Source organism: Athene noctua, chromosome 1 (assembly GCF_965140245.1).
Source record: "Athene noctua chromosome 1, bAthNoc1.hap1.1, whole genome shotgun sequence".
Lineage (NCBI taxonomy): Eukaryota > Metazoa > Chordata > Aves > Strigiformes > Strigidae > Athene > Athene noctua.
This window is the reverse complement of record NC_134037.1, coordinates 80,914,563-80,986,651: the sequence shown is the minus strand read 5'-3', so window position 1 is coordinate 80,986,651 and position 72,089 is coordinate 80,914,563. Positions and strand designations below refer to the sequence as shown.

General features: G+C 41.7%; 1 long non-coding RNA gene across 1 annotated transcript; it reads right to left on the bottom strand.

Moving 5' to 3' along the window:
* Nucleotides 1-37,852: 37,852 nt before the first annotated feature.
* Nucleotides 37,853-51,175, bottom strand: LOC141969353 (uncharacterized). The gene is made up of 3 exons (XR_012635039.1): nt 51,062-51,175; nt 44,249-44,285; nt 37,853-38,480 (listed from the first exon to the last, which is right to left on the bottom strand). It is a non-coding gene; the product is annotated as an uncharacterized LOC141969353 (long non-coding RNA).
* Between the last annotated feature and the right edge of the window lie 20,914 nt (nt 51,176-72,089).

Sequence of the window (72,089 nt, the reverse complement as noted above, 5' to 3'; positions counted from 1 at the left end):
CATTGACCTCAACAGCAAAATTCATGTTGTTTTTATTGAATTACAGCCCCACCTTACACCTTCAGCTATTCTAAAACCAGGTAGGTGGCATAAATTGTCATAACTGTTCAGAAATATGCAGAACTAATTTACCACAGGTCAGAATATGATCCTGCCTCCTTTAATAGTCATTAAAACATTTAAATCCTGCTGAAGTCTGGGATACGGATCCTGCTCCTCCTCACACCCAGATTCCCTAGTGATGGTTCTGTCGGTGACATCTGAACCTGGCTGGCTCTCTTGCCTCTAGGTAGGTGTAATGAATAAGCAGATTTGAAAACCACAATGAATTTGCAGGCAAGTATTACTGGATGATTATATTATCCTCTGCCGTTCAGTAGCTTCACAAGACATTGTAGACTTTTTAAAAGTTCAGTAACAGTCATTTAAAGAAAAACCTGTTGTTTTTAAAAGCCAGCTATAAATACCCATAAAGCTGGCTTCAGCTGAACAGTCGGATGGTTGCACAGTGGATAAATCAAAACCACATTAGGAGGGCGCTCAGACCTTTATTCTCGCCTTGCTCCCCAAGGGCAGAGCTCACTTCTCTCTGGAGTGTGGGGTACAGGAGGCAGGCCTGGAGAGTGAGGGCTTGTGAAGGGAAATGTCTAAAGCCCTCCCCCTTCCATGGCTGCAGCCTCAGGGGACATGGCCTCTGACACAGCCTCCCCAAGCCCTGGTATTCCTCCGGGCAGATTGTGCCAGTTTAACAGCTTCAGAGAAATCTTTGTACACAATGAAGCATTAGGTGAGTTCTCCGGTGGAAAACTCCGAGACAAGGAGAGAAAAAGGACATTGCTCAAGTGCACACCCAGCACAACCTCCCAAAACCTCGTTTCCCTTCAGAATCCTGTAGTCTGTTCTCATTTAGATTTCAGAAAGCTGGAAAACAGTCCTAATTAATGGGAAAAAAGTGCATTGTGCCTCTTCAAGGTTCTCTTGAGTTTCCATCACTTTAACTTGATTGAGGGCAAGGGGCTTGCTGGGGTGTGCCATGGAGCCCTGTGCTGCTGGCCATTCAGATCTGGGGACAGATTGGAGTTGCTGCTGTCCCCTTGCACCCCAGGCACAGGCAGGTTCCTCAGCATGGGCAAGGTGTGCTGAGAAGGGGAAGAAGAGAGAGAGATATGCCCTGACCTGCCCTAGGAAGGCAGGGGCACATGGCCATGTGTGACCACCTGCACATAGGCACTAGGAACATTCCCTTTTTTTGCCAGGTTATTTAGTCAGTGCTGTTTATCTTGGTGTAAACTGCTATGTGTTCCCCCTCCCCCGGCTTCATCACGGTATGTTCCGAGCAGAACAGTAGGCACCTCAGTTTATAAATCCCCCAGTTCAGTTTATAAATGCCCACTCCAGTTTATAAATAGCTTAAAATGATACTGATTATATTAATTTAAAAACATGATAAAAAGCATAAAGTAACAAATCTTCATACAGTCACAGCTGGAAATCTCTCAATTTCAGTGAGATAAGCAAGTTCTAGCCATGCTATAACTGGCATACAAGGGCTTCTTCCCTTGCTCTGAATGCTGAGGGATGGGGAGGGCAACACAGCTCTGGCTCAGCAGCATAAGCCCAGGGTCCATCCCTTACCCTTCTCTCCCACTCAAACCCAGGTAGCTCTTCAGGTATGAAACTTGAGGTGTCAGGCATCTGGTTTGCAGCCTTGGCTTCTGCAGGCTGTAATCACCTTGGGAAAGTCACCTCGCTGCAGAGTCTCTGCCTGGAAAATGGAAATTACAGTACCCATCTCATGTAGCCTCCACCTTCGTAAGTGAGAGGATAACATTAGGGTAAAATAAAGAGATTTTGATTCTTCTCCTGCAGAGGCGTCACATGACTTTCAAAAGCAGCAGATGCAGCACAGGATGTCTCCTGCTACATTTGGTGGAGGGTGGGCTTGCCTGGACCAAAAAGGAAAAGAAATCACATAGAGATAGGTGGCTGTTCATAAATAATTTGGGGTCAGTTGCTTTCAAAGCACAAAGCCTTTCTGTCAGGGAGAGGATGCTTGTCATTCTGGTAAGGGGTGACAGGCTGACGAGTGTGTTTTCAACTTCGAACAGGGTTGAATCCGCTAATAATTTTCTATCCCATGCTGTGTTTAGCCTTGCACACAGATCATCCCTGCTGCCTGCCTCTGCAAGGCCCACATGGCCTGGAGTGACAGCAGGGATGGCGGGGGAAGTCAGGGTGATAACCAGCCTGGGTTGACTGGGCCCGTGCCTGTGGGGCAGCCTTTAATTATCACCAAGGTCTGCATTGATTTGTTGTATTTTGGGGCTGCCCAGCAGCCTCTGCGAGTCCTTGTGTGATAAGGAGCACTGTTCAGCCCAGGGGCTGCAAAATTGAGGTGGCAGGGAATGGGGAGGAGAGGAAAAGAGGCCCAGTTCAGCAGAGCTCCAGCTCTGCTGTGGCAAGGAAAGCAGGGAGAGGTAGGAGAGGTAAATCCCACAGGATCCTGGCGCTGCCCTCATCGCATGCCAGGTGTGGGTTTTGTCCAGGAGGGTCTCCCAGCTGCAGAACCAGGATGGAGGCTGGCAAGTGGAGTGATGCCATCCACAACAACCTCTCCTGCCAGGATGCATGAGCCCCCCCTCCAAGAAGGGTAGAGATACGTTCTCCAAGTGGAAATCCACCACAACAAATATGTGGACTGGTACTGCGTGTACGTTCTCATTCCTCTCAAAATCTCTCCAAAGACACCTGGGTTGGATTTTAAAATGTCATACAGTCTGTACAGAAATAATGAATGACACTTTAATTTTAAATTTCTCCATACATGCTGATAAAGGTGTATCTTTAAGGTAGGTTAAGAAAATGGGAGTTTTGATTCAGTGACTTTAAGTCAACTATATATTCAAACAGGGATCATGGACAGACAAATACATTTGAGGGTGACAGCAACGGCATTTATTTTGTGTGCAAGATCTACAGAAATATGATTAGCATCTGAATGTGCACAGAAAACATCAGGCAGTGGTGGAAGAAAAATAAAGAAGAGGAAGGAAGACAGAAAGGACAGCTTACTGTATTGTCAATGGGAATTTGTGATAACGCGTTAATACAAGGTGTTTCTTAATTTCAAAATGTCTTATCTTCATCCTGTTAACCTTTATATTCATTTTGTGTCTTCAGAACACATACACTCTTCTGTTTCTCTTCAAAACTTCTCTACATTTCTTTTCCATCTCTTTTAATTCTGAGTTACTGATGCTAATAAGACAGTAGAAAAATGTTGCCATATTAAGCACCATCCAGTCTTTCCAAAATTACCTCTGCCAAGGAGGCAGATGACAGTTTGACTGCCATTCAGATGGAATATTTAATGCAGAGCTTTTGAACATTGATGAGGGTCAGTTATTTCCTTACATTATTTCTGAAATAACTGAATAAAAATATAGAACTACAAGGCTGGAGGGTACCACGGGCCTCTGATTCTTTTAATGGAGGAGAAAAAAAGTGCAATAAAGGTCTATGACAAAATGTGCCCCCCACTGCAGCCATAACTACATATTGTATAAGGATATGAAAACATTTTACAGTAGAACAGGGGTTAGCATTATGGTTATCTCATGTCTCAGAGTCAGCACTGTTGTAAAAATGCAGTTCTTTCCAATTTTCATCCATCTATTCTGAGTATTGATAGTACACTTGTTTTTGAGTTTGACAGTCTTTCTGAACTATTTGCTTTAACAATATTCTCTGCAGCAAATCCTGGAAGTTCATTACATACTATGCATGAATAGCCATTTTTCTATTTCGGAACTGTTAGTCTTTACCAGAGTCTTCTCTTTCTTATATAAAAGCTGCATTAAAAACTGATGAGTATTCCTTTATTTCTCATGACCCTCTCAGCTTCTGTACTGTCTTATTAATGTCTTCATTGTGTCTTCATTCACTTAGTATGTGGAAAGATTTCCTGTTAGAGATCAGATCTGTTGTTTTTCAGGAGGAACCAGTTTTCTTCCCTGGTTACATTTTGATGAAGACTGGCCAACTACAACTATAAACATTATTAAAAGTGAGGGGGTGATGAGGACTGAGATATGACAGCCTTATAGAATTCTGCCCCATTCTTGCTGCCCCTTTCTTAATACCATCAAAACCCTTTTACTTTCATTGGTATTAAGCAGAGGTTTCTTCTGCACCATCTGTAATAATTTGCAAATCTTGCTCTGAAACTGTTATAATTTCATTTAGAATACAGTTCGGTGCTGCAAGGAATTTTTTTTTTTTTTTTAATGCTTATGACTTTACTTTTGCTTACAGGAAAAAAAAAAAAAAAAAAGGAAAAAGAAAAAGTAAACCAGAACAACAATCAAAATCATAATAGATTGCGTGATGGCTTAGTTTTTCATGTCTGCACGTCTTAATCCCTGACTGGTCTAAATCACTTAGCATCAGCTGCAAATTTTGTTACTTTGCTCTGCCATCAGATTATTAATAAACAGCCTCAGTCCCAGCAGATACATTGCAAACACTTCACTAAACCTCATTTCTAGATGAAAGTTGGCTCTTTCCACTGCACAGCAGAACATTACCTTTCACCTTCTAGGTGCCTGGTTTTCTTTAATAGCCTCTTCGAGGCACTTTAAGAAAAATCTGAACTATATCTGCCAGTGCTCTTTTACCCACTAATTTGTTGACACTTTAATGAATCCTTATAGTTGGAAGCAAGGTTTTCCTTTTGCATAAATCAGCACCATTTCTGTAATCATTTAATTTTCATCTAGGTGGTTTTATAACAGCTACTTAAAATAGCACACCTTCCACTGAAGGCTCATCAGTCTATTATCGCTCCAACTACCCCACAAATTTCAATTTTAAATTCACTCCTCTCCAGGCCTGCAGTTTAGCAATTGATTTTAATGTTTGATTTTTTTTGAAGCTTAACAACTTCTTTTACAACATTCTCTGCATTCATAGATGATTATATTTCTAGTCACATTAGTTTCAACTTGTCAGCATAAGAATTTAACTCCTATCCTGCATGATGCCCATTTGTCATGTACATATTGATGTATGGAAATTCCCAGAAAATCCTGTATGTTCAATGCAATGTCCATGCACAGGCAACTGGAAGATGAAAAATTATTCTCAGTGACCAACTGAACACCTTCTACCTTAACTACAGGCTTTGTCTGTAACTGTCTGACAGTTACCTCTCTTTTTCTCTAATTCATCCTAACTCCCTCTCCATCTCATCCCAGTAGCTCAACTGATTTCTTATTGTACATAGCAATGAAGTTACCAAAGCATCATAAAAACTCCCCTGATGCACTTATAAATGAGATTATATTTCATGGTTGACTATGATAGAAAGGGGATGGGAAGAGATGAGCTAAGATATTTCTGCTACTCTGCTATTCAAAGTTTTTCCAACCCTAATGGACTTGGTAACATTCTGTTTGTTGCTTACAACAGTACATCCAGTCCATAATCCACAGACTTCTGTTGGCTTTGGATCAGACCCTGAACTGTGACATTCCTCCCTGGGTCTTAGATGCAGTTTTGACCTCCTTTGAGTTTTCCTGAATAAGGATTTGTAGATTTGGCTTAAAAGAGTGAGCTTCCACATTTTCTTTTTGTCTTTTCCCTAATCTCTACCTTGCAATGACCAGTCAGACATCAAAGCCAACCAGCTAGCCAGATGCTCCCCAGGGTTTTTCACCTCAAAACACTTCTTCAGAAACTCACATAACAGTCAACAATTGCTTTTTAACACACATGCCTGTTGCACACCCCTGAGCAGAGACTTCACCTGAGAATCATCTCTTATCCTGGTATTGTTTTCCTGTCAGAGCAGATCCTCTGTCTTCGGTCACCTTCACCCCTGACTGCACAAACACACGCACGGTGGGCTTTGCAGTGGTGGGACCTGGTGTAATTTTCAGGACATTTTAGTGCTCACTTCTCTCACGGGTGCTTGTATAACCCAACTGGATTCCTTTTACATGTCCTGTAGGCTGAGCAAGTTACAGACTCGATGCCATTATCACATTCCCTTTTACATATCACTATGGCCTTCATCTGGACATTTTCCAAAACCAAGAAGTTTAGATGCTGAGGTGATGTAAGACAGTATCCAAGACAGCATGCTTATCCTTTAAAGAAGGCCAAGGGACTTCATTTGCTATAAATGAGCCATTCTTTCTTTAGTTCTAGTAAGCCTTCCTCAGCTGATCTCTGCAACAGTTTCTTTGTCTGCTCTTCTTTTTTGATATGAGGTTAGCATTGGTTCTCCTGGGCTTGAAAATGGCCCCATTTACTGCTGACCCAACACCTTTCAGATGAGAATTTAAAACAGTGACTGGAGATGTCATTAAAAAATTTTAACTTGCTACTGTTCATATCAGTATCCTATTACATTCTGAGTGTAGAGAACTAGGATCTTGTTGTCCAGAAAACATATAACATTTGTAATATATATTCTAATTGCTTTCATTTGCCTAAGCACAGCTTCTGGAAAGGGACACTGCACTTAATCCACAGGTATTTTATACCATAACAGGGAGGTTTTTCTGATGCATCAATATACATGAACCCAAGGATAATGTTCTGGTTTTGTCTCTTGGTGACATTTCCTGGACATTTCATGTGCAAAACCATTGCAATCTCTTTCTGTCAGATCACTTTGCTGAAATACTACTCACTGAAATTATATTTCTTCCAAACACCATCAAGTACCCCTTAGAGACACGATATTCCTAAGAGAAGAGACTTTGAACATAAATGCTTTGTTACTTTGTAAACTTGTTGAATCCACTCAGGAAGGAGACACTTTGAACTGAAGTATCTATCTTCTAAAATGAGATGTGCTGTGTTTCTCTGCCTCATGTCTGTAAATTCAATCCACAAAGTTAGTTTTTTATTCACTAATGGGAATATGGAAAGAAAGGTTCTAAAAATGTTTCACATCTTCCTGGCTTACAGAAAAGAGCAAATCAATGTTAGAAAAAGGATATGCTGAGAGTCTTATAAAACTGATTTCTTAATAGTGGCAAACAAACCTGGAAAATCAATGGATTCACCCTCCTAAGGAAATTAAAATCCTCCTTTGTGCTACTGGATGTTACTAAACTTAACCTGATTACTTGCATTCTGTAACAGTAGTAATCATCTGTAATGTAAATGTATTCAACACTGCAATATACAAATAGCAGTAATTTTAGCTGGCATTCTCTGAGTCTCCCCAGCTGTATACTCTCAGAGAAGCATATGTTCAGGATAAGATTTCAAATTCTGACATCTTTGGCTCTGTTTAGTTTGAGTCTTGAGTGAATGTTATTTAGTTTTGTTCTTCTGATTATTTTTTTTAACTCGGTAATAGGCTGTTCAAAGAACTTTATTTATTAGCATTTTAAAATTAGTTACTTCATAACATATATTTATATCCACAAGTATATATACATATCTATATCTAACTATTGTTAGGTGTAGACATTATGGTACATACACAAAAGCAGAGCACGATATAACATTAAACCTAACTTTAAACAATACCTATGACGGTAACTTAAGACAGGCAAATAATTATTAAGAAAGAACTAAAGGAGAATATACCTCTACAGTAGAACAGATTCCCTGGTTCCCAGGAGTTTGTGTGATGAACAGCTCAGGAGGGTGCTGGAAATCAAACCTGGGAAGTCCGTGAGATGAGAATAGCTGGAGGCTGGGGGATAGTAGTGGGCAAACCACAGATGCTTGTTATCTCTTACTTGCATTCATGGCTCCTGTTGGCCACACAGGAGATACGGACATCTGATCTGGCCCAATACTGCTTTTTACATGATTTTATGGTACCATTCCTATAGCATGCCTCAGACAATTCATTCCCTTTGAGTGTCTGCTGAACCATACTGTGGCTCTGTCCATTCCTTTCAAGATCACGCTCCTTCCCCTGCTTCCCACTGTTTCACACTCCTTCCCACTCCTCTGCTGTCACTTTTGTCCCTCAGTTCTTAAATCCACATATATGAGCTTGAGACTGAGATGCTCTTATATTCTGTAGCTCTCCGATGGTTGCTGTAGTGTATCTTTCGTTTCAGCTTTTTTTAACTCCAGTTTTCCTACTGAATCACAGAATCGTCTAGGTTGGAAAAGACCTTGAAGATCATCCAGTCCAACCATTAACCTAACACTGACAGTTCCCAACTACACCAGATCCCTCAGCGCTATGTCAACACAACTCTTACACACCTCCAGGGATGGGGACTCCACCACCTCCCTGGGCAGCCCATTCCAACGCCTAACAACCCCTTCTGGAAAGAAATGCTTCCTAATACCCAGTCTAAACCTTCCCTGGCACAACTTGAGGCCATTACCTCTTGTTCTATCACTTGTTACTTGGTTAAAGAGACTCATCCCCAGCTCTCTGCACCCTCCTTTCAGGGAGCTGTAGAGGGCGATGAGGTCTCCCCTCAGCCTCCTCTTCTCCAGACTAAACACCCCCAGTTCCCTCAGCCACTCCCCGTACGACCTGTGCTCCAGACCCTGCACCAGCTCCGTTGCCCTTCTCTGGACACGCTCGAGTCATTCAATGTCCTTTTTTGGAGTGAGAGGCCCAAAACTGAACACAGGAATTGAGGTGCGGCCTCACCAGTGCCGAGTCCAGGGGTAAGATCCCTTCCCTGTCCCTGCTGGCCACGCTATTGCTGACACAAGCCAGGATGCCATTGGCCTTCTTGGCCCCCTGGGCACACTGCTGGCTCCTGTTCAGCTGGCTGTCAATCAGCACCCCCAGGTCCCTCTCTGACTGGCAGCTCTCCAGCCACTCCTCCCCAAGCCTGTAGTGCTGCTGGGGGTTGTTGTGGCCCAAGGGCAGCCCCCGGCATTTGGCCTTAGTGAAACTCCTCCAGTTGGCCTCAGCCCATGGCTCCAGCCTGTCCAGGTCTCTCTGCAGAGCGTCCCTGCCCTCGAGCAGATCAACACTCCCACCCAACTTGGTGTCATCTGCAAACTGACTGAGGGTGCACTCGATCCCCTCGTCTAGATCATCAATAAAGATGTTAAATAGGAGTGGCCCCAAAACCAAGCCCTGGGGGACACCACTCATGACCGGCCACCAACTGGATTTAACTCCGTTCACCACAACCCTTTGGGCCCGGCCATCCAGCCAGTTTTTTACCCAGTGAAGCATGTGCCCATCCAAACCACGAGCAGCCAGTTTCACCAGGAGAATGCTGTGGGAAATGGTGTCAAAGGCCTTACTGATGTCAAGGTAAACAACATCCACAGCCTTTTCCTCTTCCAATGAGCAGGTTGCCCTGTCCTAGAAGGAGATCAGGTTTGTCAGGCAGCACCTGCCTTTCATAAACCCATGCTGACTGGGCCTGATCACCTGGTTGTCCATTATATGACTTTTAATGGCACCCGAGATGACCTGCTGCATGGCCTTCCCTGGCACCAAGGTCAGACTGACAGGTCTATAGTTTCCTGGATCAACTGAAAACAACTTTGGAAGCTCAAGAGCTTAATCACGTGACTAGTAATACGGTAGCTCTCTGCTTTGTTACCAAACATAACACGTTTTTTTCAAGAAGAAATCAGGCACAAAATTCACTTTTTGCCATGACAGACAAAACTTCAATCCTAACAGCATTTCTCTAAGAATTATTGATATTTGGCTGGACAGGTGGCAGTTTTAAAATTAGAGTTGATTTATTCATCTAAGGAGAAAAAAGCAATAGCAACATGTAGCTTTTCACTATTCAAAAGTGCAGTCGCAACATTTCCTTCAGTGATGCAGAACAAAATGTAGTTACTCATAAAACCCTTGAGTACATCCTAAGTGCCCCATCAGTCCCCTGTAACCGTACCCCTTTTAAAATCACCAGCCCAAATACACTTTAATTTTGGTCATCCTGTTGAGCCAATAGGTGAATCACAACTGGAGATAAGAAGAAAAGGCCTGACACATATAGATGTTCTCCTAGAAATGTTTTTACCATTTAAATGCCCTTTTATTCAGAGTCCTGTATGACACTATCCCATGACCAAATGAGACTCCACTGTTTCTCAGTTACAGTGCAACACAGTCACATTTCCTTTACAGTTAAGACAGGTATCATAAGGGCAAAATTTCTAGAGGCAGTCTAGAAATGTTTAATTAGACTAACATCTCATTGTGTAAAATGGGGCTGTGGATCATCTTTTCTTAGTGCACTCAAATATTTTCAGAGCTGCTGGAGAATATAGCAGAGTATAAATTTTCTGCCAGATTGACAGGGAGATACCCAAGCTAACAATAGAGCCACTCTCAGGGCTTCAGAGGCTTAACTCATCGACAGGCCAGCCAGGGGTCTTCTCAGTAAATGCAAGAGGCATCAGAACAAGCAGAGAGATGTCTGAGCAATGACACTCATGAGGATAGAGAGATCTTCATACATCTGTCAGGGTGCTTTCCACCAGAGTCCAACAGCATGATGAGAGATTGAGCCCCTGATGCCCAAGCAGCACAAGTAAGCAGACCTGAGCAAAGCGCTGTGCCATCTGGTGTCCTGCTGGCTCCTGGAGTGGCAAACCTCCAAGGTGGCTCCCTGGTAGTAACCCAGGAGCTGTCTGCGCAGAGCGGATGTGCCAGCTAAAGTGGCACACTTCCAGGGGCACTCTCCACTGTTCGTCTTCCCTGAAAGGCAGCCATTGCCTAATCTCAAAATACTGGTTTTAAAACCATTGTCAGCCCTTAGCTCTTAGTTGTTCATGGTGCCTGTTGGGAGCTCGACTACTATAGCAACTCACAAAAGCATCATTTTTTGTCCATATTGAATGGATGCCCTCCCTCTCACTGACAAGACTTTTAGGAAATGCTGGAGTGCTCTGTCTAGAAGCTGTTTCCTCCGTACCTGCACCTGTTTGCTCTTCTTCTGTGCTAATGGATTTATCCATGTACATAGGGTAAATTCAGTTCTCCAGTGTATACCCAGGAATGCTCTGCAAGCAAGCCATACCTTTTTAGGCAGATTCAGCTGCCCTCTGTGGGCAACAACAGACCTTCTTAAACTTTGCTGATCTGCTAGCCTCTTGCCCTGTTCCAACACCCAGGACCAAATCCTGGCATAACCCAGAAAAAGACAATGGAGACCTGCTATTATTACTGTGAAACCTTATGCCTGATCTCAAATGTATGGTGCTTGTGACCTATAACACTCATCACAGCTCCCCGAAGGAGGTATTAGCATATGTCTATATACAATGGAATACCCTGAATTTGCTAACCATTGTTCAGACAAGTCTCAGAAACACAGGCAAGTCCAGCCTTTGAAAGATGTGACATTGACTTAGAAAGTCATTGTATTCCTTTGGTGTAAGGATATTCTTGATGGTGTGTGGATGAATAACGAGCTACAACCTTTTCATATAGATGGAAAAAGCATTATTTTTAATATCAGCTGCATGGTAGAGTCACAAATATCTCTGCTAAAATCTAATGAACATGGGAGTATGGAGAGGTTGGAAACCTGTTCTAGTACTCATAGGAACAGTGTCTCTGATCAGCACTCAATTGCAGTCTGGTTAATAAATAAAATATTGTGTTTGTTGCCATAATACAATGCTGAAAACATGCTACTGTTTTGAGAACATAAGCACCTCAATAAAGGTTTTGCAAGCTTTTGAGGAGAAGAAAGTTAAGTGAGTTTGGTCAGGATGTGAGTATGAGAAGTGTGAAAGTCTTTAGTTTTAAGAGATGTATAGTGAACATGATAGAGGTAATAAAAAAATGAATGGTTCAGAACCATTGCTACCTGTGCTTGCCCTTCATAATTAAATCAAGACTGAAAGGGCTTAAAACAGAGTTCAGTAAGGAATAATTGTAAGGATGAAGTTTGCCTGCATTAGATGGAATAGAATGCATCATGGTATTAAGGATGTTGCTTTTCATAGCACAGAACAACTGCCACCACTGTGATGTCTTTATGACCATGTCATAGCATTTCAGAGAGATTTGTTACAGGTTGATTCAAACACTAGCCAGCATCCCAGACAAAAATAATGGACCACAAGTCCATTAGGACTGTCTGTATGTTCATTAATATCTTTTACCTTGTGACCATTAGAAGCCAACATTCAACCAGATTGCAGAGTCAGAAATTTTGAGCAACTAGGAGAATATCTGACAGCAAGGGTGAAAACCTACCTTGAAACAAGGGAGGTCTGGGGGAGTCTTTGTGATAAAAATTCATTGACTCCTCACCTGGGCCAAAATATCTCAGAAATCCTACAAAATCAGGACTCCACACTTTTCAGTGGGGTCTGAATTTCAGAACTCTCATTCAGGCAGCAGCATCATGCCCCTTAGCCATTGTTGCATTTTGGTGTCACTCTCCACAGGAGTAGTGTAACACTCCTTACCCTGTCAGAGGACAATTTTTTAGGTACCTATGTCTAAACTGAGGCAATGCTATTGCTTTATTAATACCTTGGGATTTTTGTAGGAGAATTAATTATGAAATTAGAACCTTACTGTTTTTCTCTTTTGAAATCAACCTCATTTTCCCACTTAGAAGAGGTTTTAAGAGGTATCTGTATATTTACAAGACTAATGTACTCTATCTAATTAGATAAAAATTTGACAATGAATTGAAACAGTTTTTTAAACATTCATTTTTTGGAAAACTGATTGGTGGTCTCATGACAGTGATGCATGCTTCAAGCACAGTTTCTTTTTTAATAGGATTCAGAACTTACAACTTAATCACATTTTAGTATTTTGAGAGGAACTTCATGATTTCAAAAGAGATTTTGGTGAAATAATGAAAAAAATTCTAGGAAACAGGTGCAAATTTGTTCTTTGGCTGCTTTATTAAAGCTAACATAACATGGGAAGTAATTATTCCTCTGAATTTCTTTTTTGTGATGTTAGAACAATAGGAAGCTGGAAGTACTGTCTGGGTGTACATAAATAGGCTCTGTCTAACCAGATTGATTTTACAAAGACTTAAGTGACAGATTTTGAAATGTTTGAGACTCCAGTTAGAATCTTCAGCTTTTTCATGAGATAGAGAAACAAAAGCAGAAGATATTGAAAGAAAACAATCTGAAACTCATTTGGAGTTAATTTTGGAAAACTTAACATTTAAAACTTCAACAAGATTGTATCTGCTCCTGGGTAGCACTGTCATGCAATAAGCCATGGTCAAAAAGGAGTTTACCCCACATTTTCCAAGTGCTTCAGAAAATCAAGTGTCCTCTTTCTCTCCATCGCCTTCAGCTCATGTTCCCTGGATCATCCTACATGTCACTAGTTCTTTCTGGTCAAGCCAAATCCAGAACCCTGGTTCGTAAGTGTGATGCTCGTTTAAGGCCTGGAATACATAGACACAGTATCCTTGCAGTTATGTTAAACACAGCCTTTACAGTCTGTCTCCATGGGTGGATGCAGGCAGACATGAGCTCACTCTGCCTGTGCTCCAGGCTGGTTGGTCATGCGCCAGCTTTAGTTTGAAAGCCTGTATTAGCCTAACTGTACTAGCTTCTCAGCAAGGCAAGTCAACTCGAGCACAGCTCCATGGTTCCTGAACCAGACATAGTCAGAGCAAAGGAACTTGGACCTGTTTGCACCCATCCATGCAGACCAGTTCTGAAAATCCCAGTGAATCACCTCTTGTAAATTGTTTCAGCTTCCACTCCCTCTGAAAGTATAAAAGTCTGTCTCCATTTTTGCACCTATGTGCTGTGCCTTTTGACTTCTCTTTGTGCAAATGCAGAATGAAATATAAAGACCATCATTTATAACAAGTCTCAGCTCTTGCAGAGCCACCCTGGCACCAAATTGAACCTGAACTGCGGGTTGGAAAACAGCTGGTAAACTAAGCCTAGGGTTTAGTAGGCATTTGGAGACATAAGCCCAGTTCAAATCTCATAGTGTAGTTGTATAATGTTTGATGTATTTCGACCTCTTTTTTCCAACTCATAATAAAAATAACACGAGATATGTATGGTGTAGAGAAGTTCAGCCAGATGGGAGAGAGGCGTTAGTCCCTCCGTGTCTCACATGTGCTCATAGGGTGAGGGTCACTGCTGATCATCTTCTGGCCTCCTTGAGCAAGGAGCCACTGTGTTTTCCTTCCATTATTCTCATTGCTACATAGGAAAGAGTAAAACTCCTTTTACTATAACAGTGCTAAAGGCCTATTCAGGACAAGAATCCCATCACAGAAGAGAGCATATCCTTGCTCTGCAAGGCTTAAGTTACCAAAGGAAACTAAATGCCAGCCACTCTGAGATCCTGACATGAAAAAAGAGGTGAAGAGATGGAAGAACAACTGCAGTACCTCCCACTTCTGGGCTCCTCTGAGAGCAATGTGCAGGGCAGGTGACCATGGTCCAGCAGCACCTTCAAGCACTGCTTTGCCCTACTGTTAAGGATTTATTATATACTCATCACAGATTGAAGCCATGTTGCAATCAGCATATCCCTTGCTCTTTGCAGCCTTCTTCTGGATATTATATGGGAGAAATCAGTATTAGGTGCCTGAGGTGCCAATATGTTGTTGTGGTGGGATGGGGAGACAGCAGAGGGGTAAAAAGAAGTTCTTCTGCAACAACTCAAGGCTAAAGACATTATTTAAAGCTATCTCCCTTTACACCTGCCCAAGTGCCTCAGACCATCTAGCACAAGAAAGCTCTTGTCTTTTCAAAACTGGTGGCTTCATCCAGATTTCATACCTCGGAAAGTCACAACCTTCAAATCCAGGCTCTGTGGCAAAAGTCCGTCTGATAAAACACCCAGAGACTGCAAACACTGGTTAAATATAGCCAAGGTAGGGCAGCATCCCAGAGTGGCCTGGTTTGCAGAGTTAGATGTGTTATCAGAGCACGTGCTGAGTGTAGCTCCATGCAGAATAGCCATCTCAGAGTAAAGCCCATAGGCTGCCTGGAGCACTCCAGACTATGTTTTGGAAGGTGCTCACTTGGGAAGGGAAGTAAGTGTCAGAATCAACTGAAAGGCAGCTCTCCTGTGGCTGCCAAACAGAGAGTTGACCATATGCACAGTAAGTGCCATTGATGCATACCCTAGCAGGGGAGTGCTAAGAGGCTGCCCACTGCCTTAGGTAAATCACAGCAAATGAGTGCTGACAGGTGGAATCTCAGTTCCCATCCTCAGCACAGGAATAACTTCATTAACAGCCTCAGAAACAGACACTACAGCCATGGCAGATTTCATCTCAGGAGTCTGATGAACAAGGCATGTTGAAATAATTGACAGTTACAGCATATTACACACAACATTCCTCTTTCAAAGATTTTTACTGTGAGATTGGTAAGAAACTGGCTAGAGCAATATTGCATTTAAAAACACATTCACAGGATTCACTAATTATTTTTGCAATCAAATACTCTCCAGGAGAACCTGATTCTGGTGTTGATACAGCCAGTTTGCATTTCTCTGCGGGTGCACAAATACGGGGAAGCCTGTGTATTAGTTTTTTTGCAAATCTGTCTGGTGTAGAAGAATGTGTCAAAGAGACAGGACAAGGAGTGAGCTTTTGAAATCCTTTTGTTTTTAGAGTGCTGGTAAATGGAGAAATCCTTAAATGAGCAAACACTCTGGAGCAAATCCACTGTTGACAACTGGTCAGTCAATATGTCTGTAAGCAGTATGGATGTAGTCTACAAAGGGATGTGATTTCTACAAATAAGCTGCTTCAGTACCCTGCAGCTTGCTCCTGCATTCATCTGTTTCCTCCTGGATGAGGTTTGTAGTAGAAGCATTTTTAGTAGAAACAGACTTTGTCCTGGTTTTTTGTTGAATTTTCTTCAGGGCTAAACAAAAATAGGGCTCTGGTCGCCCACTGCTACTATAATACAAAGAAACATCAAGAAATATCAAAGGGTGTTTAGGAAACACTTTCTGTAATTGTGAATGACTGAGCAAACACATTGATATTTGTACTTTTTTTACTTTTTTCATGAGAGTTTAAGATTGTCTTACTAGATAAAAATCAAGCAGAACAGAAACTTTCCTTTTACTACCTTTAATTTTAACTTTGTTCTGTTGATCTTAGTGAGGTGACAAGGTAAAATAAAGGCAAAGTATCAGGAAAAAAACTCTGTTATCATCTTCTGAGTAGGAGTGTCAGTAATGAACAGACTATTCTATAGTTTTCTTTTTTTTTACCACATACATCAAACACCCAGCTCGGAACTGTGTGAACAGTTGACATCAATTCAATGCCAAATACAAATAACAGCAAAAAAAAATTAGTCCAGTTTCAGAAAAGCAGCTGGGATTCTTTTAACTGATGTATTCAGTCACAGAAAAGTCAGTTATTATACTTTAAGCAGTATCTTTGTTAGACAATCTTTTTAAAAGGAAAATAGTCTGGATGACAATACTTAGGATTTAAGCATTTCCTGTAATTTTTTGCTTTATCCAGTTACCACACCCCTGATTACTAGTTAAGCACTGTCCATTCCTTTATGGGTTTTTTTTTCTCTTCTCAACCATTTTTGCTGTTGATCTTCCAGTACTAATAAAGGTTAAGCAAATGAACCCCAGAATAGAAATGGGTACGCTATAAAGGCCTTGAATTACCATCTCTGCCTTTTCCTCTGACCTGAGCTTATTTCTTCCTAGACAGTGGGAAAAGCAGCCAGGTAGGCATGGAGATGGCCTTTGCCAGCAAGCACAGGGATTCACCCCTGACCATGTCACTCCTAGAGCTGTGTCCCTCCTTTCTGCAACAGTCTGTTGCTGCTCAATCTGAAGTGACATTTGCTTCGTGCAAACTCTCTCTTACACAAGCAAGCACGCATCAGATGATTTAAGTTACCCAGCCGGTCATTACGCCTCCCTGATTCAGGATTTCCTATTGCAAAGCTGGGGAAGAAAACAGGAGAGAACTGATCATGTGTCGTGTGCCTCCAGCCCTAACTACTATTTCTTCCCTGACATGACTCTCTCAGACTCCCCCACCCCATGTGCGTACCCTACAGTAATCTGTAAATGCACAGATCCCAAATCTGAGAAGCATAATTAAGCTATCTGACCTCCCACATAGTAAAGGCCATTCATTTTTACCCAGTCACCACATACAAAGCAAAATGAACATAACCTGTCTGATCTAGCTGTGGACAAATGTGAGTAATGCAGATCACGGGTGTTATTTCATCTACACAACCTGTTAAGCGCTGGAGCCTATCCCAGAGCCTGTGAAAGTTAATAGGAGTCAGACTGTATGCTTAACAATGGCTTTCAACAGTAGATTCATGAGATTAAAATAAACAGAAATATGACTAATTATTTATATACCGCATGCTGCTTGTTTCAAAGGATCTCTATCGGTATCTTTTAATTTAAATGACAGGCTTTCCTTTGATGTCTAATTACAGAACAGGAGGAAAGTCTATGACTCTGCAGAATACTAAGAAATTTCCTACTGAAAACTAATTTTTGGCAGTAAATGCATTTTCCTTTGCAAAGGCTTTCAGACAGCAATTCCTAGCCAAGTGTACTTTCTGCACCACTTAAATTCCACGTGTTAAATAGAGCATAAGTGGTTGTCAGCACAGGGGATAGCTGTCTCTTTCCTGAACTGTAAACTGTTACTGCTCTGTGCATTTTGTTTATGAAATTAAAGGCAGAAATTTAACAGCACTGTTAAATCATTAATTTTTTGATAAATACTTTGTTCTCAATTTATCTGTAAGACCAGAGAGATTGTCCTCTTTCTAGTGGATATGGTGCGTTATTGACATTTTGTACACATTTGTAATAAATAGACATTACCACTTATCTTGCTGCAGAGGACTCTGAGCAGGATCCTTTCCTACTTAGTGCAGAACAAACAGTGCTGCTATTTAGAGTCATTAGTATACTTCTAATGCCACAATTAGGACTATGCTGGGGTCACATTTCTCAGAATAAAGTAGCTATCTCCCAAAACCTGATTGGTGTTTTAGACCCATGTTTGAAGAGAAGAGAGAGAAATTTTCAATCTAAGTCTGAGGGACAACTGCAGACATCCCTGCCACAATGGTGTCTGTCAGCGCTGTGCTTATCTCTCACCAGGGCTCAACACCAAAGTGTTCGGCCACCGCTGCATTGGTCACCCCAGGCACAGTGGTGAGCGCTTTCCCTGGGAGAGCTGCCCTGTTCACAGCTGCCACTTATGTGCCCTCCTCTGACTGATGTCCGCGGCTTGCAGGGATTTTACGCTCCAAGTCTGGGTGTTCAGCAGCCAGCTACAGGTTAATGCTGTCTCCACTTCCTAAAACACTTCACTAAAGACGCAGCTTTTTGAGCCACTTGGGTGCTACTGTACTTCTGATGCCTTTTTGCCCTGGTAGTAAAGAGGTTTGAACAAAAAGGCAGTATTTCAAGGGCTGTATGATAAGGTGGAAGGTGGAAGCCACTTAAAAGCAATGTTGGTTAAGTCCCTCCTAAAAGTAGTTGACTCTTTAAAACTTCATGGCACAGAAAGGAAGTGGGCAGAGCAGGGATTTCAGTGAATCCCAGTGGTGCTTGGGATCACGAGCAAAGGAGAAAATGATGCAAAGGTGCACAGGACTGAATCTGTCAGCAAACCTAATCCAGCCCCTTGGGGAATGAGGGACCAACTTTACTGAAACTACCCTGGTTTTTTGCCCTGGTACAAGTTACTTAGATGACTAAATAAGTGTTTGCAGTCAGATAACCTCACTATTTGAGATACTGGAGGCATTTCCTACAGTAAATATAGGGAAGTGCTGCACAAGGGCATACTGAAGGTACCGAGGAAACCCTATCTTTTTATCTTGGGTTCAAATGCTTGAATGACACCACTCTGCTCTGGCCACTTCCGCTCAACACTTCCCTCTAAAGATAGGGTATAATTGCTTCTCCAGAAGAATTGTTTTACCCTTACATCACTTTTACAATCAAACAGTTTTTCCTGCTCTCACAGGCAGTTTGTCCTCTCTCTCCCCTAAATCTCTTTCCCCTTTCCCTTATCACTCACAGCCCAGAGGGCGAGTTGCTCCCTACCCACTCAGTGCGGGGTGGGTCAGCCTTGATGTCAGCATCAGGGACCCCAGCCCTGGCTCTGGCTGCTCTCCCATCCCTCCTCCCACCTCCCTGTCCACCCAGCCCAAGGGGTTTCCATCTCCAACCCTGCACTCTGTCTGCCAAGTGTTTTGAGATGGCTGGAGGTCTGTCACAGTACCCTGCCATTCCATGTGTTGTCAGTGAAGACCATCGCTAATTTAAACAAGCTGGTCCTTCCAGAGGACACCAGCTGGCAAGAACACAAACACAATGCATGACATGCCTCCCTGCATCTCCTGGTGTGTCACGTTTTATAGTACTATGGTGACCCCTGATGCTGTTGCCTTTGTCCCAGAGACTCCCCACAGCCCGTCCTGTTTTGATGGGTGCCCTCTGACCCCTCCCTCCCGGAGGAAACCCCCATACCCAGCAGCACCAGAGGGCACAGGAGGCTGTTCCTCCTGCCTCCTGTTTCATTTACCACTCAGTCTGCCCCTCTGACACTTCCACAAAGGGAAAAGTCAAAAAAGGCTTTCAGTGCAAATCACAAAGGGCGAGATTGAATGTCCAGTCAAAGGCAGGGACCCTCACATCCTACCAGCTCCCCAGCCCCCCTAATTCTGGTTGCGTCATGGGGAAGGTTAGCCAGAATCTGTGACAAGTGGCCAGTGACAAGATGCCCGCTGCCTCCCCAGCCTCTTGCCCTCAGCCATATAGAGCTGTTTGATCAGCTGGTAATTGCATTACCACACATCAGGGGATCCGGACACCCACGAGGCCCTTTATTTTCCCTGCTATTGTATTGATCTGCCAAACTGTTTCAGCCCTTTGGATGCTGATTTGCAGGAGGCTTGAGAAAAATCAGGATCAGGGCCTTGGAAGGGTAGCTAATACAGCAGCCGGGAGGCAAACAGCCGCAGGACTATGCCTGTGCAGTCAGTCCTGCTGCAGAGCCCTGGTGAAAGGGACAGTCCCAGCTACAAGAGCCATGAAGCTAGCTAGGCACTGCAAAAAGGTACTGCTGATGGAAAGAGAAATCACTTTATTTGGCTGGGAGAGACATGGGACACAATTCTCTGCTGGTCAGACACTAGAAATGTAGAAACGTACTGCCTTGAATGCACCAAGTCTCTGGGAGTTTCTAGAAATGGGGTAATATCTCCTGCTTGGACAGAGAAGAGTACAGTTAACAGCAGTTTAAGCTTCCCCCTTCCTGTCTCTCCACTGCACCACCAGAGACAGCATCCAAGGCTTAGGTTTTGGGCTCATTTAAATGTTGGCTTCTTATATTAAAAATGTATTACCTTTTAATAATGCTGCCTCCCTTCTTCCTTTGCACTCATGATCATGTTACACCAAATCACCACCATTATTATGTTGTCTTTAAATCAGTTTCATTGATTCTAGCAGGTGCCTTCCATCCCTCCCTGCCCGTACAGAGGTGCAGGGTATGCTGCTGCACCCATCACTGCCAGGTCCAGCTCCACCTGGGTGGCAGCCAGGCTACAGAGCTCTGCAGCAACTTCAGAGTCGGGGTTTTGATCACTGCCTAAGCTATCTCTTTTTCTGCTCATGACAAATGCCAAGCATCTCCTAAGTGCTGCAATAACACAAATAAGGAGGAAGAAGAGGAAGAATGAGAGTGCTGCACTGGAAGACCCATGAAACTTCAGTTACAAACTTTGACTTTTCAGTGTCTACACTGCAGCAGCAGGGCTGTTTAATCAGGCTTAGATGGCATCTGCCACACCTCTAGAGGCCTTCTCTACCTATGGATTTATTACACTGTGCCGTTCCCTTCACCATCCCAGCACAAGTATTTGTGCAGCTTTGCACCAAATTTAGCAGGGCACAGGGACAGTCTACGGCCAAAGGGTTGGCCTTCAGCTCTGCTCAGCTGCAGTCTAAATTCGAAAGTCTGTGAGATCTCTGGGTGACAAGATAATTTGTCAGTGGACTTATCCTGGATGTTTTTAGGAAGCACAGACATTTTGGCTTAGAATCAGCACTTTCATCTCTCCAGATATGGTCCCCTTCGACGGACTATAGGTGCACTGAAGATGCAAACAAGTAATTTTGTCCTAAGGCCTGACAAATGCAATTGAAAAGCGGAAAGTAAGGCAGCTGTCTTCATACATGAAGGGGAACCATTTGTTAATCTTTGGGATTGTTCCCAAATCCAGAACAATTCAGAGTCCATGGTGGGCAGCTATCCACAGAGCAGCACTTCAGGAGAATGGAGATTAGGACAGTTTAGGCCACCTTCAGAGACTGGCTGCTTGGTGAGGTGGACCTTCAGGCTTGGGCAACACAACTCTTCCTATTAGAAATGTGTCAACCGCTTTCAGATACAGCACGTTTACAGTTGTGCAAAAGAAAAGCTATCTAGTACGTTTCTCCAGTTTATGGGAGGAAGTGCAGGTAACTAAGACACTTAAATGTTTATGTCAAGGGAAAGGAAAAGAATGGGCTTCTTTGTAACTCAAGTGCATGGTATGGAAAGGAAAAGTTAAGTAAAAATGTCTTTGTAATGAGGGAGACTTTAGTAACAGTCTATGCTAGGAGTAGCAATTCAGGATTCTGTCTAAGCAATTGTACATCAGACTCCACATATCACAGTGCCTTTCTTCTTTATCACAATATTCAACAATACAGAAGCAGGCAGCAGAGTGACAACACCTATTTTCTTTAAGTAGTGATCAGCTCATATATCCTGTTATGGATGTTAACAGTACTTAAGGTGATAGGAAGCTTAGAAACAGGGAATGGCTTAAGGAACACAGTCTGGGAGAGAAGTGAAATTAAAGTATCTGAAAGAATTAGAGGCAATTCATGAAAAATTATGATAGGAGTTAAACATGTTTAGCATGGCTAAATGAGAAAGAAAGAGGATAATAAAACTCTAATTCTTTTCAGAGCATAAAACAGCCAAGAGACTATTCAATGTGGGGCATAGCTAGATGCACTGGTTTGAAGTAGCAAAAAGAAAACAGTGGCTCAGTGTCAGCTGGGAAAATATGGAAGGGTCAGATCTATTAGAGATGGAATAGCCTTCTGAGGGAAATGTGGAAAACCCATTGCCTGTTCATTTTAAATATTCTGGACAATGTGATGAAAAGTGCACACTGGGGAAAAAATCTTGCCTCAGCAGAAAGCATTAAAAAAGCACAAAAAAAAACCCCAAACTCAAAACCCTCACTACCATCTCTTCATTTGTAGTGGTTTCCTGTAATCAAGTTCACTTCTAAGTGGTGCAGAGTGGCTTGCTGAACTTTCCCAAATTATTTTTGATTAATTGCCTGAAGGAAGACTGGAAGTTAGCTGTAAGGAGTTCAGCAGTTCCTCAGCCACTGAGCAGGCAGTGAGTGCACGACAGCAAACGGTCATTAAAGTTATGGCAAAATATACTGCACCTCATCAACATGTGTCTACAGCATGGAAATGCAGCACAGGCTGATACACATTTGACATCTCATTTAGCTTCTCATTGTGTGAATGAGAATACATGAATCTCATGAATACAGCCACACGCATCCTAAGTGTTATACAACTACTGGCCGTGATTGTGTCCTGCTGCAGTGTCACCTCAGTACTTCTTCTGGCCCCAATAAAGTCACTTCTTCAGAGTCCCCATTTCAGCAGATAACTTAATCACGTCTCCAAACTCCACTAAAATCAAGTTCAATTTAGGGATTTAAGTTACATGCCCAAGTGCTTCACCAAGGTAGGAAGCTCCTTCAGAGACGGAAAGAAAAACCGAGATAAAACCCAGCCCCTTTGACAGAAATAAGAAGAAACCTTGTGAATGTATGAACTACTCTGCCATCCAGGAAACATGTTAGTTGCTTGTATCATTAATAATAATAAAAAAAACCTTTCAAAAAACCCACAAGTAAGACTTTTGGGTTTTTAAAACTTAAGTTTGAGAGTGCCAGTCATCCAGACTCAGAAATATTTATTTTTATTTTATAAAGAGTATATTCTGCCTTTGAAGACCAGTTCAGGTAGTTCTGATTCTTTTTCACCACTAAGTATCACATTTAAATCCTCTTTGGCATAATGTTTTGAGGGTGTAGATATTTGAATATATTCACATATGTGCAGGTTATTGTTAGGCATAGTATATTAAGCGTATCTGTGAATGATATAAACTTGGAACCACTGGAATAGAGAATTTAAGTCATGTTATACACATGGGATGAAAATTCTGTTCATTCATATCAAACACGTTCACCATGGAAAAGCTAGGAACTGTCTTCTTGGAGTAGACTAATCTATTGTAATTGTGAAAAAAATAAAATCTGAGCCTTCCAACTCCCCCCTAGCCCCTTCCCAGGGTTTTAATCTGTGAGAAGGTCCTGAGGAGTCAATTCAGATTACGAGACTGTAAAACAGGCTAAAGCTGTAAAACATCTAGAAACAACCCTTCTGATTTGGTGGGTTTTGTATTTGCTTAAGAGGTTCAGCGACATTTAGTAGCTTCACCCTCGCCCCCAGCCTCTTCCCACTTTGGCAGGTTTGAGGGTGCAGCGTGGACATGAGCCAACTGTCACCTGAGGGAAGGGACCCCGCTTCCTACCACAGGGAGTGGCCTGAAATTAGGCCTTTTTTGTTCCCTGCAATCAAACCGCCGGGCAAAAATTTATTCCTCCCCGGGGCCCCAGCAGAGAATTAATTACCTGCAAAACTCAGAAGGAAATACCTAATCCCAGCACGCACACAGGCACAGCAGGCACCGGAGCTGCAGACAAGCAGTGCTGATGACTCCCCCCCGTGGGGACTCACTGTTGATTTGGCTGATAGGTGGGATCAGCTGTGCACATGCTAACACAGACCTGTGAGACGAACTCATCCTGCCAAAAACAGTTTCGGTGAAGCTTCTGTGGTTTGTTTGCTTCATCTTTACTTATGGAAGCGGCTTTATCCCCGAGTTCTTTTCCATACAACAATCTCACTGTTTTCTCATCCTTCCACATTTTGGGGGTGTAAAGTGGCCCTGCACTGTTCGTGTCACCTGTCATACAGAGGAAGGATAAAACCAGGGAGCATATGATGCCCAAGAGACTTTGTTTGTGTTCCTTCGGCACATAGATCCCCACATACATTGGTTGCCCGTCACAATGTCTATAATGTCGATAGCTAAATATAGCCTCTGGCTGCACCATTTTACCATTGTCAGCTTGTGATCTTTTCAGATTTTAAAAAGTGCATAAGGTCAGGGAGAGTGGAAAACCTAGGGAACATCAGAAATAGACTATCCTGGATAAATAAAGTCTTTGGTCTTTTAATTGAGAGCTGAACACAAAATAAAAATCTGTGGGAGGAATGTCTTACAGTAAGTAATGCAATATAAAACTTTGAGAGGATTATTAAAAGAAGTAAAAGTTGTTTGGGTCAATCCAAGACCTTCTGTTTGGCTAAACTTAGTTCATTTTCAGACTGTTAAACCACCTTGTAACATTTCATCTATTTTCTTCTGTCTCTTAGTAACACTTGCTCAGGTTTAGTTGAAAAATATCATTTGAAAAATTAAAATCTTAGCCTTCGTTGTTAAAATACTGATGCAACCTGTTTAAGTATCTTTAAAGTCAAACACTCTAAATGAAGATGTTAAAGAATGTTGATTTCTTTTTCAGAAGCATTTAAAACCAATTCTGCAACGACAGGTCCCACACAAGGCCCAGCATAAGGGATTCATGGGGGAAAGTCTAAACCTTGATTTAACCGTGTCTACAATGCATTTGAAGCTGTGACTACAGCTTTTGTAGAAAGGTTTCTGCATTAGAGTGAAGAACAAAATCTGCAGAAACTGTCTATAACAATGGCATGCAGCTACTGTCTATAGCCTATGAACCAACTTTCCATACAGAGGGAGTAGGTAGGGCCCATTTTCCGTTTCTGGTACTGATCATAACTTCACCCTGCAACCTATTAATCTATGGGTGATGGATAATTATGTTGTCTCCAGTGATTTAATCTGTAAAATATGTTGCTTTTACATTTCAGTAGAGAAGATGCTGTTGGACTCCAGGTCAAGAGAATCCATGCAATGTCTGACACCTTCACAGTAATTAATTACTTTGATCTAAAGCCTAGCAGGCTACATAATGAACAAAGCAATCAAAACATGATCTGCTCAATAGTATTGCTGCGCAGACAGTTTCACCTGTCTAGGAACTTTCCACCCTGTGTCAGAGAAGTTATTAAAGCTAGATAACAACACTATCACTATTCCACTCCCTTTACGCACCTCCTCCTCAGTGACTACTAGTGAAAAACAATCAGTTTAAAACACTCTCTGCTTTCTAAATCTAAATTTCTAAATGTTTGTTGCATAAATAAACATCTACTTCGATTGTAGTCTGTGTAGGAAGATGGGATAAGATGTGAAATGAAATTATGTTAGATTTAGGTACTAGCCTACAAAATATCCAAACTGCATTTCATGTACACAGTCATCATATATATTTCAATATCCGTGCTACAACATTAGGTGAGGCATTATTTTAATAAGTGGCTTCACAAGCAGCAGCAGACCACTCAGGCAGCAGATTAGTCAGACTGTGCATGCAGACAGCAAGCCAGCTGAACTGGGAAAGCAGCAAAGCCAGGTTCACATGGCTGGGCTGAATGTGCTTGCTGGATCCCCTTTTCTCTAGATTATTTTCTTACATTGACAATTGATACCGCATTTGTAAATGTCCGTGGAGCCTGAACCACAGGGTTCAAATTCAGTTTTATTTTTAGGTATCTGATTTCTACAGAACTTCCCCTACTCTCATGTACGTCATCCACCCTGTCCCTCAGTTTGCCTATCTAATTGACTGTGAATATTTTAATATCAAGCTGAGTTGCTCACTACTGAGTGACCAGTCTAAATCAGTTGCAGTCCTCTTTGCTGTAACTGAATCACATTTTTAGTTCAAATATGTTTTAAACAAACATTTTAAAGGAATTTGATCAAACAGACAAGAAAATTATTCTGACCTTTGCTCAAAACATTTTTGCCATCTTTGGTTACCTTTCAGATAAAAATTCATGCCCTTAAATTTTACGATTAGTAACAGTCGTGGACTACAAAGTGCAAAATCCACTATGTAAATATGTGAAAAAGCAGATTTTAAAATGTGTATTGTTTTAAATACTAAATATTGGCTTAAATATTGAATAATGGCTTCCAAATCTCAAAATATGTCAAGCAATGTATTTGGAGCTCTAATTTATTTTTGTTTGAAACCCTTTACAGGTTTGGGGTTTTTTTTTTTATTTACTCCACAGCTAGGAGAACTGCAAGTTTTTACTGAAAGGTAAAGATCTTACAATCATCTGATTTCTTCAGCTGAAGATTTATGCAAATCACTTAATAACAAGTTAACAATTAAACACTTAATTCACAATAACATCTTAGCATTGGTGGCACTGGAGTATGAATACTGACTACAGATAATTGATCCATGGAAACTTACTGAGTCAATCATCATTGAGGGAGTCATCAACATACACTCCAAGATATGTCATTAAAATAATGGCCAAAACTACCCAAAGTTTCAATGCAAAAATTGTTTGCCCAACCCAAATGTTTTCCCACAGTAACTAAAAATTTGTACAAGACATAGAGTGTATTAGATGAAAGAAACTATTGAAAACTATGAGTTATTTTCCTCCAGTAATAATAAAAGAAAAACACCAATCTCGGCTGTTTATCAGTTTTTCTCATCTCATGACTGGTCACCATTTTACAAGCTCCTTCAATTACTCCATCTTCCTCCTCCCCCCCAGCAATGTCTTTTATCCTCTTTGATCCCTGTGTGAACTTCACTCACATCCCTCACCTCCTAAGGCAGGGTCTTTCAATGTCTCTAGCCAGGCAGCATGTGAGTTGCCCTTGGATTGCCTTTGTTACCCATCTGGGTCTCTGTGTCATCTCTCCAATGAGTGCTCTCAGTGTTTCCTTATGTTTCTTCCAGCCACACTTTTTATCTTCTATAGCCTCTTCTCTGAGCTCTCCCTTTGTATCATGTCATCATTTTTTTCCCAGCTGTCTAAAGTTTGGACTGTTTTGAGATGTCCCCACTCCTTTCTACTACCCTCTCTACTCTTTTTCCTTCCCATTTGTTTTCATGCCCACTTCAAGTAAGACTTGAGGGGAGGGGGGGGGCAGTGGAAGAGGACTAGAGCTGAAAGCCTCTTCAGTCACCATTGTGTATTACACACCTTGAAACAACAGAACTGGTTGGCTGACACACAACCTATGCACTAGTGGCATGGAGATGCATTTTTTTTCATGATTAGCCAGACAGACTTGCTTGGTAATGTTTTCTCGGACAATGATCCGTCATGTCCAAAACGTGCCATGCTTGTTCCCACAGCACCCCAACAGTGACAGCCACCTGCAGTCTAATGTATCTACTATTTCCCACTGTCTCACCAATGTAGGCTACATATTTTTCCTCCTAATGTTTGCTACCTGAAGCAACAGTTGACTGTTGGGCCTCTCAGAGAAAGGAGATGTGGGTACTATCTGTGGATCCAAGAAGGTTTTCCTCAACCAGTATAAAGGTAGTAATTTGGTACAGTCTGTTGGTCTTGAATAGTGGTATGACAGGTACTACTACAATGTCTCGTCGTAGGCAGAGATTTCTCAGGCTCTTGAACACAGGTCAGTGATGCCCTTTGAGTATGATAAGTGGATGGTCCCCTCATTTTTCAGGACACACACAGCAGCTGACTTGATAACAGAAAACTTCTGTCAATCTAGATTAATCCTTTGTATGGACAGGCTAAATCTTTTCTGAGACTAAAAATTATTCTACCAGCTACCTGGTGCAGTAAGGGGAATGAGGGGCTGGGGAAGAGGTGTGCAAGGTCTGTGGAGAGGCAGTGATAGATCTAGAAGGTGTGCTAAATCTCAAGCATATACAGGAAAGCATCAGTCTCTACTCAGCTCAGTTCAGACAGGCACCCAGCAGAAAGAACTAAAGGCTATGTCTGTATTAGTAAATTAAATATGTCCAGAAAGCATAAGACAGACACAAATCTGCTCCACACCCTTACATGCCTCCCCCAGGATCAACATGTTCAGGGGATAACTCCTTGCATTACCTTTTGGTTCCAGCTGGTCACATGAGCCCAATCTCAGATGTTTCCCTGCATTTTCAATATCCTCAGGACCTGTGAGAGCCACAGGGTTAATATATGCGTACAGGTTAACATGTAACTCACTGTAGCTCCTTCAGTTATGCCTGTTTCTAGAGTCCTGTTTGCAATAGAAATTGTTCTTTTATTGTTTCCTTATCTTCTCAAACTCCATTTACAGTCCTATAACACCAGCTCTCTGTCTAGTCCCTGTGTAACATCAGTTCTCAGAAACTTCGTCTTCCTTACTTGAACCGTCCCTCGTAAAATAGATACTGAATCATGGCTGGGGATTCAAAGTCCTACTACACCAGGAACAATAGAACATTAGTCAAAAGTACAATCACACAAATGATTAATTTAGCTTTTGCTCCTTTTTGTGAATACCAAGAACAAACTGTAATGAGAAGCATTCAATTTTACAAATTGGTCTAATGCTTTTTAAATGGTCCATTTGCTTACAAATTGTTTTCTGTATATATTCCTTTCAGCACTAGATAGTCACAATTCACTCCCTTATGTGCCTGGCGGCTCACTTATGCTACTTACAAAATTTAATACGCTTGAAATTGCAGTTACAAATTTATTTAATGTATATTTTCTACCAATTTTCAGTTTCAAGAGATGAAAATTTAAGCTTTGGTCTGCAAACACAATTCCAATGCCTTGATTTTAATTCCATTCTGTTTTGGTTTGGTTTGTTTTTTGAAAAACGGGATTTGAGGAAATTAAACAAATCTGTTTAAAGATCCTGAAATGTACTTTCAGTAAACATCTATATTAACAAAACAGCAAAATAAGGCTCAGATGCAGTTAAGGCAAAATTTTGTTTTGAACACCAGTGAGAATTTTTTATTCACTATCCCCATAAGTAGCGTACATTTTAATGTCTCAAGAAAAAAAAAAGATTAGCAGACGCATGGTTGCAGCAAAGAAAATAAACTTCAACAGTTTTGTTAAAGCAAAATAGCTGAGCCTATTTATTTTGAAACTTTCTCTGAACATAATGTGTGGGATCAGACATCTGCAGTCCTCAGATGTCACCTGTCAAAAAGCTGCCCCTGGTCTCATTTACTTGTTTGTTGAGCCTGTCCTTACTTCGAATGCAATAATGCATAGAAAATGTTTTCTCTGTTTATTTAGTGTTTAAAAGCATAAATTCTCAGATCAGTTTTTCTCTGAAATGTGTTTTGTTGTTAAAAGGTCTGGGTTTGCCATCAGATCTTAGCACCTTAACTGATATTGATGTAATCATTGAACTCTATGTTCACAACATCCCTGCTAGGCTACAAATCATGATTTTGTACAGCTCTTTGGCATTAGCAGTGTCCAATATCACTGTTCTGGCCAGGGCATAGGCTTATGGTTTACAACAGCATAAATTTATCAGCACCCCTTGGGAAAGAGGAGATACATCCTTCACGACAGGACAGATTGCACCAGTCCCTTACTACCAGAGGAATTGCACAGGGCAGATGTCTAGCTTAGTTGCCTCATTTGTTTTCCTGCAGCACTGTGCCTGAACACCACGCTTACCTGATAAATTGACCAGCTTCCCTGTCTGAACAATGACCCTGGGCTTTTACATGCTCTTGTCATAAAAATGCAGCAGCCCTGCTGGCTGGCCTGGCTGCTGCCAGCTGATGCAGCCCCCATGCTCTGCCTGCGGCTCTGAACCCACCGGCCAGCTTGGCTCCCTTGGTTCACTCATGAGCTGGACCATCACGTACAGCCTCTCACCTGGTGTGCTGGTGGAACTGGAAGGATATGGTGACAGCACAGGTGAAATTAATGAGTGTCTAAAGCTAAGTTCATATATAGAAGTCTAAATAAGGGTATAGCTTTTTCACTGTGATGAACACTGAAAGGACGATTACAGTGTCATGGGGGCTAGCATTTCCTTGGGGAATCTCCAATAAGGTCAACAGCATCTTGAGCAGCCCTTATCAAGTCTGGAAAAAGAGAAGGCAGCAGACCCCAGTCAAGATGAGGAACTCCTATACAGATTCAGTGTTAAATATTGACTTTTATGTTGACATTTCCAGGACCTGAAAGACTAAAGGAAATGGTATTATGTCAATATTGGAGTGTAGAGACAATGGGCACTTTCATTACTGGGTACGTTAAACAGATCTTCCGCCCCATCTGGATCTTCAGTAGAAATGTGCTGATTCATTTCAGGTTCATCTTTCATTACTCATTAGTGACGGATCTTTTTTCTTTGTAGAAAAACATACATGCAGAGGGAAACTGACTTTTTTATTTGTACCAACGAACACTTTCTCATCCCAGAATGGCTTCAGGCCTTTATAAGAAAATAGCTTTTGCAACCTCAAAAAAAAAAAAAAAGAGGGAGAGTTAAAGAATAGATTCATTCTTTTAAAAAGTACACTTTCAAGCTCTGATACACAATACATTCCCTCTAAAATTTTCATGCTGGGGAAAGAACTACTGCAGATGCCTCCTCTTACATCCAGTGTGTCTCACAAAAGATATAATAATCTTATAATATTATAATCTTCATAATATATCAAATTATTGCTTTACTAAACCTAGTACACTGCTCCCTGCAGTTATCTCCAGAAGATTTAAAGCACACAAATGAAGCAGATATACAGGAAGCTGAGGGACAGGAACAGTCACACTGAATAAGATTAATGACCCATCTAATGCTGTATTTTGGTTACAGACTGAAGTATACAAGGTGCTGCAGAGAGATGCACTCTCCTAATAGGGAATTGCACCTGCCAGTCTGAGTGATTCCTTCACAGCACAAAGCAGCCTGGTACTGGCTCGTGTCATGGGGTTGGCAGTTGGAGATCTGCTCCTTTTTCCCCCACCCCACACAGGTCAATTATATCTTATATGCTGGCCTTTTTCCTATTATGGATACTTTTTTTTTTTAACAGAGGTCTTTGGATGGATGGACAGTACTTCATCAAGGCCACAGCTACTAGAACTGCTTGTGCTGCAAATAAGCTGTGGGTTGGGTTGTCAGCGACCCACACCCAGCAGCCTTCAGCTCCTCCTGCAAGCATTGAGCAGCTGCAGCCCTTCATCCAGGTCCCGCCAGCTGCCCCCAGTGCTCAGGGCTCCAGTGACGGCAGCAGCACCATAGGGCCAGCCACTGGCCAGGCTGGGCAAGGAGCAGCACCCTGGCCCCTCTGCAGCTGCGGACAGCTGGGGTCCCCTGACACAAAGATGTGGTAGGGGAACATGAGACCAATAGCATTGACAAAGCCTTGTGCAGACAAACTGAGTCTTTGGTGGGGCACTGTTTCACCAAACATCCGTTTTATATAATATCTGTAGGAATGAGGCATCTTGGAGATTCTTTAAAAATGGACAGTAAACTTAAATGATGTCATGACACAGAGGTCTGAGAGATCTTTGGACAGATGGGCCAAGTGGGCAAGCAGACAAGCTTTGTTAAAATCAGACAAGTCCAGCAGTGAAAATAATTTAGTTCCTATTTCTTAGCTACTGCACTTTCAGCTACTTAACAGCACTGGGTTAAGAGTGATCGTATCTGGAGCTGTGCTGGAAAAAGTGTCTGAACAGTTAAACTGAAATAGTTTCTGTATAGACAAGCCCTGGACACGTATCTCCACCATGCATCTTAACATACGGATTTTTAATTTTTGGTTTGCATCTTACAAAGCCATGCATTGAGGCAGACTAATCGTGGCCAAGTTTTCTGCAGACCTGTCAATTTTGTCAGTCCTACTTTTCAAACAGATGAGTAAATTTGGGAGCCTGAGTTACTGATAGATCAGGCTACATTAATATTTCCTCCCTCTGCAATTATAGTCTTACACTTATAAGGGACAATTCTTTCCCTGGAGTTCCAAAACATTTTTCTCACAATTTGCAGCTGCAAGCTTCTTAAGGACAAGAGATACACCATTTGCCAAGTATCCTATGCTTTTATAACATTGTCCAAGGGATTTGTATGTCTAATAAACAGTTTGCCTGGCTTGTGGTGCTGTGATTTATAAGACTTGCAGAATTCATAAACTAACAGTACACTCATCCCCACTCAGCTCACTCTTCATCGTTATAAATACACCTTCACAAAACCTGCAGTAAGACCAGGACTCTCCCCTCACTAAATCTCTCCTGTTACCTCAAACACGGAAATTTGACCCAGAGATGACCACTGATTACACCAAAGAGGGGACAAGTACATGGGTCTGATGAACAGTCCGGTGATGTTTAGGCTGCCTCCTAGGCTGTTCTTTCTGATTTCATGCTATTGTGCCTGGAGACTGTCAGTTTTCAGACTGTCAGTCACAACAGGATATAGATGTGCTGTCAGGGCTAGCATAGGCTTCCCTGTGCAGTTGTTGCATCAATTTTCTGCTTTGCTCTGCAGCAACTCATTTTTAAAATGTGGAAGGGAATAGCTCAGTCTCTGGCCTAGGCATCCATTCAGAGACTGCCAAATGATACTGGATTTGGAGATGTTATATATGAGACAAACTAAGATTTTTAATGGATCTTTACCTGCTGAAGAAGATGGAGCACTGGGTACTCCTCAAGTCTTTTCAAATTTGGGAAAGAAACTACAGGCTTGAAAAGCACACACTAGCACCACTCTGTGCAAAGCCCAGTGACAGGATTTCCAAAACATGCAGCATTTCATAATCCCATCCCTCTTGCCGAGCTTCTCCCTGGGGGATGGAGTGGAAACATCATGGAAGCAGCTCGCCCCAGACACGCTGCCAAGCAGCTTTCTTTTACAATTACTCCATACTAAGCCACATTGTAAGATAATTATTTCATTAGCTGGAATGCATGTTGGGACAGAGAAATCTTTGCCCTTTCCTTTTCATCTCCAGTTAGGAACAACATGGGAAAAGCCGCAGCATGAAGGGAATGCCTTTGAACACCCATGTGTTTACTTCTCTTTAATAGCTCTGAATCCAGAGAAAGTTAGGGAGTTCACTGACAAGAGTTAAATGTTCAGCAGACTCAGCCAAGAAATTTGCAAGGCTTACATGATTTATCATATTCTCTGCAATAAAAGTACAAGGAGAGTTGAATATACCAGCTTGCTTGACCATCTGTGATCAGGCATAGCAGTTTCATTAATTCAATGGGTTATCCATTATAACCCCACTCCGAAAGGCAGGTAGGTGATCACTCTGCTTTGCCATCACTCATAATAGAGAGAGTTAATCAAACACACTGGAACATTTAATATAAGCCAGCCCAAGGCACTAGTCAGGACAAGATTCAAACCTTTCAAAAAAATTGATTGCTGCTTTCTGGTGAGTGGGCTGGAAGAGGTAACATACTTCCTAATTAAAAAAATGGGACTGAGGAATACAGACCTTGACTCTAAAGAACACAGAGACAGAAACATTGGAAATTTTATATCTATCATCTGGAAAAATGAGACCCTGAAATAAATAGTGGTTTTGAAAATGAAAGAATCTTTCTCATGAAATCTTGAATCTGGTATTTGTTCCGCACACATGAGCCTGAAGAGGGCCACATTTTGGAAAGGAAACCCTTGCTAAGTTTTGTCCATAGAAGAGTGGCAGTTGCAGCAGGGTCACAGGAAGAATTGAGGGCTGCAATAAGTCTTGCACAGATGGTGCCAGCCCCCTTCAGTGTGCTCCCATATGCCCTTCTGGTACACCCAGTGGGCTGGTCTAGCACCAAAATGATTCTGAGTGGGGGCTTACCCACATTTTAGCAGCCCACAGACTAATAGCTAGTCTTCAGTCATGTGCCTCTTCCACTTGCCTATGAATCTTTTAAAATTAATCCTACATCTACTTCTTCCTCCACCAGTTATTTTATTCTTATCACTATAAAGAGCAATTGGCTCAGTGGGTATTGATTCGCAACACTCATGCATATGGAGAGTCTTGATTGAAGAAGTGTAAATCCAGTGAGCTGTATAAGATTTGCAGTGTAATGGGAAAACTTATTAAAGGGAAAATATCAACTTGACAAATAGTACATTTAGAGTTCCTTTCCCCTCAGGCTATTAAAGCAACTGCAACTGGTGTGTGATCCGCAGAGGTGGCTGTTACAGAGATAAAAATGGAATCCAAACAGGAAAAGGAAAAAAGCAAATGTATCCTAGAATGGTTTAATTTTCAATACTCAGACAAGTCATCTGAACGGTTGTCACCAAATCAATAGATGCACAATTACTATACAGTCAAACACCATGGAGACTAAAATCAGCGAGATCTAAGGTGATCGATATGTGGGCTTGCATGTTCCAATTGTTATTGAAACACAGACATATAACTGGTGTTCCTGTGGCATACTGTGAGCAAAGCTCACTCTCTAGATAAGGCCGCTGAGAAATGGATTGGATCCAGTGATTAATTTGACCCTGTGTGTCCCACAGCATGCATGTACTTGCATCTGCACACAAAGGCATGAAATCAAAATGCAGGTTATTTGATATGAAAGGAAAATTAATCTGTGGTGGAACTGCTTCAGAGAATGAGCATGTTTCACAGCATCACACCCATTCCTTGGTTGATTGTTTCTCTTATCCTGAACTCTACAGCCCTTAGGAAGTGCACATGACTGCCACCTTCCTCTAATCAGAAATGGGAGTGGTTTACTTTCCAGAACAAAAACCAAAGAGGTAGGGAAAGAAAAGATAAAGAGACGGAAGAGGGATCCAAGGAGCCTTCAGGTGAGTGTGCCCTACCAAATGGCATTTCCACAGTTCATCCCGCTGCTCTGCAACGGCCTCATCCTGGTCCAGCAAAGTCAAACTTCCTGGCAGCCTGCTTTCTTCCAAGAACAGCCAGTCTTGTGCTGCAGCCTGCCATCCCTGGGCACCAGAAAGACCAAAGACAGACTGATTAGCTCATATGAGGGCTCGTTGCAAGGAAGGAAGGAGGAGGAAGAGTTCAAGCTCAACAGTGCTGACCGCAGCAGGGCCTATACACCCCGTAATTAATGGAAGCTGCAGCACCCTGAGAGGTGACAGTTTCGCTGCAGCAAATTTATCAATTTGTTTAAGCAAAGCTGAAGGTAATTACGTGAGATAGACATAAAGTGTTAAATTAATTCCTGGTACACTGATTTGCAGGAGCTGCATTTAAAATAGACCTGGCCTATAAAACATAGTGTGACATGAGGGACGGTGTTCACACTGATATTTTGTTGCAGCAGAACCAATATGTGCTTATTCTCTTCTTAAAAATCCAATCACAGCCCTGAGCAGACTCTTTTGCCCTCCTGTGGTCCTGCCTGAGCCCGAGACAGTGCAGCTCTGGGACCTCTGATCAAGCTGCTCCGAGAAGAGCTGCATGAGGGAGGGCTGTGAGGCAGCTTGTCAGGGCTTTTCCCCACCTGCTTCGGAGTTGATTTTAGCTCACTCCACCCTTGGTACTTCCCAAGTGTGCTGGCTTTGGCTGGGGTAGAGTCAATTTTCTTCATAGTAACTAGTATAAGTCTATGGTTTGGATTTGTGCTGAAAAAAGTGTTGATAACACAGGGACGTTTTAGTTACTGCTGAGCAGCGCTCACATAGAGTCAGGGCCTTTTCTGCTTCTCACACCGCCCCACCAGGGAGCAGGCTGGGGGTGCACAAGAAGTTGGAAGGGGACATAGTGGGGACAGCTGACCCCAGCTGACCAAAGGGATATTCTGTACCATATGACATCATGCTCAGCATATAAAGCCGGGGAAGAGGAAGGAAGGGGGGACTTTGAGAGTGATGGCGTTTGTCTACTCAGTAACTGTTGCACATGATGGAGCCCTACTTTCCTGGAGGCAGCTGAACACCTGCCTGCCCATGGGAAGTGGTGAATGAATTCCTTGGTTTGCTTTGCTTGTGTGCGTGGCTTTGGCTTTACCTATTCATGTACGTGGCCATGTACCTTGCTCACCCAGACCCACAGACTGACTTCTTGCCTGCACCTCAGTCCTACCCCATCATCATCACAAATATGCTCATGTTCAGGACCACTGGCTGCCCTGCGGCTGCTGGGGCAGCGGGACAAGCCCTGGCTGACAGGTTCTGCCCTGACAGCCCCTATGGGGGCTGGCCCTCACTGCTCCTGACAAATCCTGCCATCCAGATTTGTAATTTCCAAGGCAAAAAATCTGTGCATCTTGCTTTGAGCATTAGCACAACAACCACATGTCCGCATCATCATATTTTAGTCCATGACCTCACAGGACACTCAATTTTTTGTAGTAAAAATATTAGATTTGGGCCTGCCAGGCACATAGCCAACAGAATGGGGCAGTGCAAAAAAACAAGGTCTTCTTAAGTCTTGCAGGCATCACACATTTCCCTGGTGGTTTTGAAATCTTGACATTCAGTTACCTAAGTCAAAAACGTGTTGCAATGTATTTGGTGGAGTTTTTTTAATAGACCAGCAAGCTTTAAGGACCAAAGTTAAGTTTCGTATAACACTATCAAAGCCACTTAAGACTGTCCTTTGGGATTCACATATCCTAATGTTTAGTCTTAAATTCAAGGGCAAATTTTGACCTCCAGTAAATAAGCACAATCAGGATTTGCCCCCCTTCACAACAGCAACCCTGAACACCTCACCAGGACTCTGCCCCTACCTACAGACATACAGTATTAGCAGCATTAGGGCTGTAAGAAAGACAGAGTGTGAGTCCAGCTGGCTTCCTGCTCACTTCACCTCGTTGTGGAAGTCGTCATACTCAGAACTCGAAGTACACACTGGTGGCATTTTTGCTGAAACAATTTAGCTGGGGCAAACTGAAGCCATGCTGAGATTCTTTCCACTAATTTCCAAGTACAGCTACTGAATCCTGATTATGATCAAAGCTGTCTGTGCTCATTACATTTGTAGTGCATGGATGCATTTACTGTACACTCACCTGCCTAATTAGTTGCCCATATGATAGTATCATGACTTGTTCCTCTTATTTCTCATTTTGTCCCCTAGTTTTGATGATCTTGTCCATTGCCTCCTGTTCCAAAATACTTTTTAAACCCATAGGGTGGAGACAGCTTTCTGCTGCTGCTGACACAGCACTTGGAACAACCTGGGACCTGGTCTGTCACTAGGGCAAATCAGCACTTTCACAACAGGGGGTAATAACAGAAAGAAAATGCAACTGAACCCAGACTTCCTGGTGATTCTAGGATTTTGACTATTAAAGCTTTGAGATAAGACTCTCTGGTTTGTGAGCTGAGGGAAAAGCATGAAACACCTGCAGCTTTTAAATAGATTCATATTATTTGTATAATAAGCTAGGAACTTATTAGTACCCAGACACTTTAAAAACCTTTGGGTTTGGTGAGTGACACAGAAAATGCTTTTTTGGTATCAGATTTTCTGGAAGTTCCTTCCTAAGTAAAAACACCATGTTTCAAAACCTTAGTGTCTTGCGATAGCCTGTTTGTTGTGGTTGCAAAGGATTGAGTTTCATCTTGTTCGGTACACAGTAGCTGCTGTTGGAGTGATGGTATCTTTTTTAAGTTGTCTATAATTAAAGTTGTTTTATAATAATGTATGTGTTCCCTGTTAGGATGGAAGTGATGTTTACAGGTTTAGTTTCTTTCACACAAATTTCCGCTTGGGTGCATATCCTGCCTAGAGCTAACAAAAGAAAATCTCTGAGGATAAACGAACTGGTAAGAGTAAATGGTAATTAATTAAACAGCCTCATGGGAAGGCAGGGGGATTATGCACTGTTGCTTCTTTTTCCCAATAGCTTTTACCTTTCATTTCTTTCCACTTGTACTGTTTTTTTAAAAAATTCTTTTTATAACTCCTCTTAAAGCTGTGTTCCTTGCCTAGAAAAAAAAGGAGAAAAGTTGATGATATATTCAAAATACTTTTTTAATGACATAAGTATCTGAGCATCTGTGTGAGGCTTTCTGCTGTGCTCCCAGAAACACAAACATAACCACCCAGAAAGAGGGGAGAAACAGTGGTTTTCATCCACCATCATGTCTCATGGATTTGGGACACCTCCAGATTATGACATGAACAGGGAATAAGCCACCCCATCCAAACACTTCAGATCTTGTTTGCAGATTATCTATAAACACAGCATCATCAGAGAGCTCCCAAAGCTGAGAACATCATGAACACAGCCCTACCCATCTCTGGCATGCCCTCTGTCAGGGCTTGAAAGTGGATCGATACAAAACAGACTGTGATGGCTTGATTTGTTGCTGTGCCACATCTTCATTAAACTCTTGACAGCCCACGACTGTCAGTGAAACCGCTGTGTCTGCCCTCTCTCTGCCAGATCCGAGCTCCTTAGCCTGCCCATCGGGTGCCTTCCAGAAGCATCACGTGGCCAGCTCCAGGGACTTAACTCCCATAAACATACAATAGGCTGTTAGATGACCCTACGGGAGAGAAAAAAACCACATTTGTACTAGTTAGTCCTATAGTTTCTATTGTAATTTCCAGTGTGTGCACACCCTCAAAGCAAGTGCTGTCATTTGAGGTAGAAATTACAGAAGGGCAGAAACAAGCCACCTAAATAGTCTAATATGCACCTATGGAGAAGATTAAGATGTCCTTATTAATGAAGGGGTGGAAAGTAACTCCATGAAAAATGAATTGTTCTATATATCCACAGTGATATTCTAACTCTGAACATTAAGGTCTCCAGTGTCATTATCCAAGGACTAGACTGGACAAAGACCTAGAGGAATCTGGCAACAGGAGACATGCCAGCATGGGAAAGGACCTGACAATATGCAAGGTAATTTCTGTCTGGTATCTGTGATTCACTACAGAAAGTGGTAGATATCAGTAAACACTGTCTGTTTCTTAACATATGGCAATGTTATTTCAAGAATATTGTTTTGAAACTTCTACAGACTTGATTCTGCTTCACAGAAACTTCACCCATGTCCTTCAAATCTGAGAGAAAGAACCCCCCAATTACCATATGGGCTCCAAAGCTAGAACCTAGTAGAACTACACACTGTCTTTCAAACTCTTGAGGCTATTTATTATTGAGACATCATGTGTTATCTTGGCATGCAAATCAGCATATCACCTAGACATACTGGAGGAAGTTTGCAGACTGAAATATCTTTCCGTGTGTCAGGTTCCCATGTGCCTCGAAATGGACAGAGCAACCACTTAAAGTGAGCTTTCTTCTTGAAAAACAGGATTCTAGGATGTTCAGACTAGTGAGCTGTCGGAGCAAACACAACATTGCTTAACACAAACTATGTACAGTGTCCTCTAATTGACACATATCTTTGTCATAAGGAGCACCCCAGTAAAGATGATGAACTATTGTAATCAATTAGTTTTCAAGTCTGTGCAGATAACCAGTCTCTCTGTGGGCAAAACTCTGGCTTCCCCAGCTCTTCTTTTCACTACCCCACACTGCGAGATGACCACAGATCACTGAGTTTAATATTTCTTCTAGTATTTCTGAACTCCTGTTTCCAAGGAAGCAACTGTGGAAAAACTCAGTTTTGAAAAAAAATACATTAAATCCTTCCACCTTTTACTCCATAAATTCTTCTGTGCCTTCAAATAAAATTATACTCTGCACTTCTACAGCATCCTTGAGGATCTCACAGTGATTATTAATTAATGTTAAGGAACTATGCTTTTAGTGGCACAGTACTACAGATAAGAGAACTGGGCTGTGGTGGGACTAAACAATTTCCACTGCCTCCTTGAGAGCAGGGATCAGGGCTGACAGAGAGTGCAAAACCTTGAGTCCCAGCCTAATGTCTCCACTACAGGATACCCTTTACATTTGTTTGAGAGTGTCTGCTGTAATAGTGAGAGTCTGGGCTAAAGCCCAATATAATAATTTCACTGATTTCAGTGGGTCTTGGGTTTAACTCTAAAGTTGTTGGTTTTTTTCAGCATAGATTATACCTGCCATCTATGCTTGATTTTTTCAAAAACATGTACCAGTAAGACTTATGTTTAGTTATTTTGTTCATGGATAACATGGTTTGAGGCATTTTTTTCTCCTTAATAATGGAATTTCTCTATCACATTTGTGATATAAGGCATTTTCTCTCCTGTGAGTGTAACTCTTTTTTATTCTTTATTTAAAGAAATACTCTTCAGGAATTGCTCACAGATGAAAGTCCTCATCAGTGCAAGAAGCTGTATCTCACTGAGCAAATTATAGTGAAACCCCCAAAATGTTCAGAACTTTTATAGGTGAAAACAGTGTTACATAAAACGCAGACATTCAGGACAACAATCCAAAAAGATTCACCAGTCACCACAGGACATATACATATATATTTACACATACAAAACCAAGAAGCAGTCAGGGAAGTTAGTAATTTGATCTTCACATTTGCCTGTACTTCTACATAACAAGCCAAAGGAACATGCAAGGGCTGCATTTTTGAGTTAAGCCTTAATACAAGGTCTGCACCGTGTATGTATGTCCTTAGGAAGCTGCACTATCACAGAACCCACAGTGGCACTTATTGTTCAACACTGTAGACTTGGGAAGGAAGTCATATAACCATTGGGTACAAAAATTCATTAAGGTCTCCAAAAAAACAAGGAGGGCTACCCACTTATCCCCCTTCATCCTCCTGCGGTGCCACATTCCCCTCACAAAGAACAAAACCAAAGCAAAAGGAATTTTAAATTCCTCTTCCTGAATTCCAGTGAGGGAGCCTATGCTAGCTCGGAGAAAAGCTCACCCATTCCCAAGTATACCCAAGTAGAGGGTTCTGGCACGAGGGATGATTTACAGCCTCTATCTAGCCAATCACCGGCACATACTTCCACTTTCTTCTGGTTTTCTGAGGTCTTCTGACCTCACCATGTCACAGAATGCAGGACTTGTGGTCTATCAGCCACCTGAGAGAAGGACCTTGATGATGTGGCATGAGCCACACAACTCTTTGCATGGAGAAACAAACCCCAGGATCTGAAGGAGCAACTCCAAAAGATACCTATGCTGAGATTCATGTTGTCCACTTCAAAATCAGTGATGTTCCCCCATTTCTGACAGTTTTCAATTTCAAAAACTATCACAGTGATTAAAAATTATTCACAGAGGTTTCATTTATATAACAGATGAGGACGTGGTTCCAAAAGGGTCATGCACTGACCTAGCTCTACTCCCACTGCAATCTATGGCAGAGCTCCAATTGACGCCAGCAGGCGTAGCATTAGGATGGCGGGAAATTATTTTGAAAATCAGATGGAAAAAATCTCTGAACCACATCTGCTTTCCCTTTTCCCTCTCTCTTCACACATCCACACCCTTCTCTTGGTCTCACTAGCTGTGGTGAAACGATGCACTAATTGGTTCTGTATGGGCAAGACCACATTGAGGGAGATGTGTTGCCATAATCTAAACTAATTAAAATAATTCTCAGATCTGAGTGAGCGTTTAAATAAAAAAATAAGGAGCCCTTGACAATTGATGCTTGCTGTGAAAATGACGGAGAGCAATGAGTAATTTCAATCCAAACTGAGTTCCTAGCTCGTTTGCCTTTCCATCTGCATATCTTTTAAATCCTAATTATATGTAATCAGTGGTATAAGCAACATGATTCTTCTTGTAGTTGACAAATTCGTCGGTTCATTTTGCATACTTTCAGATCTGTACACACCAATGAATATATACACTCTTTCTACCTGAGAGAGTTTTACATCAGGTAATTACAACTCAGCTCCATTAAAAATGCTCTTGAAGCAAGTACAGCGTCTTTTAGATCCACAAAGCTAATTTAAGAAGCCAGTGGGCATGATTAGATCAGCCCAACAATGAAGGCTGGCTGGGAATTAAAAGGAAGGCCACAGATGCGTGACTTTATTTTTGGCTGGACTTTCCCAGCAGGGTGTTTCTACATTACATCAAATCTAATAATCCATCTGGATGCAGAATAAGGCAGATCAGCCCTTTTTCAAAGTGACCAAAAAGGCCGTATTATGAGTGCATCATCCATGTGTAGCCATCAAAACCAAGGCCTGGTTTTTACTTTTTCTGAGTATCCACCCTTCTAATCCACTGCCCCGTTTGGGAGGAGCCCAATGCAACCAAGAGATTACTTTATTTGAAGGATTATCTACAGTGGCAGGGATGGAGACCAAGGCAGACCATACATGTACCATACTGGTGGATCCAATAAACTGCCATGGTGCTTCTCATCTTTCTCATGTCTCTCAGGCAGCAGCAGCTCCTCGCGCAGGGCAGGCAAGCCAGGACCAGAGTTGGCCCTGGCATGGGCCAAGCCCTCACCCATGGGGACCGACTCCCAGGGGATGAACATGGGGACAGAGCTGGGGCTGGTCATAGGGCCCATAGGCAGTCCCAGGCACAGTGAGGGGATGGGCCAAGTCCAGGGTCCAGCCAGGGAGCCCAGATTAGAGCATCAGGACATGGGGCCAGAGGTAGGTCCTTTCTTTTGCTGCTGACAAGCAGCCCAGAGGATGCCTACCCACAGGTCACAGCAGCATTTTGATCAGATTCAGAAAAAACCCACTTGGTCATCATTAACAGGTCAATGCTGCACATCCATGAAACAAAGTTTAATTTTTTAGATGACCTTTTGAATGTGCAAGTTAAGAGATAAACCTTGACCAACTCTCAGGGCATTTTCCTTTTCTTTCCAAGCTATTTTTCACAGGCACAGGTGAAGGTTAATAACTACTACCAACTTCAATGTTATTTCAGTGCTCTTGGCAAAGCAATATTAGTCATAGGAATCATAATTAACCCTCTGCATTTATGACAGTATTTTGCATGTTATATCTGGGATGAAGACATGAACTGGTCTCCATGACATCCCTTGCTTGTCAAGTGTTGTGATCCTAATTCTATAGGGGAAGAAACTGAACATATTTACCCCAGTAGTCAATATGGCTTCAGACAGTGAACCTGACCCCACCTTGTTAATCATATATGGGTCTTGTCCGCATGAGGGTAATGGTACAGTGGAAGAACGCAGGAAGGATGTATGTAGGGAGGCTGATTATTGTCCCATTTTTACAGTATGGAACTTTTCAGAAGGCAGCCTCAGCTTTTCACCTATAAAAGGGAATATGATCACAATGTTTGACTACTCTGTGAATCACATAAAGAACAAAGTATAAGGTTTGTTAGCTCAGTTCTGTCCTCATACTCTAGACAATTCTTGCTGATTCTTCTCCGCTATGCTGGGATGTCATCTGAGCTTTAAATTTTTTTTAATAAAGCTAAAGAGTTCATAAGTGATGAAGCTACATCCTGGGACAATGCGCAAAATATGTACCTGTCATAAACTAATATGTAATAAAATGTTTCACATATGTCTGAATATACTATGAATAGCATATATGACCATGTTGAAAACAAACGTAGCTGATATTTAGTGCATAGCTGAACTCAAATTTCCTTTCAGATGAAACTTCTGGTGTTTATGAAGCTTGAAAAAGAAAAAGTTAAGCAGTGGGTGTTATGAATATCTGGTTCTCATTTCTATATGTCAGCTTTTCCACATTAATCAATTGTCCAGACTTGTTTCCACAGCACTTCCTTGGAGGATTCTTCCAATTCTGGGCTTGTCTCCACTTCTGATTAGTGCATATATGACTGAAATAACCGACTTCTTTTTAAATATCTTAGTTCAGACTGAGGAGAATAACTGTAGGCATATGAGTTTGAAAAAGATTGGCCTAAAGGTTGAAGCATTTCTGGGTTTGTTTAAGGAAATCCGTATGTTCACTATGCAGAAACAGCTACAGAAAACCTGTCTAATCACTTCAGGAGTGCTGAACCAGAGTTTCTCCCAGACTGAGCCAAAGAAGGTAACAAAAAGATTCCTGGACCCTTCTCACTCTGTCAGAAATCATCTAGTTAATTCACTTACCCAAATAGGTAATTTAATTGAACCCTCCCTTGTGCATGGGCCATGCACTGGGGCTGGTACTCACACCACCCAGCGTAGCAGAGTCCCTAGCTTGCCCCATGGACCTGGCAGGCACACCACAGTGGTCACTGAAGCTGTGGAGGAGAGCCAGAGACAGGTTTATCTTCCACCCCACCCCCCATTCCCCTCTTCCCTGCCATAGCCTCGGCATTGTCCGAACTCCCAGTGAAACACCTGGGTAGTGGCTATAGCCCCATGGGAAGGTGAGACATAGGATTAATGGTTCCAGACAGCGACTCAAGTCTTACCATTTCCTCCTTGATTTGTTATCCATTATAAGTTCCTCTGAAAGAGAAAGAGAGAAGCTGAGCTGAAGTATCTGGTCCTAGACTCATCTATCTGAGCGTATTTCTACTGCTCAGTGATGCCTAGATCTGAATGTCAAGAAGGTGAAAGCACCAAGGCATTCACTCCCCCATGAAAGCTTGGAGCTGTGGGATTAAGCAAAGAATAAACTTGACCCAGTCAGAACAGTCTCCAGTAAAGATGTTGGTAGATAATAGTGAAAATGTTTAATATTGTCACCAACATGACATCTGCCAAAACCATGTTTTTACAGTGGGCTGTGAAATCAAAGTTTATAGCACCAGGTCAAATCAATAGCCATGAGACTGTAGCATACTGAATGCTGCACTGTCAAGCAGGAAACACTACCGGCATGGTAGTCCCCGCACTGAAAGTGTTTGAGGGGGAATGTTAGACTTCCAGGCTCTTCCCTACAAGTGAAGAGCATCTGGTGGGTCAGAAGGAGACCAGTGTCAGCTGCTTTGGTTGGGGTCAGCCATGGGCTGAGCTAAGAGCCCAGACTCTGAAACAACGCAGCAGGTTCTCCTTTTACTAATAACTTACATTGACTAGTCCATATCCTTGATTACATCATGTTTGGACCTGGTTCTGCGTATTTATTGTGTTTGTGAGTCAATTTGAATTCTAATATTAGTGACAACAGGAAGGGTCTTTCTGTAACTATCATGAAGATGCTGTATTCTCGTGACTGGGGAGAATGACAATGACCCTGAAACATGTCTCTGATAAATGATGAAAACCCTTTATGGTAGATGATAGGTAATATTTTGGGAACACGCTGGGCGCTGAGAGGAAATAGCTTGCTATCTGCCAGTGTGGTAAGCAAGGAGAAAAGTTATGCACACAATTTTACTCCCGTTCCACAAGCAGCTCAAATTTCCAATATGAAGCCAAGCATCATTTTTAGCTAGAGGGCACAGCAGAGTCGGGTTCTCCATGCCGCTTCTGCAGCTGCAGCCAGGCTTACGCAACCCTTGCAGTTAGTACTGACAATGAACTGTTATGTATCTGCCTATACGTAGCACTAATGTGATCATTTAGGTCATGCCTGGAGGAACCAGTCATAATCACAGGCTCCCTTTACTCTGTACAGGTGCACACTACATATTAGCCCTTTTCACACAGATCTTCCTTCCTAAGAAATACATCTGTGGGACTTTATTACCTTCTTCTCAAGCAAATGTGCTTAACATCGTCACTGTGTTTACTTACCTCAGGAGTCTCCATGCATTCAAATAATGCTGCACGGATGAGGGTCACGTCTGTGAATGGTTGACATCCCCTTTAATCTTACTTCAGGGATGATGGAGAATTTGGATGGTGACTGGAATTTGTGTAGTTACACAGTAAAGTGAAAAATTTCACCCTAAAGGAATTACCTAGTATTATTTATGCAGTTTATTCAGTGAATCAATTTATCCTTAATATGTATGCAGCATACTTCATCTAATGCAGATAGGTAAGAGCTTTAAAAGTGTTTTCAGGTATCTTGAAGGCCAATTTTGTTTTGCACATTTGCAATTCACTATGGCAGTGAGGTAGTGAGCCAGGAAAGTCCTCATTTTTGTACTTGACTTGTTTGTATTACTGGAGTTTATGTTGTCTCTTGTGCTTTTGCTCTTCCCCACAAGAGTATCTACTTTGATTAGTGTGACGGCACTTCCTTGTCTATTTTTCACTGTGTGCTCACTATATTACCTCTTTGTTCTTCTTCTTCTCTATCTGTGTCTCACTATCACTGTGAAAAAAAATACAGTACTTGCATGATATCAGTCTGAGCTACAGTTTTCTCTCATGAACAGTGAGTCCCCCACATCCGGGTGCAGGTGCTCCCAATGCTTCTTCAAGGACATCTTGACACTGAAGTTCTGTTTCTCAGTTTTGTGTTTCTTTCATGACCACTCTCACCACCACCACCCTTCCGATATCAACAGACCAAATGGGGCAACAGTTGACTTTTCCTAAGGAGTAATTTATTCTGATTAGAAAAATAATAGCTATGAGCAGAAAAGCTTTCCCACCCCCAGTAGCTGCTGTTTCCCTTCACTTAGGCAGGGGTTAGTTCGTTTTTAGTTTCTTTCAAATTGATCTTCACTACAACAAGCTTTTTCTTTTCAGTTCCATCCTGGTCTAAATCGCTGTGGTTCAACCAGGAATCCATAAATCTTTATTACCTCAGGCACTTCTCTTTCTGCTTTCATCAAGTGTTTATTTGTATGATAATACTTCAATACCTTAAATCACTGCTAAGTCATTTATCATATTAAATGGCATTTCTTTAATGTTATGTCCCTGTTCTCCCACCTTATCTCCAGTTTGTTTGTTCAGATTATAAACTCTCAGATATTGCAGCCAGAATTTCCAAGAGGGATTAGTTATTTTTGTGCTTTTTAATTTAAAAATGGCTCAGCATACAGGTTTACAATGGTCTATAGGACAGCCTTACCATTATGCCACATCAGGCTGTGTGAAAAGCAATTTAAAACACAGAAGTGCTGCAGTAAGGCTGCAGCTTCTCCCCATCTCTTCCTACAGAGGAAGGCAGAGTGACCAAGAAAGTCTTATGAATGATCTGTATCATACTCTCACTTCCATGGGCGGCATCCACAAGAGCATCTTGGCTTTTCAGGTGTTGTCAGTAACTGCAAGGGATAGGTGCAAAGCGATAAGAGATCCTTCCTAAAACTAACCAACATTACTAACATTGTGTCTCTTGCTTCTCCATTTGAAATATTGGATGAAGAACTTCCTTGCCTGGGACCACTAACAGCAATGCTTCCCTGAACACAAGGGAATGAATGGCACAGAGAGAAGATCATTAAGAAACATGGGAAGTTTGTCATCATTTGAAAAAAACACAGCAACAACTTACCCACAACAGGAACTAACAAAATGCTTGTTTTCCCTTCCCCTTCCTCCGCATTTGCAACCACTACATTTAACAGCTCCCTGCCCACCAGTCAAAGCATGTCACAGACAAATATGCCTCTATCATATCACCTTCCCTATCCACTAAATCTTCTCACAGTTGGTCGTTAGTGGGTGGCACTTTCCCAGACCCTGAGAGGCACTTTGGCAGGGCTGTGCTCAGTCTCTGGAGAGGACCCCTGGTCCTAGTGTTCAACTCCACCACTTAATTCAGCTATTGGTCCTTCATCTTAAGGAGTGGCGTTAGTAGGAAGAGGTTGGCAAGAGCTGATTCACCACTGCTGATAATCTCTGCCTCAGGCTCCACCTGTCCTCAAAGGTCTTGTCTATACCATCACTGAAAGATATGGCTGAGGTGACATCTGCCCAGACACCTGTCTTGCCCTGGCTGCGATCATCCTGACTGGGATGGCAGTTCATCTGTGGGCCTTGTCCGCTTTCGTAGCCAAACGTACGGGCCTGGCAAGCCACCACTGGAAAGGGCCAGAGTGAGAACTGAGATGGGTAAGGAGGGGGTACACTCTGTCATGACAGCAGAGTTGTTATACCTCTCCCACAAACACGGGCCTTGGCAGAGGGAGGGAAGAGAGGCTAGAGGAATACAGAGATCCTCCAGGAAAGTGCTCGACCTCAGCAGTGGCACCTTCTTGCTCTTACCCAAGACCCTTTTTCTACCACTGGTGTTTGTTGGACGGTTGGTTTGGCACTGAGGAGCAGTTCCAGTTGTCTCCATGTGCATTGTGACAGAAACTCAGGAGACCATCTGTAAATGCATCCCCTTGGTCCTTACCTATATTTCTGCTCATTCCCCAGGTGAGACAGAGAGATCTCTTCCTTCAGGACCTGCAGGCTATCTGCATGGTTTTTCTTCACTTTAGCATGAGAGTTTGTTTGCCATATAATAAAGATGGAGCTGATTAAAGCATGTCTGGACTTGGACTAGTTCGTCATTGCAACCCCTTGGAACTGGCAGCATGAGACAATCTTGCACACACCAGGTGGATCTTTTCTTATTGGCCTAATTATACCTACCTTGCTATCCACTGCACTGAAATAAATCATAAATGTCTTTATGGGAATACATATTGCATAATTGCATAGGCACTCCTCCTCACAGGCCAGATTTTCCCTGGTGAACAGCACTGGCAACTCCTGCTGCTAGGAGAGAAAGCAGAACATGACAGCCCTGCCCTGCTGCAGTGAGGGATATTGAGCAGCAACCACACTGCTGTCACTTGCATGCTGCGTGAGGAGAGGCCATTTGGATGGCTGCATCCCACCCTTTCCTGCAGGAAGGTTTTTATCCTGAAAATTCCATAGGCTCTGAAGTTTTTAGAGCTCTAATTTCAGCCCTGTGGCATATCAGTCATAGAATCATAGAATACCAGGTTGGAAGGGACCTCAAGGATCCTCTGGTCCTGAAAGAGAGCTGATTGACAACCCTTTAAGACACTTAAAGAAGGCACCTACAGAAACTTCAACTACTGACTGTTGGCAGTTGTCAACATGGTTAACCTGCAACCAGTAAATATTCCCACTTGAGGGCCGGGAAGAGCCCACACATCTGCATATGGCTTCTGTGTCTCCCTAAGGGCCTTGAGAAGAATGCAAACACCATCTTTTCTGCATGTTAAAAAAGTAGCACTGGCCTTAGATGCCTGGAGGGAATGGGATGTACAGCCACAGTGGGGCTAAGGCTTCTCCCAGCTGATCCTTCCTGAAGGATATACAAAGGAAATGTAATCACCACCATAGAGCACAAACCAAGTTTCCTGTGCACAGGACCAGTAACCATCAGCTCTGGGTCGTAAGTGATATTTGTCCTTGCCTCTGTCTCACTGAAGGGGGAGGGGGGGAAGAAATGACCTCTAGAGGGAAGGAGCTTGACCCTGCTGGCTGTAAAGAGAGATGGGAGAGCCACCACCCTCCTTCTTCTCATGTAGTATAGTCTTGTTATGCAGAGAAATGCTGATGGGGACGACAGTCTCTTGAGACTCAAACCTGTTCACTGAGCATCCCCAAAAGAGCCTAAACAGCTCAATGGCTCTTCTGTGGGCTAAGGTCCTGAAGACAGTGCTTCTCCTCATCCTTCCTGAGCAGCTAGACCATATAGCCACAAGGTTTAGAAACTGGATCTACTTTATTAAGAGGGTAGAGGAAGCTAACCAAGATATAGAAGTTGTCAAAGGCTTGTGTTTCAGGATCCAGAGAAACTGTAGTTGAAAGCCAGCCTTGGGGGACACAAGGGAAATGGACTCATTACATGAAAATTGCAGCATTTCAGGAGACTGAGGGTTACAAATGCCAACACTTTTCTCTGTCACTAAAAATTTGGATTCTCCACAGTGATTTCAAGGTGAAAATATCTGGGACTTACTACTTATTTCCTGAACATCCAATACCTCTTTATAAACACTGTGATTCAATACTGTTCCCACATGTGAATATCCAGCAAAGCCTGGGATGCAAAGAACTCTGTCAACCTGCATAAGTCCAAACATTTATGTGCAGAGAAGAGTCTCTAAAAATCCCAACCCCATTGGTTTCAAGAAACAGGGAAATGAATGCAACCATTAAAAGAAAAGAAGGTGCAAGTGTCCTTCCAAAAATCTTATAATAGTTAAACTTGTTCTCTATTGATTTATCTGGCTGTCTTATAAAAATAAAAATTGAGACTTTTTTTACAAGAAATAGTTTGAACGTTTTTAAAAATCTATCTTTTCTATCCTCTTCCTCTCTGACTAAAATATTACATTCACAAATCTAGCCTATGATAAAATCCTCCCCTAATTTATAGAAGACACCATTGCTTATGAAGTTTTTCCAGCTATCCATCTAAGCCACATACTGTGAGCATTTCACACCACTTCTTGTGGATTGCTCCATTCCTAAATGAGTTTTAAAGTGTTGTGACTCTGGTGGTTTTTCATGAGCCTTCCTCAGGCACAGCTTCCACGGGATTTCATTTGGAAAAAAAAAAAAAAAAAAAGAGGCATTTAATGCTGCTTACATATAGGCAATTTGCCAGCCTCTAAAGATAGGCATTTCCCATAACATCCTGCCCTATTTAACCAGCCTTTTTATCACCTTGATATTGAAAGCGAACAGAGGAATGTATGATGGGAATCATTCTTAACAAGTTGCCCTTACCAGTAAGGAGTTTGACTCAAACCCACAATTCCTCAGTGACTGCACTACTGACAAGCCTGGAATCTGAACCGTGAGACCAATAAATACTATAAGATAATTGCCAGGTCCAAAGACCAAGGGCAGGACAGACTTTGGGAATGAGATCTATTACAAGCAATGTATATATTCTGCACTCCAGTTTCCTCAGAAGACAGGCTACTTCCTAGCTTGCATTGCTTATTTCAACTTTCTGTCATTTAAACATCCTTTTAAAAATGATACAGTTCTTACTGTTAAATTATTAACAAATAATATGACTTCTCCTGCCCTTTAAGAAATCTTTTCCCTATATATAACTTGCTTAAAAGAGTATTGACTTATTATGGGGAAAAATGTACTGAGAATTCATAGTCAATTTGAGTCTGATCATTACCTATAAATCTCTTTTGACATGGCTGTTTCCTATGTAATACTCTCCCATTAGTTCAGCCAAGGCTCCAAGTAGCCTGGCTGATCAGGCTACTTCAGTTTTCACATCTGATTTTTTTCTTTCTCAACTTCTTTTTGCAATACATCTCAACTTTATACTATCAGTGTCTAGTCCCTAATCAGTATGCTGAATAATTTTGCTGTAGGCCTAGTGGCCCTTTACACATTTGCAGACTCATCGCCATTCCTCTATGGACCTCCCAGCTCACCTGAACTGCAGTCTTTTGGTAACTAGAAGCTTCCGAACTTTCAAAGATCTTTTCTTCAGACAGCATATCTCCATCCTCTCAAAACATCCTGAATGATGCTGCCTGATATTTCCCTCTGAAAGACAGACAAAACAACATTTGTCACATTATTCCCCCAGCTGGTTATTGAGATGAAAGGGATGGAAAGAAATCTTGGAAATCTCTACACTTAGATTTTCCTCAAGTGTTACCTGTTCAGGCTTTAATGGAGTTATATCAGAAATGAACTGGCAGGTATACATATGACAGTTGTATACCACCAGCCTGGTGTGAGGTTGGCCCACACGAGAGTGGAGCTGATGCAGCCCATCCTCTATATCACATCTATCTGATAAAAATAAGGAGAAGAGAAAAAAAAGACGTATCATGCATTAAAGACCATGTTGTAAGGAAAGTGTTACACATGACCCAAAGTACCAGCCCACATAGACAGGTTATGTCAAAAAAAAAAAAAAAAAAAAATCTCTGTAGTACCTTTACTGATTGTAATTAATCCTGAAGGACCTTTTTCACACTGGCTAAACCTTCTGCCTACAGTATACACAGCAGAGGTGGCACACAGACCTGTTTAAAATGCTGCTAGGCCAGGGCTAGGTGCCGGGGCCATGGCATCCGGCATCCTGAAATGTGTATTGACTTGCGTTCACACTCGGCAGGAGGTAGGAGCTCAGGCCTTGCACAGAAGCAAGTTGCTCCCAAGCAGCTGAGAGTGGATTCTTGTTTCATGGAAGAGCAGCATCTCCACAGTCATCCTGAGTTCCTATGCATACACATAATCACTAATCTGGGGTAAAAAAATATAGTCTCTTATACTACCCTTAAAACCTTTCAAGCAGCTTTATATGTGTCAAATATAGGACAAATACATCACATGTAAGACAACCAAGAAACATAATGTTGATTATAAAGTTATAACAATCCATATTATATTTTGTAATCTGATAGTTCTTCAAGAATGAACATATAGTCTTACTCAGGTCTGATTTTTTCCCCACTGAAGCCAACAGTAGCAAAATTCCTACTGATTTCAGCTGAAGCACAGTGTACTCGCACGGCCCATGAGTAAAGCTACACTGCTAGTCTCATAATTCCAGCATTATCAACTTTTACATCTCTGTCATAAATCTCAGTATATTTAGGAAAGCAAGTTAAAGCTCTTAGACTTACATGATCAGAAGAGGAGATCAGCTTTTGTTTAAAAAATTAAAGAAAAAAATAATCTTGGCTTTCCAGCTTGCAGAGGAAAGCTTGAAAACATGAGACCCCAAACTTGGTGACAAAATCTTAAAATACCTTATGATTCAGGTGTCTTAATTTTTTAGCTCTGTCTCATTAAAAGCCCACATGTAGAACTACAGAACTATGTTTCTAATCAGTATGCATGTGGCAGACACTCACTGAATAGTTTTCCCAATAAAAGCAGGTTTTGGAAACATGACAAGAGTCCCCTAATGACCGCTATCCAACTCAGTTTATGAGTGGTGGCCAAGCAGGCTTTAAGAGGGTTTGGATGTTAGCAGTAATTACACAACATATCTGGATACAGTCAGTCTGTGTTCATTATACTGCAATGATATTAATTCCCTAAGATCCCACAGCCTTTATAAAATATTGAGCACTTAGGGGTAGGAAAACTGTTTCTGTTAACTTTTTTGTCCAGTCTGATTTTTATTGCCTTTTTATGCCAGGCCCTCTTTGGACCACTTTGGCAGTAAATATCCTCCTAAAGACTTTTTTATACTGCCACTAGAAGTGTAAAAGAAGTCTGGCTGTAAATGCGAATCAGGTTCAGTGAGTCCAAACAGAAATGCAAAAGAAACCAAATACTTTAAAGGTTTAATCACCTTTAGTATAAATCTACCCCATACAGGAGCAATAATAGCATGTTTCCAGCCATTCAACACTGGATTGTTTCTCCAATTGTCCCCTTTAATTAGCCTTTCTGTCCCCTGGTGCTCTTGGTTTATTACTTCAGTTGTAAACAGGACATTATTCAAGACTGTTTCAGGATAATTGCACTACAAATATTAAGAGTCTGGCTGTTAAGTGGTCATAAATGAGTCTTTGGAACTACTGGATGGTTAGTAAAAATAATGAAATGCAATTGTGGCATGTTAATACAAGTGAGCAGTGTAATATTTTATAATGATTACTATTTAATTGAAACGTAGGTCCAATACTTCTGGATTTCTGACAGTATTGCTTTATTTGTAGCAACTGGCCTTTGAAAGTCAATTCTCTGTGTTTCTTCCTCCCTGAGGAATTCTGTATTAGATTCAACACCAGGTACACAAACTGGATGCACCTAGACCACCAGTTGCCTCGAGAGGCTCCGACTTGGCTCCTCAACATAAGTGCCTTACTTGCATGAGCTGGGTCTCAAAGGTAATGAGAACCCTCAGAAGCTGTGAGCTCTGCAGTTACTTAATACCTCTGAAAAGGGCTAAACCTACGCTATTCTGTAGAGACAGATCCTAACCTTCTGCCAGGGCCAAACTTGGTTAAGAGACAGTACTCCAGAGAAGTTTTTCAGTAAGTTCAGAGGCATGGCAAGGAAGAAATCCTGAGCCTGAATGGGATTAGTTCATGCATTAGTTCAGGATTACCTGTGAGCTCCGGGATAGTCCAACATGTTGGCATGGTGCAGGTATGGCCAGGTTTGCTCACTCCAGCTCCATCAACTTGCATCATTCTTTGCAATGCTGTTATATGGCCGATATAGACTATGCTTTTTCCTAGAAGAATTTGGTACATTACACAACAAAGCAGTGTAGGATAGATGGATGGCTGTGCCACTGCTGCTAGGCAGCAACACAAACATCCAGAGCCACAGAGTAATGAGGATGCTGTGGTTTATAAAATTCATGAGAATGTGCTCCAAGGAAAAACATGAATGCCAGCAGGGGGATAACACAAGCAGATAAATACACATTTCAGTAACTATCACTAGTGAAAATTTTCTTCAAGTGATCCTGCTGTAGAACAAATTAGTTGACAACTAATTATGTAGTGACAGCTCTTGAGCTCATATAATCTCTGTCAAACTGCACCAAGAGAGAAGTGAGGACCTGTCCCACAAGTCACTATACAAACAAACAATTTAACATGTTGTTCTATTGCATTTAACCCAATGCTGTTGCAAACAGAATATTTCAGTGAGTAAACCCAAGTATTTTGAACCAGAAACAAGAGAGCTCAAAAGGGCTAGCTAAATCCCCAACATAAACATTTCTCTTGGTGTCTTCATTTGTGAAGTGACTTGTGATAATGCTGAGTAATTGGTTTGTAAATTTTGCTTTGGGTTCTTTTTGTTATCTGACCTACATTTTGTTGGTAAATTCCAAACAAGCATTAAGGTCCTAATGTCATCAACTAGTTGCTACAAGAAACTGTGACCCTTTAAACTCCATAATCCTTAGGGGAGTAGCAAAGTCCTCTGCTACATTAGCTGATAAGGTCTCTTTTTTAATTAGAATTGTATCAAATGGACTCAAAATCCTGATCTCAGCTTCCAGCTACCATTCCCATCGATTCCCATATCATGAAGAATATAGGAGCTACAGAAAAGAATATGGCCCACTCCCTCTGCCTGAGGAGGAGAGTGTTTGCTTGACACTTGGCCAAAGGTTTGATATCCAACAGGGTGTAAAGTTAATCCCATTCCTACAAGCTAGTACAAAGTGAAACAAAGTGTGGTCACAAAGCCAAAAAATGCATGTGATATATTTCTTTTGGAACTTCTTAAATAATCACTGAGCAATTCTTCAGATAGCTATCCTCACAAAAGCTTCTGAAAGCAGAAATTGTCACAGAGAGATGAAACACCAGGTCACTAGAGGTTTCTGACTTGCATGATTTTCCACAGGAGTAAAATGAAACACCTCTAATGATCTGAGACCAAGTGATTTGATCACATGAGGAGGCTCTGTCAGGAGCAGGACTTATGGCCAGTCCTCTCCAGTCCTAGGCTAATGACAATGCACTGGACTGTCTTTCCTTAACCAGAGCTTGCTAGTGAATTCAGACTTTGGTATTGCTGTTGCAAGTACTCTTAATAACTTTAAAATAAATTAATAAAGAACAGGATCTCCTGCAGAGTTCTTGTCTCTAATTAAGTGGTGACAGGGGAAGCATGTACTGCAATAAGAAATAATTGAAACAAAGAACCTTTCTTTTTTATCAAGCTACTTAGCATTTTGGCATCCTTCCAAATACATTTCCTATAATTGGAAACATTAAATTGCCTGATTTAAATCTGCTACCCCCCTCTCAAGCACACAGTCACATTGAAGGATATGGCATTGTTCATGAGTCAGGCTCTAAGAGAAGAGCAAGATAGGAGGATATGATGCTGTAGTGTCCTACCGAAAGAGCTAGATGAGGGGTTTTTTTGCACAAAATAGTTTCCTGAAAAATATTATTTTAGCAATATCCATGCATAATGTAAGCAAAACAAAAAAAAATTTGAACAATTTATCTTGACCTCTCCATTTCAAAAGTGCAAAACCACCTAAAATTTTACACAGACTAGGAAAAGTATTTTCCTTTTTAGTCTTTAACCTCCAAGCTTAAATACACAAGATTTATTATTTAGGGATGAAAGAAATATGTTGGTCCCACCTGGCTAATTTTTGTTTTGCTTCCATTTCAATTCCTCAAGAAAACTGAACTTGCTTTGTTTCAGGTAAATACATACTGGGTTTCTTTTTTTTTTATTTTGTTCAGTCAGGTCGGAAAAAAAAAAGTCAATTACTACACAGCTCTGCTATAGATACTAGTAAGAACTCCTACTACTAATACTCCAGGTGTAGTAATGCACTGAAAGGTTTTTGTGTAAACACAGTGCTGTTGTATACAAGGGGATGTCTCCAGCATCTGTTCAGTCACTGACTTCTCTATCCGTATGACATGCCTTATTCCTTTGATTCATGTTTTAAGGTTTGTATCATGTACCACAATTCCTTTGGCTTTCTATCCTACCAGGGGCAACAGCATCAGCAGACTCTGACCTCCCAACAAATTTCACCCCTGTGCACTCTCATGGAATGATCATGAGCACAAGTTCACAGACACATCATTGCCATGAGATGTGGGGAAAAATGTACTAGAAAGAGGTGGAGTGAGACAGAAGCCAAAGCTGAAAAAGAAAGATATTTAACAGTAATAGAGACAAGCTATAAATGCCAGCCACATGAAAAGCAAAAAAAAAAAAAAAAAAAAAGTCAGGAAAGTGTTTGCAAGTAAATATGGAAAGAAGAGTGGGAAGAGTGAGGACAGAAGCAGCAAGAAGAAAGGAATGCACCTTTTCAGACAGATGGCCATAGCTTTGGCTAGTGATGGATATTCCCTGCACTGAAAGGGAAGAAGGAGAGTCCCAGCAGGGAAACATGCACTCCCTGTTTCTCTAGAATATCCCAGTGGTCATGGCCTCTGCAGCACATTGCAAATGTTGCTTATTTGATGAAAAATTTGCAGGAAAATGATACTCCTGTGAATGTGTGTGGCCAGAAGCTGGTTTTGTAGCTAATTCATGGACTATATTGAAGAGAATCATGATGTTTGCCCAAAAGTTTGTTTTCAATGAAATGGTTTTATGAAATGGTTTTAACACTGTCAAATCACCTAAAAGCATCTTTTAATTATTATTTATCATATCTCAAACAACAAATAGAAGTCCCCAAACCTCATGTGGTTTTTATAGATGGGGAAGCATAGCAAGAAAGAGATCTGTGAAGGAAGCACTGAAGAAATAGATATGGCCTTCTGTGCATAAGCAAGTTAGGCCACATGTAGGTCTGGGTATAAATTAATTTTAGAGTAAAGAAAAGAAAGATCACTATTTTCCTATAAAATATCTTTGCAGGCTGAAATCTCTACCATCAAAAAAAATTATGAATATACTGTTGGCTTGGAGAAGGAGGAAGAAAGTTACTTTGTGGTAGTACTCACTAATCAGCCTCAGGGATGAGTCTCTCCAAGACCTATTCTGCTTCCTTTTACACAAAGATTTCTTTTCAAAAAGATATTTTAATCTTAAAATTGTCATCGAGTAGCATCACCTGCTCAAAATATTAAGAGCTGTTAAGTATCACCTAGAGCACAGACATTGAGAATGTATGCGTTGGATCCTGAAAGTCATGGTTTGTAATATAACTTTGCTTTCCTAATGCTTTTTTACAGAGATTCATTATCTGAATTTTCCTCTGATTGGGCCAAAAGGTTAAAATTCTTAAGAACTACAAAACTCAGGAGGACCAGATCCTGGGTATCTCAGGAGACAGCTAATCACTCACTGAGTTTTTCACCTCTAACCCTGACTGTCTGCCACTGGAGATCATAAAAATAATAACCCAGTAACACCTTCAGTAATTATATCTTGCCCCTCCATCTCATCTCAGAGAAGGATCTGGTTAGTCTGCTCTTTTCTCACTTCTCAGCATCCCAGATCCATGTATCAGCTGTTCTTCCCTGATCATGTTCATCCCAGGTCATGTATCAGCTGTTCTTCCCTGGTACCTTGGAGAAGGATGCTGCCTTCCACATGTCTTGGTAAGTAAGGGTTGCTGCTTGGAGGTTTTCTTCCCCTGAAGACCTTACAGCTGTGCTCATGAGTGATTCTGGGAAGAAACACTAAACAGGTTTACACCACCACAACATGCAACCACTGGGTAATTGCTAATCCATTAAGAGATTTGTTGAAAGTAAAAATGCTGATACCTAGAGTTACCGCTGCTGACTTTGTAAGACCCTGACTCCCCACTTGAGAGTGAGGCTGTTACCAGGCATTCTGCACAGGAACCAAACTCCTCTGCCCCAGCACCCAGCACTTTTTGTTTGTTATGTGAGGAGTCTGCTTCTCAGAGATTTTTAACATGCCACCATGGGCAATATTTAGAAACAACTGTTATGAAACTGTATAGGCTACAGCTGAAGCAGAAAAGGTGCTTTATCTACTGTTACACTTGCTTTCATCTTCCTACGTTGTGTTAAAATAAAATAAAAAGTGTACAAGTGCACGTATGTCAGAGACAGTTTTTCCTGAAATGGACCCACAATGCCCACATTTGTCAGATCCTTTGAATTTCAAAGAGCAACTTCAAAGGATACCAGCAAGAAAATGTGATATCATTAAATGGTTAATACCTAAGTGTTTATAATTCCAAGTCCATCTCTACATATACATATTAATACATTTCAAATCATCAGCTATGTTTTTAGTTGGGGAGAAAAAATGAGAATGGCTGAAGGAATGATTTGGAGAATGTTGCTTTTCTCTATTCAAAGCTCATGAGACTGGAAAGTCACTGGGCTTGAGAAGACTCACAAGTTCTGTTTAAAAAAATGTGTTCTTCACCTTGTCATTTCTGTATGGCAGCATTTTCCTATATATACTTTTATACCAACCCTTGTTAAAAACACCCAAACACAAATAAACACAATCACTGAAGCAAGTTAAGCAGTTAACTTTCAGAGCAGAAAAATTCAGCCAAGAAAGCATAAATAATACAGCAGCTTCCACTAAAAGATGCTAATTATATAAAAGGAACTATATTGTCATCTATGCATCTATGCATCAATGCATCCAAGTTAAGTCATCATCACGTGATTCAGAAGTTTATTTAATCCCAGAGACTAATGTTGCCAAAGGGGAAAGGGATGATGCCAAAGGGAAACAGGTGTTATCCCCTTTAATAAAAATCTAATCAGAATTTCTATTGAGAGATCTCATTTATTATTTAATTAGGTTAGATCAGCTGTTCTGAAATAGAAATAAATCATTATCAAGCAGCCTTACTCTTGAACTTTTCCTCAATTTTACAATTATCTTATGGTGGGTTTCAGTGATACTAGTTGTCACTATTAATAGCTTCATCATTCAGAAAATCATGTATGAACACCGCTTGACTGCTAGTACCAGAAGACTACTTAGCCTGAAAAGATATGGTCACTTGCTAGTGCTGTTTGGAGGCCTGCCAAATGACAAAACGCTCCCTTTCTTTCTGGTTGCTGTTCTGCATTCAAAACAACTAGAAAATGAGAGAAAACTCAAGATCTAATCAATCTATAAGTTGCGGGCAGTTGGAGGGATGCCTGTTTGTATTGTGTGTTTTGGAGGCTGGGAATATCACCATCAAGTATATATCACCCGATTCAATGACTCAGCTGAACAAAGGCACTTTCTTATGACAATTTGCTTCCTTCTGATTTTATTTAGATAGATAAATGAAAATGTCTTTACATACACAGATACCTTCTTCTGGGTTCATAAGTGTAACAGAGCAGTGCTCTCAATAAAAATAATGTATTTTAAACCAGTGGATAATGTTCAACATATTTACCTGTTCAGCAGAACTGTGTCTTCGTGACTTTGGCCTATAAGAAAACACCTTTGTGAAGGAGGTTGTGGGGGGAAAATGAAAAGGTCCATTTCTTTCTAAAAGCAATATCTGCTGGGTCTACTGCAGGCTCCACAAGAGAAATGCTTTTGTGGATGTAAACATGTATGGTATACATGTACATATACATGGATGGGGCAGGTGTAAGTACCTTGTTCAGCCATTGGCATCATGTCAGTGATGGAGCACAACAGGTTTTTTAGTTGACAAAAAGGTTTTCTATATTTGGAAACTTAAGACTTAAGCTCAGGTCTTCTCAGCTCACCTCTATGAAAAGTATACTTTGCTCCCACAACAAGCTCTGGGGCAACATTCCTTAGATACATGCCATTGCCAAGAGAGATGGGGAAAGCAAGAAATCGGGGAAGAATGGAAGAAAAGCGTTCTATCCTTTTTGTAAAATTTCACAAGGACTTTGGTAGGTGTAATAAGTACAATATGTGCTGATGTTGGCAGTCACACAATCCTACTTATTATAGGCCAAATCCTCTTAGAAAGTGGATGTGTGGATACCACAGCAGGAGCAGCACAAGCTCTATTTATTTGATATTACTGGGGTTTTGTTTTTTAAGTAATACAAAAGGCATGCTCTGCTTGTACAGTGTGCCTTCACATTAAATTCATTTCAGAAGTTTAAAGACATTGATGAGGTGATGTTATAAGCAGGTATAACACCCTGATTAACAAAGAAATCCTGGGTAGAGCCAGGAGCCTGAAACCTGAGCTGGCAACACTAAACTGCAACACTAAGGAATATGTTGGAAAGATTAGCAGAGAAGCCAAAAACTACCCAGGTAAGATGCAGCTCTCACTGAGTCAGAAAAGGGAGATCAAATCTTCAACAAAGGGCAATGAGAACAGAAGTCATCATTATATACTTCACTTTAAAGTGCAGACAAAAGACTAATCTACAAGAGGTCTTCTCCAGCAGTTCTGGAGTTTCCCACTGAAAAGAGCAGACACCTCCCTAAAGAAGCTTGCAGTTGCTTGGGTGAGTCATCAGAAACCCGTACTTAGGTCCATGTGATGGGCCTGTTAAATCCCTGTTGCATATACAACTAGTGATCTTCTACAAATCAGAAGACTGAAAAATATCACATAATAACACAAATCCCAAAGATCATCAAGTACATTGGCAGCAAAAGGCTTTGCAGACAAACACAACAGCAAGGATTTCAAAGTTAATTTCAGAGCATCCAAGAATCAAGGTGTCCCTATCAACACACTATAATCTTCTCTCTACAGATGCATCGGACATGCTAGAAAATGAAGGTAGGATAGATCTGGATTAGCAAGGGTATTTGTGACTGCCGGGAACCATGCAAACTTTTTTGTCTCCCAAGAAGCGTTTGACAGAGCAGAAGGGATTCATCCAAAGGCAGTGGTACAGCTGCAGGTAAACAGAGCATTCTTCATTCTAGTTCTGGGCCACAGACATTACCAACTTTTCATATAGGCATGCTTTCCTATAGAGGTGAGCTTATTCTTTTCCCCATTTAACATCCCACCATTCTTTAGAGACGTGCAAGACTGAGCCTGCAGACCTCACCAGGACAGCTTGGATGCTGAGAAGCTAAATAAGGTTCTTCATTGGGAGAAAGAGAACATGGCATATCTGTGACAAAGTGAATTCATTTGTTCAATTAACATACATCAAAATTCTCATTGAAGTTGATGGAAATATTCTCACTATCTCAAACAGAAATGGGATTGCACTTATTAAAAGCTTTACAAGAATCACAACGTTGATTTTTACAGAGTCAGTCAAGGAGCTATTACACTGAAGACAGCAATCTTCCCACTGCAATTGCTCAAAGCCTTTCTAGAGCTGGGGGACATATACTGCACTTGGAATACAAACAGTATAAAGACATTTTTTCCTACTGAAATACAAGAGCTGTTTGGGATTCATAAACATATTCACAACTACCCATCACTTGTCCAAAATCTCATAAACATCAGCAACACAACCAAAATAAGAATAACATCAAACTTAATGGTATGCTTTTACTTACAACAATCTTTGTGAATATTTCTTTTTATTGTAACCATATGTAGTCCCTGTATCTGATAATTAGCTTTCAAAGGATGGTGGTTCTTGAAGCCAAGGCCAACATTTGTTGTTATATTCAAAGATCCTAAAATGAAAGTATTAAAATTGTTTATGAGAGACATGTTCATGCAGTTTGTTCAATGTCTTCAACTTCTTGTAAATAGGCAACTGCTGAAAGTGTTATATGAACACTCCTTCCAAAAAGAGATTTGCAGCCTTCTGTGAAAAGAATACCAAAGCCTACAGCATAAAATACAAGATGTTCTCTCTTCAAAAAGGATGCACTCTAGGCTTGGTACATTCCTTAAATTTCAGTGAAAATACGGAGAAGCAGCAAGACAAAGTAAATTTCAACCTTGAAAAGCAACTATTCTAGTTTTAGGGCTTGACTTGTGAAAATGAGACATTCAGAATTAGTCCCCGCAGTTTTTCAGCAGAAAAGGGGACCCTTGCAAGGGGACCAAGAACATTCAGTTCTTCCAACTTGTACACAATTGGGTTATCTAGCGTGAAACCACAAAGTGAAATACATATATTACCTCCAGTCTGAAAACAGCCCCAGGGAATCCAGTGGAGAGAAGAACCATTTTTAGTGCATCAAACATAACAGCATATGGTTTATATTTCTTTCATTCTTAATGCATCCAGTTTAGTTTTTCATTAACAGAAACAATCTTTGTCAACAAAGTTGAGTTTCTGAAGTATAACCAATCCATTTTTAAAATATCATTCTCAGAAAAGAGAATGTAATTTCAAAAATTAATTACAAAGCATGTACTTGACGCAAGCTAGCACACTAATTTAAACATGATATACCAAAATTAAAACAGAACAGATCTTGGCTATTTGACATTAGCTGCATGTTTGTAAAACTTTTTGGACCCGATCCAAGATAGCACTAATGCATGTGTTTTATTTGTGTGGGATTTCATATCACCTTTCCCAGTCTAACTTTGTTTTCACTCATTTTGTCTCCTGATGGGTGCATCTGCTCTTCTGGGAAGAGTAACTATCCTGTACTCTCCATCAAGAAAGCCTCCTCAGCTAGTGGCATCAGGAGGAAAAGCACTCTGTCACAGGTCTATAAGCCCGGATTCAAGTGCTTCCTAAATCTTACAGGATTTTCTACCTCACGGCAAAGAGTTTTTGGAGGAATTTCACGTAAGGACTATCCCTTTGCCCCCACTGAAGCTGTTGGACACCAAAATACTTTAAAAAAGTCCAGCCCTTATTCTCTTCAAAACCACAAAGCTTATGTCAAGCCTTTTTCCTTTGAATTTCTGGTGACTAACCTAAGCAGCTCCTTGGCATGTTGGATGCTGTGAGTTGAATTAGATGCCTGCACTATTCCATGAGCCTAAACCCAAAACTTGCCACCCAGTTTTCTTCTTGCATCTTGCCGTGTTACCCCCAGACATTGCCAGGTGATCTTCAGAGCTTCCACCAGCACATTTGTTCAGAACCTGCTCCCTTGCTCCTCTAGCCCAAAGTTCAGGAGAGAGCTGGGGAAGAAAAAGTGAGTGTTTTCGGCACCATCAAGTTCAGGTTTTGCTTTCCCTTCAGAAGTCAGGCAGGACCTTTGAAGTCCCCTGTGTGCAGGGATGAAGCCTTGGACTTGGGCTGCTTGCTGGTGATTGCACCAGACCTGCAGAACCCAGGGCCATGAGGGGTCCAGGGCTGTGGGCCCAGCACGGGGCGTGTCTGCAGGGGACTGAGCCAGTATTCCCCCACGGGGCTCTGCCAACATGAGACCATTTCCACAAAACCTCTCTGCTTCCAGTGTCTTTGCTGGCATCCTGGTAAAGAAGAAAGAGATCACTTTGGACTACATCTGTAAGGCAGGTCTGGGAAACTGCTAAAATCCTTCTGGCTGCACAAGGGAATTTTAGGGCTAATTTGCCAATATTTCATAAACACCTGTCCTCCATGTCCTCCTTGGCTATTCTCCTCTGTTCTTCATTGCAGCCAAAACATCATTTACTTTTGAAGGATTAGGAGATTTCACTTCCAAGCAATGTCTGGAAAAAATTACTTCAACAATGAAAGATCCTCTAACAGACATGCTGGAAACATTACCTCCCAGAAACCACCCCACATAGCAGAGGTACCCACGGTGCAGCCTAAAGGCACAATGTAACCCATAACGTCCTAGAGAGTGGCCGAGGGCTGTCTTCCTCCTGACTGGAGTCAGGGAACACAAGTCTGGTGGTGCTACAGAGTTTCCATGGACAGTGGTGGTGAGACTACCTGCTTGCTGGGAAGTCAGAAGGTACTGTGCTTGCCTCTGTTTAAAGGTAATAACTTCAAAAAAGGAAAAAATTGAAAATATTTTCAAGAGTTGTTTGAAAAAAAAGTAACTTTAAGATGCTCAAGCAAGTCTTCTATAACAGTCCTTCTAATGCATGGACTGCCGCGAGCTGTGCCTGCCCCAGTGCATTGCCAGGTGAGCCTGCACTGATAAATCATCTGCTGTGAACTCCCCTGGGCCGCAGAAGGGGCAGCTGCTAAATGCACCCAACGGGTGAAGGGTGCGGTTCCCTGTTTATCTACCCTTGCCCATTCAAACCTCCACATTCAAAGACTTCCTCCTCCTATTCTTCCGACTAAAAGCATTTATAAAATGATCAGGAAACTAAATAGAAGTGGGCTGCCTTTGCATGCTGAAGACTCTCTGAAACTTCCCCTAGTTTGTAAAACACACAAATGTGTTTTACAAATGACCAGAGCAATTCCTTTCCCCAGTTGTATACAAGGATGTGCTGAGCAATTACTGAAGAACACTGCAACGCCTTTTTCAGAAGTACAGAGACCAGCTGGTCCTCTGAATTATATGTGAACAAGAGGACAAAAAGGGATCTACACCAGAACAAAAGAAATGGCAGCTGAGAAAAAAAGTCAGAGATAATGTTAATGAATGGATTTCCAGGATTGGTGTGGAATACAGTCCCCTCCTTTGTGTGTCAGCACAAATAGCTCAGGCAAGGGACTCCAATCTTGTCCCCTTCCTGAAGTGATCTGGGTACAAAAAGCAAATTATGTTTTTTTCAAAACATCTCAGACAGTAACTCAGAAGCAAGGTGCTCATAACTACAGCCAGTTTGTCTGAGTTCTGGGGTACCCAACACTGTTTTACATGGGAGCTTTCAGAGAGGATCTTTGAGATGGAAAAATTTGCTTGAAAATCATTTTTTTCCCATGCTGTGAATTGGCTCCCTTGAGCCAGCGATGACAGGGGGGCGATGCCTCTGGTGGTACCAGACTAAACCTGGCTGGGCAGGTTGTTTCAAAACAGTCTTCAAGCTAGGGAACCCATTTGTTTTTGACATTTACACAGATCTTTTTCCCTGGTTTGTGTCATACTGCAGAGCAGTTCAGCTGTACCCTCCATTCAATCTGACACAAGCACCGCTGCAGTAACACAGTGTAGCTTGGAGCAGCTCTGGGTACTGAGGCTCTGGCAGGATGATAATATAAAGGTGACAGCTGTAAATCATGCGTGCTGCTTAGTACTAAAGTCCTGCTTATACTCGATGAACCATGTCAGAGTCAGAGCATGTACTGTAATAACAACCCAGGGCTCTTGACAAAGAGAGACTTAATGCTGCCTACTTGCTGTTGCTGTCCTAACAGTGTTTGTCCACGCAGCTGCTGTACAGCCAAACTATGAAGCAGCCATCACCATTAAAGCCCTCCAGCACCAAGGAGGAAGGAGAAGGAAGGAAGCCTGTCCCAGCCACAGAGCCCAGGCAGGAGAGGGAATGACAGAAAAAATTGAGGATGGTATCCATGCAGGTCTGCCATTCACCCTGCTCCCCTCTCCATGCAGCTCTGCCATTCACCCTGTTCCACTGCTTGCACGTAAAGCACATTTGTTAGCTGAGGACAGAGTCCAAGAAGAACCAGGAAGTCCCTCAGACTACATCTGCCTGAGCTCATCATCTGCTCCGAGCCCTGTGGCAAGCTGCCCTGCCTACATGGTGGGGACGTTTGGCAAGGGGTCACATCTGGCACAAGCTTGGCTGGCTCTCCTGCATGCAGGAGCAGCTGTACCCTTCCAAGCAGGACGGGCATGATGGGGGGACAACAACCTCTAGCCAAATCTCCCCCAGTCTTCAACATGTCACTCAGCAGATCTTGAAGACTTGCAGTGTCCTTCCAGGCCATAAGCGCCAGACACACAGCACTTCCCCACCTCATGCTGCACAGCACTCCCCAAGCACAGGTCCACACATGGGCTCTGGCCCTCTGGAACGTGAAAGCCTAGCCTCTGGTGTGCTTTTGGCTCTCTCCATGTGATGCCCAGGGCCAGCATAGATGCTGCTGATCTTTCCCCACGGGCTGTCTGACACAGTGTGGGCAGCCAGTGAGAGCATGTAGGGCATCAGGAGCTGGCAGTGGGATGAGGTACCTGGTGAACCTGAATTTTTTCATGTTGAAACACCACATGGACACAACTGGAGGCAGGCAGGAATGAGTTAGCACTGAAAGGTGGATGGGCTCTGCAGGCACTTGTGCTGGACTGGCCATTGTCCACAGAGGTGGCCAAGACTTGTCTCCCACATTTAAAGCAACAAGTTGCCACTGACTAAGAAGTATACCATTTTCAGTGGCTGTCATGGATCAGACACATGCTTCCTGGGTGATCAATTAATCACTGCTACTGCTATTACTATGATTAATGATTTACTGCAAAATACAATTTCTTTTTTATGGCAATCCCTCTTATGCATACGTAGCAGAGTAGCAAAAATCCAGCTTCCCAGGTAGCTTGCATAGCTTCAGCCACTACCCAAAACAAGTCCAAAAAGGCCCTACCACAAACCTCACACTTAGCCTGTGGTTGGAAAGTCACTGCAGTATGTAACTCATCTTTTGAGTAGGGCTATAAAATTTAGCAGTGGAAAGCCATTATGTTTACTGAGAGGTCAGCACAAATTACCTTGTTTTTTTTCCTTGAGACTAACAAAGTAGGCTTTTCCCTTCATGGCAACAGGCAATGACATTTTATTTATCTGTATGATTTTGTGACTGCTGAATGAGATGGTGGGCTTAGTAGGTAGAACAAGCTAAGGATTCCCTCTCTGTGCTATGCATGAAAACATCACCCTTCTGTCTTTCAGAGCTTGAAAGACAGAGTGAACTGTCCTGAAGATGAGCATAACAGAAAAAAAGGAAAAAAGATTAAAAGAAAACCAAACTCACTTTCAGAGTATACTTAATAAAAGAAAACCTGCAGAGAGGGAGGAGGGGCAGAAAAGGTCAGTGAGAAGAGTTGGATTGACATCACCTATTGCACAGTTTTCTAGGTGCCTGAGGAACAAGGAGTGGAACAGAAATGTCCAGAGAAAAGACAGCCTAAATTGACATTTCTGTCCATCTGGACTTCCATAAAACTTGTGGTTATTTGAATATAGGAGATTTAACTCAGGTCAATCTCAAGTCAAGAGTGATAGTTCTTTAAATCAGCTGGTGAGCAGAGACAGTGTATTTTCCATGAATGCTAGTCACAGGCTTGATATCTTTTAAACAAGACATAGTGGCTCCTGGGAGAGCTTTAAAATCCCGTCCTAGAAAGGCACGGGATCAGTAACTAGTGCTAGTAAAACTGCATGAACAACACGACCCTGCCATCTCCTGGTGCAAAGCCCAATAGCACCGGTCTTGGTGTGAGTAAATAAGAAAACTGCCAACAGATACCTGCATTTTCATCGCTGGTGATTCGGGTTGCAGCAACTCCCGGGTGCCGCGCACGGTGCCCCAGCCCTGCAAAGTCCCACAAGCAATTGTGTGAGTGTGCTCTTCCCGTCCTTTGCCTCTGGGGAGGGTCCAGGCCATACAAACTCAGGTCACACTTGGAAACGACCAGAGCAATGCCTCCTTAAATACGATGGGGAAAACTGACTTATTGTTGTCTAAAGAAAAAGTGCCTGTCAGCCGTCAACCAACCACTGAAAAATATTCATGAAGAGCAAAATCATTCACCATCTGCCAAACTTTGTGTCAGCAACGTGCAGTTCAGTGAAAATGCCTGCAGTGACCTGTTAGCAAGAAAGGAAGCATAATCTTCTAATTTACTGATTTATGAGAGAGGTTTTTTTAATTCACTAATCAACTGATGTGGCGCAGATGTTTGACTTCTCTTTCAAACAGATCTGGCTGCATGTATTACCCAGTCAACATATATATTTGAACATCATCTCTGCTGTGAATACAAGAGTATAAAGAAGGCTTTGGTAGGACTGCATCAGGATTCAATCCCAGTCTCAATTAAATTAATGTCAAAAACTCCTGTTTGGTTTCACTAATGCCAGGATTTCATACTCAGTAGGATCAGAGCCTTATATCTATTAACTATCACAGTATGAATTGTGATGTGCAACTGTGCTATTATGAATGTGCAAAGATTTGCAAAGTCAATTACTTGAAGAAATCCAATGAATGACTCTGAATCGCAAATACGCTGGATGAACTCCAGATCTATTTGTTGTCTCACCATGAACAGAAATAAAAGAATAACTTAAGGGCTATTTCAGCTCTCATTCAGATTTTAAGCTGGGGCCTCAGAATTCACTTTAGCGACCTATGTGCTCATTAGTTACTGTTGAAAATACCTATAAACCTACAGCTGAGGCTTTCTGATTGTCAAACAAAATCCTGCTTCATCCTGGACTTTAGGGATTCCTTTGCCAGGAGCTGCACTGGAAAGGGGAAATGTCACTCTTACGTATTACCATGCTCAGTTATCGTCTGTGACTGACAAACCTAATGAGAAGGTATCCCAATGCCACCCCCAAGCTGCAGAGATCTCAATACCTTTTCATGGGAAAAGCTCAGATCCCTATCTGTACAGTCAGCTCTGAGTGCAACATCCTGAGTTAGTCTCTTCTGCTCCTCGCCACCTCCCTGCAGGGTACGTCCCTGCTGCCTTTGCAGAGAAGCATCAGTGCCAGTGCCCCTGCAGCACCTGTGTGCCAGCGCAGATGACCCATGTGTGAAGCCCCAGCACAGGAGGGAGGTGTTATACTTCAACAGCAGCACCATGCCTTGAGAAGAGAGCTTTGCCTGTAGCAGCTGCAGCAGGTCCCACTGCTTCCAGGGAGCCAGACACCATCAGGATGGACCATGACATCACTTCTCACTGGAAAGCAAGTATCTTTTCCCTGTCCCCATTACCCAGCCTAACTCCTCCAGGTTTCTGATAACTTGAGAGACTCTCACATATTCGCTTTTTGCTACTCGATGGGACACCCCTATACTTGGAAAAATAAGATGGACATTGACAAAAAATCATGCAAATACAAAGGGAAAAAAGGTTTTTTTCTGCCACCTCTCCTTGAGACATCAGAGCACCAGCCCTGGCAAAGCAGCTTCCTCCATACCATACAGACAACAACACTTTGGACCATCTTTTTCTATCAGCCACTGTGGGGGAACAAAACCATCTGCTCTGACAGCTTCTGATCTACAGAAGACCTAATTATAGACCAAGCTCTGAAGTCCTTACCACCCTCCTTAGGCAAAGAGGGCTATTAACTCCGCTGAAGTTTAGCTTGAGATAGGACTGAGGAAAGATGTAAGGCCTAATTCTGTTGTTCTCATTCACTCTGAAAAGCCAGATATTCTTCAGCAAAATCTGCAAACACCCTGCCAGCGGGAGACAAACACCCCATGAGAAAGGCCAGCACATCAGTCCCTTAGTGGGAGGCTTTCAGGATGAAACTAGTAAGCTTGTATTCTCATCAATTCTGATTTCTCATGCCGGATTTGTCTCACGAAGGGGGTGATACAAGATAAGTTAGAGGGAATGATCAGCCTACACGGTGTGGAGACTGCACAAAAAAATGATCCTCAAGAGCAGTCTGCCCTCCCCACCGAGCTGGCTGCCCTGTTGGAGAAAAAGTGGAGGCTACAGCACACTGTTAGTCCTCCATGTACCCTCAACCTTTTCTAGACATCAGGGAAAAGATTTTCAACATTATCTAGCTGGCTGGAAGTTGCAAGAGATGCCTGTCAAGACTTTCAAAATCTCCTGAAGCAGGCAGTGGAAGTTAGGAACCAAATCTACTTACAAGCTCATACGAATTCCACACCTTTCGACACTTATGTACCTTTGAAGCCCTAGCCAACTATAGTCTCACATAAGTTTAAGCCTATGCCCACGAAGCACAGCAGCTGAAATTTTGGCTATTGTTTATATATATATATAATTTCTATATGTTTATATATATATTTATATTTTATTTTTATATACTTTACATATGATGCTGCATTCATTAGGTGTGTTTGGGAAAGAAGGGACTATTCACACTTCTCCTTCACTGCTCATTACCCCAGGAAGGCTGAGGGGGACTTTGCCCTCATAGCTAGAGGGGAAATTGCTTTCTGATGACAACAGCTGCCGTGCTGTGATACAGATACACAACACTGCTTAGACCGCAGACAGATGGACGAAAGAGTTTCTTAAAAAAGAAAAAAAAAAAGGTGTGGACATTATATATCTATTTACTCACTTTTTTATGTGCTGTTTTGCTTTAGAAATCAGGCTTCTTGGTACAAATCAAATAGATGATTCCAACAAATGACAGTGATGGTGTCCCTTCCTGAGGATGTAAGATCCCTGCTGAGGATCACTGAGATCACAGGACGATAATACAGGAACTGCTTTTAATCCACAAACGGGTTTTAATTTACCCATCTTTAAAGGTCCAAACCCCAAAACATTTCAGGCTGTTAAGGGCGCCAAGATTCTAGCTGGACAGATGTCCTACTGTCATGGGAGCCCTCTCATGAGAAAAAAATCCAAAGCCACAAGCTCGAGACTGAGCTTCAAACAGCAGCACCTTGGCCTGTGCTTGCATTTACAACCTGAAAATGCTACAGCAGTTTTTAAAAAAGAACTCGGGCTAAGAAGAGAAAGCAGCTGCCCCATTGATTCTATATACATTAGTGCATGCACTTTACATCCAAGGGTAGCTCAATGTCAGCATCTACAGAAAGTTAAAATTTGTGTTATGCCTGCAGTGCACAAACTTCAGCTGGTATTTAACTGTCCTCACAGCAAAGTCTTTCTTTTTCTTTCTTCAAAGTCAGGAAGAAGTGACTTTCCATACTCAGTGAAGGCAGGTGATACAGGGTGTTTAGGTTCTGAAACAGTAAAAGTACGTGTCACTTGTAGTAACACTGCTGGTAATGATAACAAGATATTATAGCCCTACTTCATATGCTTTTACATAAAGCTCAAGGCATCTTACAAATGTGGGAAATTATTGACAAAAGGGAATTGAAGCATCAAGAAAAGATATCAAAATAGGCAGTAGATGTGTATCGGAGCTATTCCCCACTCTCTCGCTAATCCACAGTGCCTCCATGAATAGTTTTTGGCATTTCATGTGATTTGAATGTTTATTCTTTTATTTCAGTTGTTGATGTGTGAAGATTGTTTTACAATTTTATTTTTCCTTCTGTAAACAAATGTGATGGAAATAAATTCAAAGCTTCTGAATGACTTAGATACTTAATTGTAGCCAAAATATAGGCTCCTAGATGTTGTGTTTTGAATGTGTGGTTTAAAACCTTACTTAAGCACCACAAGTTATAGAATACAGTAATTGGTGGAGTATACAAAAGCAAGTGATGCCTCTAGCTCTGCAAAAACATGCAACCTCTGTATACTATAGAGTTTTAAACACATCTAAATGAAAAAGAATTTAAAATGGAAAATCAAAACCATCTCTTCCAAAGCAATGTACCATGACTAGAACATTTTTTAGTGTTATTAAACAAAATCCCAGCAAATACTGATCCACCCACTGGAAGATGAAAAGTGATATACAAGCATGTGCTATTGCTTTTTTTATTATGCAACTACAAACACCCAAAAGTCTTAGCTCCTGTAATTGTGAAATGACTTTTCAAAACCACTATTATTTTGCTTTTTATTTCAAGCCAACTTCTTTGCACAATATATCTAAACTGCTTTCTTGCTTGATAAAGATAAAAATAATCTTGAAAATTATACAAAAATATTTGTTCACTTTCAGATTTTTTTTTAAAAGTTGGGTGAATTTAAGGTTTTTTTGTTTTCCTGGTTTGGATTATATTTTTTAGCACAGCCAGTAAACTGCAAATCACTTATTTGTACAGTTTTACTGCAGACTTGGCACCTCAAGGTTTCTAAGCCCTCCTATTCCAAACACAGCAGTTGTATGGTGCAAAATGTCAAGATCCTTTCAATAGCACTTTGGCTAACAAGGAAGGCCACTCTGCAGCTATTATTACCATCTCACCTTTCCAATATCTTGCTAAAAGCTACTTAGCTGTTTCAAAGAATACATACTGCCCTTATGGTGATAAAGAGACACACACAGAGCCCTAAGAAAACTCTAGCAGCTGAGAAACTATTGACTAATACTAAGTACATAGCATTTGAAGCATGCACCAAGGTCAGTGGGGCTTTTACAAGAGCTGTCTGTGCAATCTCACAGATGGACCTTTATATCAGCACAGAGGCTGTGATCAGACAAAGTGGCCAATTTGCCTT